Raw genomic sequence first — 72,089 nt, 5'->3', positions numbered from 1 at the left:
CCCCACTTGACCACTTACTTAACAAAAAAAGAAACAACAGAAAAATGTCTGGGTCAAATATTTTGAAAAAGGGCTGTTGGAGAGCCTGACTGGCTAACACTCAATAGGGAGAATATAGTTGCACTACTTCCATCATTTACCTATACCAATGCTTAAGGTCTTGCAATATTTGTTGAAGTAAATTTGGCGTTTTTGCTGTTCCAAAATTATTTCTTGCCAAGAATTTGAATATTTTTACCCTCCTTTGCCATTCCCTTTCATTCCTTCTTTCTGTTAATCGAGGGTTGTTTTCCCTTTGATGATTTTTGGAATCGACAACGTCAAGATCGTTTAGCTTCTATTATAGATCGTTTTAGTGCTTTGATTACAAAATGCAACAAGAGTTTCGCCCAATCTGAGGATTTGAAAATCGACGAAATAATCGTTTCCCTTCATGGGCCAATTTGTGTTTAGAATGTACATCCCTTGAAGCCATCCTAGTAAGGACTGAATATACAGCGTTTGACTAATGCCCATAACTACAACTCATCTACTGCCTTCACATATTGTGGCAAAACCAATGAGATGGTTTTAACTGAGTCGATATCCATTCCTAGCCGCACCGCTTTGACTATGGATGTGCCGGTCTTGAACACAAACAGAAACATAACCGCAGAAAATTGGTACCCATCGATTGAGTTGGCTGATGAGCTGAACAAACAGAATACTACCTACGTCGGAACTTTCAGCAAGAACTAGCGTGAGCTCCCAGCAGTGTTTCTTCAGCACTGGGATCTTGACCCTGGTTCCTCAAATTTTGGATTTGCTAAGAAGAAGACTATTGTATCGTATGTGCATAAGAATAGCAGAGCAGTAGCTTTGATCTCTTCAATGCAAAATACAAACACGATGGATACAAACTAAAGCGAGCCGGAGATACACGAGTTTTACAATGGAAATAAATCTAGCATTGACAGTTCACATCAAAATGTACCAGCTACACTACTAGCCGTCACTGTCAGCGCTGGCCACTTGCAATCTTCCTTGCAATGCTTGCTATTGCAGGCACAAGCACATGAGTACTTGTCAACACAACCTAAAGCCAATAAAAGGTGATGCTGTGCCGACAAATTCTCACACAATTGGGACTATCCCTTACGAAGCCTCTTTTGGTGGCTAGAGTATCCATCAACTCACTTCCTTGAGAACTTTAAAAGCTAGCGTCCAATAGAAGTGAGTCTGCAGGTGGTTCAGACGCTGAATTCCTAATTCTGGCCGAAAAATCAGGACTGCAGTCTCTGTCCTCGTTCAGCTGACGGAAAAACGACTAGGGTCTGCAGTATCCACCAAAAGAGGGGCCACATGGACCACCTCAGCAAAGTTTGTCCGGAATGTATTTAGGTGATTCATTTTATGCTGAAAATATTGTATTTGATTGCATTTGCCAAAAGTAAAATTAAAAGTATCTGTCTGAAAAAAAGTTTTTATTTTCAAGCGTTTTTATTTATGGGGTAAATATGCACCCCACCCGACCAGTTATGTAATAAAAAAAGCACCCAACCAGTCAAGGGTAACATTAATTCTTTAACCTATTCTAACACCGTGAACTGGAAAAACTCTAAAAGAAAGCTAATTTTCCTCATAATTTCATCTAGGATGCTTAAATCATCAGCATAAGCAAAATCCAGGAAACTTTTCTTCCACATAAGATTTTGTCTTCTGCCATTGCCTTTCTTGAGATCCTTCGCTCTAAAAAAATATCATATTACTGAGTAATTTGACACCTAAAGACACCAGGCTAATTCCTGTATAATTACCATACTCAATCCTATTAGCTTTCTTACACAGTGGTTTAATTAAAGTTTTCCTAAATTGATAGGTACTTCTCCTCCTTCAAAAACATTATCTATAATCTTCAGTACCTTATCTTCAGTCATTCATCTATTCCTGGCACCTTATTACATTTAAATTTTTTTGCATATTCACTAGTTCTTCCTCACAAAACAAATCCTACTTCACATCCAATGTATCATAAAAATTTTTCATTTTCATTTAAATCTTTTCTTAAATTCTGTCCCAGTTTAGCCAATTCTTAAAATGCTCTGCCCATCTCCCTTTAACTATATCCTTATGACTAACTGTAGCCCTATTCCCATCTTTAACTGGGAAAAGTCTGGGTTGACTACTCCCTCTCATTTTACGGACGTGTCATTTTACTATTACACAGTTTAGCGCAACTTGCAGGTCCTTAGCAATTTTATCTATGGCCTCCGTTTCAAACCCACTTGTTTCATGGTTTAATACTTTCTCACCTTTCTAAAAGCCATTTTTTTGCCATTAATCAAAACTTTTACACTCATATTGGTTACTAACGTTACTATTCGTTGCGTTGCCAACTTTTTTCCGTAAGACACCATCAGTAACTAAAACCATTAGCACAAGTTATTTTGCTAAAATTATTTCATTCATTTTCTACATTTTCAATTTTCGTTTTGTTTAAATCCTTAAAATTATTTTGGCCTCAGGAAAAGCAATGGCTCCGATTACCAGTGCAGGACAGGGACCAACACATCTTCTCAATTGTACATCCAAGCACTGAAGCCTTCTTTGAACCAGAGAGAAAAAAGTCCCTGGGACCTCCAGTATGAACGAGGCTTTTTGCAATCGTAGTCCCGTCTTGATCAAGACGTGGCTCTTAGCTCTTGGCGATGCCCTTCTATCAACAAGAGTCTTAATCCTGCATAGACAATCTCATTTCTGAATCTTTATATTCACTCTTCTAAATATTGTGATATTACAGGGAGTTTATTATACCTCTTAAGTAATTGAAATATGTTCGTTCGTTGCGTTAATTTTAATTAAGAAACTGATTTCTTATGTGTCAGAACAGGTAAGTTATATTTATAGTAATTATAAATACAGTTTTTTCAGAAAAATCTTGAGAGTCAAGAAAACCATAAACAAAAAAGTGTCGATTTCTCATATTTTGTGTGGCTGAAAAAAATCATTTTGCCTTAATATGACCAAACTGCTACTGAGTCAAATGTATTTTGTTTTTGTCCAATTTTTGTCGAGATAAGTAAGTATCCTTATGTAGGCCCTTTATGTAGGCTATCTTGAGCGTGTAGTGGTGTAAATTGGGGGGCAGAGGGGGTCTTGATCCTCCTTGAAACTGAAAACAACAAAACTGTCCAACACTAGACATAGAAAAATAAATTTTAACCCCATCACCTTCATTATATTTCTGTAAATTCACACCACTGTCACCATGAATTTAATTCACAATTCACCAATTGACACTGTCACCTGGTGACAGTTCACCAATGAACTGTCACCATGAATTTAATTCACAATTCACCAATTGACACTGTCACCTGGTGACAGTTCACCAATGAACTGTCACCATGAATTTAATTCACAATTCACCAATTGACACTGTCACCTGGTGACAGTTCACCAATGAACTGTCACCATGAACTAAACGAGTGGAATATTAAAAAATTTTAAGAGAATTAGAATCCTGAATTTTTGTATATTGAGGTGTATTTGTTTTTGACCAGAACAACTGAGGTGAATAGGCATTTCACCTTTTAATGAAAATTACAGCTTAAACATCAAGGCCAGTTGTATAACTCAAAAAAAGGAAGAGCCTGGAAGCTATTTATATAAATTAGACATTTTCTTAAGTGGCTTATAATCTTAAAGCTTACTGCATAGGCGATGCCTTACTAATATTTTTAAGGTTTTACACTCTCTCTCTCTCTCTGTCACTTCCCATTTCTCTCTTTCCTCATTTTTCTCTCTTTCAATTCCTCTTTCAAACTGCCAAATTAATGCTGACTTAATCTTAAAATAATTAAAATTTTATTTTGCTGCTTTAAAATCTTTCAAGAATCAAGAGTTTCACATAATCAATAGTTTTCAGTAATTTCACTCACCCCCTAATGTTTTATTTGTATTCTTACAGCTTTCGAAATTTCACGAGCTTCAAAAACTTGATGGCACACCGTTGATCAACAATTTTCGGCCGATTCAGCCTGTTGCTTCAAGAAAAGTGTACTTCCGGTCAGTTGCATCTGTTCCAGCTTCAACTTTGTTTGGAATTGCTTTGTGCTCGCTGCTGTCTCTAAATAAATAATTATTTTTTATTAATTTTTACTGGTGGAACGCAAAATTTTGAAAGTCCAGATTAAATGTAAAATAGTGGAGAAATTTGACCCACGATAGTTGAAATTTGATGCAGTAGCCTTTAATTATTTGAACGGTAACAAGTCATAGCGCAATGGATGCTTACTAGTCTAAGCATCAGTTCGCGACCTTCATTTGCCGAAAAAAGTAAATGACAAGTTGATTCAATTTTTTGACATGCTTATCTGATAAACTTGAAGTTTTCATTCTTAGGGGCTACTCATGTTGTAATCACGAGGTTAGATCCGAATCATATATAATGGGGGATTTCAATGCTTATACCGGCCTGGAGGCTGAGATCCCAGATGTGTTGATTCCAGATTTAGGTGATTTTGTCCCAATTTGTTGTAGAATACCACGAAGCAACAAGGATGAAAAAAGAAAAATAAATGTATGGGGAAGAAAGCTCCTGGCGTTTTGTGGGGAACATGGTCTGATGATTGCGAATGGTAGGTTTGGGAAGGATAAGGGTAGGGGCGAGTTCACTTGCCTTTCGGGTCCAACTCCAAGTGTTGTAGATTATGTGCTAATTAATACGCAACTTGTACCTGAATCAATAAATATGGGAGTATAAGATTTAGTTGGATCTGATCATAGAGCTATTATGCTTGAGGTGAAGATTGGGCAGTTTGCGAAACACGGTTCACGACTAAGAAATTTCTATAATGCAGATTATAGAAAAATAGGTTTAGGAAAACGAATTAGAAATGATTTAACAGATAAAGATATTGAGGCATTTAGAAGGGAGCTATTGGACTCGCATGTAAAAAATAATTTGAAAGCGTTAGAAGACAATGAAAAAGATGCACATAGTGTAATTATGCTGTTAAATGAAATAATGGGCAGTTGTGCAGAATCATGTGGCCTAACTAAAAAATTAAAAAAGAATGAGGGATATTTTGACTTGGATTGCAAGTTAATGAAAGAAGAAGCAAAATATTTATTAAATCGTTTGAATGAATTTGATAGCGCGGAAGATCAAAGTCTAAAATTGGCTAATTATAAAGATAAAAGAAGAGAATATAAAAGTTTAATAAAAAGAAAAAAAAGAGTACGAGCATAAGAAGAAACTGGATATCGCTGATGATTTTAGAAATAAAGATTTTAAAAAGTTTTGGGGCTATATAAAGAATGATAGTGGAAGGAGAAATGTTAATACCCAGGCTGTTCCGGAAGCTGATTCATGGCCTGATTACCTAAATAATTTAGAAGGTGTTTGTGCAGATCTTCAGGAGGTAGCGCATACCCCAGAGATGGTTATTTATCCCATGAGAGAACATGATTACGATTTAGTGGGTGATGTGAATGGCCAAGAGATTAAGTCAATATTTAAGAAGTTAAAAGGTGGTACTGCTGCGGGTGTTGATGGTATACCAATATTGTTATTTAAGAATTTTCTTTCCATTTTGATACCGATAATTGTTCTTCTTTGTAATAAGGTGTTAAGGTCAGGGCAATGGCCAAGCGCTTGGAAGACATCATTGTTTATACCACTTTTTAAGAGAGGAAACCCGAAGGCTCATGAAAATTATCGTTTAATAGCACTTGTCCCTGCTTTAAGTAAGGTTTTGGAGAAAATATTAGATACCAGGCTTTCCAATTGGTTAAATACAAATAATTTAATACATGAGGAACAAGGAGGTTTCAGGACAGGGTATGGGACGACAGATAGTGTGTTTATTTTAAAGGCATTAATAGATAAATATGGAAAGGGTAAAACTTGTCTTTATGTGGGATTTCTGGATCTCCATAAGGCTTTTGATAGTGTCGACAGAGAGTTATTGAAGGATGCCATGCTAAATATTGGCCTTCCCCATTCATTTGTTAGATTGATAGTGAGCATGTATACTTGTGTGAGTGGAATCATTCAAGTTGGTAATAGGTTTTCGAAGCTTTTTGATATTAAGCGGGGAGTAAAACAGGGCAGCACCCTTTCACCTAAGTTGTTTAATATTTTTATTAATGATGTTGTTAATTTTCTAGAGAATAGATGGGCTCCGAAAGTTAGCCTAGGGACTCAAAAACTATCTCTCTTATTATTTGCAGATGATATTGCTTTGGTGGCTAATAAACCGCAAGATCTACAGACTCTTTTGAATCTCATAGAAGAATATTTGCATATAAAAAAGTTAAGGCTGAATACTGAAAAGAGCGAAGTTGTTATTTTTAAAAAAAGGAAGGTTGGGGACGATGAAAAATATACGTTTAAATTTAATAATAAGGAACTATTTATAAGTAAAAGAATAAAATATTTAGGCTTTATCTTATCGGAAAATGGAAGCCTAAGGAGTCATGTTGATGAAATAATTAAGAGAGGTAGGGTGGCCATGTCAGCTATATTTAGAAACCCGACGATAATGGGGATCAAAAACCTAAAAATGCATAAAAGAATATTTAACACAAAAATTTTACCCGTAATAGAATATGGAGCAGAGATATGGGGTGGAGAAACGGTGCAGCAACTGGAGTCCCTTCAGCTCCAGTATTATAAAAGAGTGTTTGGTTTACATCAGACAACTCATTCACAGATTCTGAAAGGTGATATGGGCCTGTTTTCTTTAAAGCTACGTAGGTATATTTTAATGCTTAGATTCTGGTTGAAGTTAACTAAGAGTAATGAAGATAGACTAGTAAGAGTGGCATATGAAGAGATGTTGAAATGTGGTTTAAAAACCTCGTGGCCGTCCCAAATTAAATCATTACTAGAAAAAGTAGGAATGCCTTATTTATGGAATAATGGTCTTTGCTCTCGCGATGTACCAGCAAATTTAGAAAGCCAGGTACGATTTATATTAGAGAGTCAGGAAATTCAGCATTGGCAAGGGCTGGTTCTTGATTCTACAACCCTACAACATTATAATCAGGCAAAACCTAGTTTTGGGGAGGAAGTTTATTTTAAACTTAATTTACCGGCTATGATTCTACGTCGTTGGATTCAGCTTAGGGCAAATTGTCTTCCAATCCAGAACAGGCAAAAAACGTTCGACAAAAATAAAATGATAGTTGGTCCTGATAGGCGGTATCTTTGTCCTCTTTGTAAAGATGATGATGAAGACTTGGATCATTTTCTCCGGAAATGCCCGGTGCTCTTGGATTTACGGGAAATTTATTTGCATGGGATTAATTTGATGCTTCCGGGTATTCTACAAAATAGTAACCCAACCACAATATTTCGAGTGGGAGTATATATAGAAAAATCTTTAATAAGAAGAAAAAGTTTTATATGATTAATTTCTTTTGTAGTTAGATTAGGTACTTTTTGCGTTGAATTCTGTTTTTTTTTTGTGCGTGTTCGTACTGTTGTTAATTTCCTTGCTTGTCTGTTATTTATTTATATTTTGTGTGTATATGGCCCACGGGTTTTTGAAATACACTTATCTATCTATCTATCTATCTATATATTTATTATTGATTAGTGATTACGGAGTAAAACTAAGAAATAATTTTAGCAGACTTGGAGGTTCTATTGTCAATATAAGGTTCTAGTTTGTTTTTCTTAGGAGGGAAGGGGGCTTATTAGAAAAAACTGAAAATTTGGACGTTGTTTGAAAGTATTTGGTCAATCTACAAGGCAAATCCCTATGGGTACTCTGGGACAATCTTTCTGAGCTCGACACGGTAAATTCCTATCTTGGATTTCTCATAGCCTATTTCTATGGACAACGTATGGCGTTGTGTAGGAAGATAGCGGGGTCCTCGTGGTATTTGCAACTATTATGTCATAAATCCTCTAGACTACGAAAAGAATCTTACCCCATGCGAAAACATATGATTTCCGACCTTTTTAGACATAAATATGAGAAATGTTTACCGTTATCTTGCGAAAACAATACCCAAATAAGATTTTCTGGATACCACTTTGTTTTGCAAAATTTGTTAGTGCCACTTTGACCTATTCAGACCTACCGGGGCTCTCAAAAATTGTTGTTGGGCCACAGAACAAGTCCTGCCTTTCTTTAACATTCCCAGACCTATAAGGGGCTTCCCCCATCACTTTATTTCAGGCACTTTTGGACCGAAAATCCTATTCAGTTTTTTCTTTACTAGTCAATAATTTTTTTTTTGCAAACTCCTACACTCCTGTAACACCATAATGATAAAATATATGTTTTTTCTTATCGAACAATTCATAACCTTCTTTGACCCCTGCAGACTGGCAGTGGCCCTCCAAGATGACTTTGTACTGCAAAACAAGCCCTGTATCTTCTAAAAATTTCCATAATTATAAGGGGCCTATCCCCATCCCTTCATTTCAGGCACTTTTTCAAAACAGTCCCAGCATCCTTACCTCAGCGAAGTACAACCAGAACTGAAAAATAAATTGTTACGAGACGAGGCAATTCAATGAAATGACTTTCATATATATATATATATATATATATATATATATATATATATATATATATATATATATATATATATATATATATATATATATATATATATATATATATATATATATATATATATATATATATATATATATATATATATATATATATATATATATATATATATATATGTGTGTGTGTGTGTGTATGTGTGTGTGTGTGTGTGTATTGAAATCAGAAGGAGCACATTCAATTGGATATGGAAAGTTAATGTGCCATTTTTGAGAGTCAAAAGCTATTGGAGGGCAACCAACCCCCTCTCACGCCCATGAATGCCAAAATACATAGAACAAAGTTTTTGGATTGCCCGTTTTGTTTGCCGTAGTTAAAAAGTTCATAGTTATGTCTCGCTGGATCCCATATCCTCCCCCTCAATGCCCTTGGCAATGGCTGTAAGTTATGCAATTTACCTATTGTTCACATAAAGTACTGTTAGGTCCAAAAATGCGATAATTACTCTGGTCAAACTCTTATAAACTGCGGAGCGGAGTTTTGTTACTAAATCAAAAAATTTTATGTGCCTACGGATTGTCAAAAGTGCGAAATTCAAGAATAGCAGAGTGTATTAATTTGGAACTTCCTGAAAATGATGAGGAAAGGCTTAGTCATCTAATTCAAAGGATTTTTGAAGAACCAAAACAAGGTAATAAAGTATATTCTTAAATACTTTTATGCCTTATATGTTTTGTGGTTCAAATTGGCTTGCTTCTTGGACAGAATAAACGAAAGAAAAAACAGGAAATTTTTTTCAACAGCTTAGACTGAAGTAGTACTTTCACTAGTACTACCATTGCTACTACCGATACAACTACTACAGCTAGCACTACTACCCTTTCTGCTGCTACAACTACTACTTTTGTGGCTTTATGAGGCTTTTATTTTGAGGGGATGGCCAACTGACAAAAGGCACCATATGTTTAGTGCTTATGCTATTAATACTGCTGCTACTACTGTTACTACTACTACTAACGCAACACTATTGCTTTTACTACTGCTCTTACTGCTCTAACAACTACCATGATACTATTAATTTTCTGGATAAGGATGTAAAGATTAAATTCGGAGAAAATATTCATGGGAAGTTTGAAATAAATAAAATTACGCTATGTCCAAACAGATTGTTGAAAGGGCATTTCTCGGGAGTGGATCAGGATATTCAGTTGGAGCTTAAAGGGAATGATCAAAGGAGAAGATCAAATAACGAAGAAATAAAATATGTAAGCTAATAGTAATACTACTACCACTGCTTATACTACTACTACTAGCAGTATTAGAACTACTCCAACTACTACTCCTATTTCAAGTGCTACAAGTGCAATGAGTACTAAAGTGGAAATTTCAGGAAGTTTTTAGGGGTAAGCTCAATTAAATTAACACATACTATGGATATACAAGTCATCGAAAGGTCAAATTGGCCATATCTAAGCAGCGGCTAACAGTATTAAGTTGAACCTTCCACTGCTGCAAAAGGCACCATGTTAATGCTACTGGTACTAGTGATATTACTACCAATACCAATTCTAGTCTTACATCTAGTACTACTACTGTGACTACAAGTGCAACTATTGCTAAGTGTACGAAGGTAAAATTTTCAAAGAATATTGAGGAAGAAGCTGAACTAAACCACACCATACCGTCTCTATGCAGGCTGTCAAAATGACCTACAAGCCATATCTAAAGAATTACCGAGTGTGTGAGGTTGAAACTTTTAGGGCATATTGTGAAGGATGTTTGACTAGCTAAGAGGCAATATTTGTAACCTTCTAATTTTACTTCTACTAACATTACTGCTATTACTACTTCTGCTACTACTTTTACTGCTGCTACTCGTTCTGCTGCTACTACTGTTATTGCTAAAAACCTAAGGTTACTATTAATTTAGTTGCAACAACAGCTACAGATACTATTATTACCGGTGGTACTACTTCCTCCAAAACTAGAGGTCCTAACAAAACTTTTGGGAATGTTAATACAATGTTGAACTAAATCAAAAGCTACCATGAGCGCACAGGTTGTAAAAACGACGCATCAGCAATGCCTCAGGAACTGTTTAAGGTAATAAGTTGAAAGTTTCAGCGTATATTGAGGGAGATGTAATGATAATATCTCAGGAACGACTCATATTAATTAGCTAGAACTTCCAGGGTGTGTTGTGGCAGATTTCAAATAAACAAAATTCACTATGTGCATACTACTTTTAAGAGTAAAAACTAGAGTGAAAGTAGGCCTCATCCCAAGCCCATTAATTCTGCAGATACATTCAATACAAACTTTGAGATAGCTATTTTGTTCAGCAAAAGTGAAAGGCCAGCAACGTTGTCTCTGATCATGATAGGGGTTTCCGCCCCCATAGGCCTCAGAGCAAGGGATGTAAGTTATACATGTGGCCTGTTGTTAAATATAGTATTTGTTGGGATATTGTAGGGCTTGTATTTATAGGGCTTGACCAATACGAATTTTTGGGATGCTATACTGAAACCGATATTACGCGATCAGGATACCAATATAATTTTCCAATAAATTCCCCTCGGAAAAAAGCCTTACATAAGTTTAAACCTCTTATTATCTGCCAATAATCATCTTCATATACTTGTCCTCACCAAAAGAGCAGCCTCAATAATTTATTTTGGATTAAAAAAATTTGGCAATTTCCAAAAATTGTTTGATTTTCTTTATCTTTTCTGATCAACAGCTTCTGAGCACACAAAAAAATGGCAGATATTTGTAAAAGTTCCAAATAATAAAAAATTTCATCAAAGAAACCGGCTTGGTTACAAAAACACAAATATATGAAAATGTGACTCAAAGAAGTGTAAGAAATTTATTGAAACTGATTATTCAGATCCAAATTTCAGCAGCGGGACTTCAAATTTTAATCATCCACATATTAATGTGGAACTTCACTTTACATTCATATGATACGGTCTCTTACTAGGAATCCAAGCTAGGCACACTAGAAATGGGGCAGCAAGAGTTTTAAGATTGAAGGAGGAATTTAAAGACTTTGTCAACAAAACCGTCCAGTACTGTATGCCGACAAATGTTGACACAAAAGTAAATTTCTAAGGTATATAAATAGATGTTTACAAGGTGTTGGCACGCAGCGGTAACACCTTTGAGACTCACTCCCCTCCCAACCTCACAAAACCTCCTCTCCACCTTAGATGCAACCATGACTAGATATCATGGTTTTAACCGGTTATATCTTATGTCTCTCACCCACGCATGTAAACATTGATTAACCCTTTCCGACACTAATTATGAAGTCGACAGAAAATTCCACTTTTTTGCGTTTCCTATATCCCCGGGCTTAGGAACTGACAAATATTGGATTTATTTATCGAAAAAATTTATTCCAGCTATAAAATGAAATATAAGGTAGTCTCTGGAAGAGACCACTTTGACAAATGTACAGAAGAAAACCCCACTTCTGGTGAAAAAAAACTAAATCAGTTCTTTGTGTAGTTCATGCACAATGGAGCTTTTCAAATTGAAATCTATCATTTTGTGCACTGGGTCTCAATCTATGCCCTGCATTGACACATCATGTTGAATTACTCTGAAAAGGTGAGTACTTTCATTGATCCAATTTCTTTTCTTAAGGAACTTAAGGCTTGAATTGGGGGATAACTTCAAATTTTCTGGATGGCCAACCTCTGTCACCCTCACACGGGTTACTTCCAACAAAACCAGTGACAATGCGACATCTATAGTCCTGTAACTTCATCTTCTTAGGATCTGGTATAGTGAAAAACTTGAACAAGAGAAAGGCATTGATCGTAGTAATTTTGATGAAGTGCCCCAGTAGGCCATGCAATTACTTTTTGCTTTTTCTGTCTATCACATAGAGAGAATTAGACATATCAGCTTTGTCGACGCAGCCCATAAACTTGTTTTACTTGACAACCACATTAGGGCATGCAACTGTGGAAACAGATCCATCTTTATCCTTCCTACCAATCTGTTTCGCTTCTCCTCCTTTATGAATCGTCAAAAGTAGTTACATACATCGTTTGTCCTTCAGGTATACTCAGCAGATTCATTCTGACCACACAGATTAGTCAAAAACACCTCTCAGCCCTTTTTTAAGTACTCCTTCTCAGTGTCCAAACTCGGAATTGTCAGCTATTTTTCCAGTGTAGACCTGAAAATCAGAAGCGAAAAAGTGCATACCTGCTCTGACCCAGATCTTGTAGCATTTTTTTATTGGCTTCATAGGCATATGCTGTTTAAAAGTAATGCGTCCTTTGAATTTTACCGTACTTTAACCGATGGCCTGCTCGTTTGTAGGCTTGTAAGTGCTTAGAAAGCATGAACGTAGTTTGTCAATCAGAGGTATGATCTTATAAAGCTTGTCAAAGTTGTCGCTTCCTTTCCAGGGTAAAGTCAAATTGTCATTGAGACGAACGTGAGCAAGAAGCCAGCTATAACAGCTTATATTCATCAGCCCAGAGATGTAATTACCTCTGTATTCAAAGTGACTTCACCAGAAATCTTGATAAAATGGTATCTTTTGACACCCATTAGAATGTTTATCTGAAATTTTAATGCTACTAACTAGTACTCTACAATACAAAGAACCAATTGACAGGAAAACAATATTAAAGATGCTAAAACTACCAAGCATTTTGAACTTTCTTACTTTTTCTTAAAAAACAGCACGTGGTCCCATTAAAATAATAAGCTATGCCTAACTAGTTGTAAATTAGGCTGCCCATAAAGTTTTGACCGTCAGATAGTGTTGCTAGGCATATGCTGGACCGATGTTTTCTTATTCTAGCCACCTACATGGGAAACCAGGGTTCAAGGGAAAAAAAAATTTGAAAAGGTAACCTCACTGACGAAGCTATTCGTTGGAAAGGGCTAAACAGAATCCCAGTGGTTATTATGTTTAGTTGTTTTGATGGAAAATCTACATACATTTAGACATGGCACTTTTATCTTACAGCCACCACAATTGAGTTCTGCCGAGAAGTGAGGTTTGGTTAATGCTAGTGAAATAACTGCTTTCCAGACCATGAGGTGACATTCATTCAGTTTGAGATCTGTGTTGATAGGATGTGGTGTCTGACTTTAGATGTTAACATGACAATTTGGGATTTGTCAAAGACTGAAGAGGGGGCATTTAGACTTTTGAAGAAGAGGCAGCCAGACAAAGAATTTTTTCAACCCAAAAAGCAGCGCATCTACCCAAAAAGTAGAGAGAATGTTGGGTTCTGATAAGTGGAGAAATAAACGGAACCGATGTACACCCGCCATTAATTAATATCATGCCTAGCAGAGTACATGTGGCGGGTGGCAGTAACGGCAGAAGGCAGAACTCTTTTCAACGCAATTTTTAGAGACATTTCTGCGTTCTAGACAAATATATTTAAGTTTTAGTTTTTGTAATTTAAGTAGATATAGTATCATTTTTTCATTATATTTTGTTTTACTTCATTAAAATTAACCAAACTTCAATTTTCGAAAGAACTTGAGCGTGGTGGCTATAAGACATAATAGCCTAGAACATAGCTGCATCAGTGTGTAATGACAAGTATTGACAACAAATATGCTTTGATTCATCTCTGCGGCTTTCTCCACAATGGTCAGACTAAGCTGGTGGCTCCAACCCTCAATGACTGAACAAGCAAAATTACTCGAGGATATCTGATGCCGTCTTCTGGACAAGTTGCACTTAGAAAAGAAAATGTATCGGCAGATAACAGACATTTCTTTTACAATATCCGATTATGACACTAACCCTCATGTAGTCACAGTAATATCGATCGGCCGATATATCGGTCGGATCCTAGGCTTTTGAGTACCGAAGGTCAAACATGCCGTCTTTTGCAATAATAAATACTCTATACAAAATGAGCAAAATGATTAAATTACAGCCTGGATATACTATAAAATCTATCAGATATGAAATATAAAAACAAGCTTCATCAATTGAAAATTTAGAGTCATGCTAAACATAACTTTTTTCCAAATATCTTTGGGGGGTGTCTCCTCTTCATTTCCCCCTTCTTTATCCTAAGGTTTAACTTTGTTTTCAAAATAATCTAAGAATAACTACTGTAACAAAAATGAGTTTTTTTGAAATAAGAACTAACTTTTACAACCGCATACATCAGAAGCGTAAAGAGTGAGTAATTCAGTAAAAACTGGGGTACCTTAGGTTCATAATAGTTTCTCTTCTTTTTAACTTCTAATGTTACTATTTTCTTTTATTTTAGGAGAGACATTTTCTTTTAGCATTTAATAACTTAGTAAGGCAGTAAATTAGAATACACCTCTGACTATGAAGCCTAGTTAAAATTCAACTGGCGTAATTGGGTCACTTTCGTTTTGTAAAACATGCTTGGGATAGTGCTAAGAAATTTATATTAGTTCATATATAGAGGCAAAGTGTACAATTAGTTTAGTTATGGAGGATTTACTAGCAAACGTACCAACACAAGCCGTAACAACTGTTACAACTGAGGCCGTAACGAATGATTTGACCTTCGGGAGTACAACTTCTTTGGACCCCCTGGATCGTTTCTTTGGACCCATTAACCCAGATCGTCTTGATCTCTTCAACCTTTACTATCAACTTATCTCACCCTACGTTTTTACTTTCTTCTTTGTTGGTAATTTCCATTTTAATATTTTGTGACGGTTTCTGAGTATTATTATTCTTTGTATTTAAACTCGTGTGTAATGGTTAATTGTATTGATATAATGGTTATAATTCATATGTTTCACTGATTGACAATGTTAATGGCAATAATCACAGCGTAGTTATCTTATTTTCATTAAAATTAGCCATGTATTTAACCTAACACAAACCCTCTGAATCTTATTGTAGCGCATTGTTTGGATTTCTCCCTGTTTTTCAATCTCCGTGCCATCCTTTGTGTTCTTTCTTCCTTTTACATTTCCTATTCCTTTATAAACTTTTTTCTTTACATCTCCCTTCCTATTTTTTTTATATTTTTTTTTTTCGTTTAAATCTCCCTCAAGTTTTTTCGAGAGACAGTTATTGCGTTTTTCAAAACTATACCCATGTGAATACTGAAATGGATAGGAAAGAAACAGTAAATCCAAGGTAAAAATATAGAGCAAAAAAGTATGCCTCAGACAATGTTAAAACAATCACAAATAAAATTAAAACGCACAGGATGCTATACTTAATATAGTTTTTCTCTTCTCTTTCATGTTCTCGTTTTTACATTTAAATTTGATATTCAGGAGAAAAATGTTACTAGAATGATGTTTATCGGTAAGCAAAATTATGCCTATGAAATATTTACTTAGAAATATTGGAATGTAAACAATAATTTGTGACCCCCCCCTTCAATGATGTTATAAGAAATTTCTTAGAACACAGTGTTTATCTGCAGATGTTCCACAAGTATCAAGTAGGATAGGTAATCCCAAGGAAAAATTGGGAATGAAGCCTTCTGTGTCTACGGAAAAAAAAATACTTCTATTTAAACTGGCTGAAAACGAAAGTTGAACAAGTTTTCGCCAACCCTCCATTCTACAAAAAATAGTTCCCTGGCAGTGGTGGTCATGCTCTACCTCTATTTTTTAGTTTTCTACCAGTATTTAAGTGATTTTAATATTTTATGCTACATAGGAAAAAAAAATCATGGGAGGGACACTTTCAAATCATTTGAGTGAAACGGTGGCTTAGGATTCACTGCAGGTGCAACGAATTCTTACGCTTCCTAAATTGGACTCTTTTTTATTTGTTTTGCTTGTTAAATGTAGTCACTTATTTCTTTTTTAAAAATTGGTTTTTCGGAGGTTATTTTTAAATTAATTTTTGTTCCATTTTATTCAAATATAATGATAAGAAATTTGGCTCTTGATAAAAAATCCTTCTTAGAACAAGCCAAACCTGTGAAAAACCCTATAAGACCTATTGGCAAAAGAAATTACAACAAATAAAAATAAGGAGGTGACTCTCAAAACTTTCTAAAGGATTTAGGATCATTTTTGCTTCGCTGAAAGTCATTTGCATTTAAGATTGTGTATTTTTACTGGTCATTAAATAAATTACATAAAAAAAACTAATTTTTTTAAGCTGAAAGTAAGGAGCGACAATAAAACTTAAAACGAACAGAAATTACTCCGTATATAAAATGGGTTGTCCCCTCCGCAATCCCTCGCTCTTTACGCTAAAGCTTTTAATTGTTTTAAAAAGTAGAATTTTGGCAAAGAGTCAAACTTTAGCGTAAAGAGCGAGGGATTGCGGAGGGGACAACCCATTTTATATACGGAGTAATTTCTGTTCGTTTTAAGTTTTAATGTCGCTCCTTACTTTCAGCTTAAAAAAATTAGTTTTTTTTATTTAATTTCTGAACGTTTTTGAATTAATGGATGTTTGGTTTTGGCTCTCCGCATATAAATTATTAAAATGAAATTTGTTTATTAATTCTTTTTTTAGCTAAATGGCTTCCTCTTAGTTTTGATCAGACGATTTTGAGAAATAAAGGGTGGAGAAGGAGGACTAGTTGCCCTCCAATTTTTCGGTTACTTAAAAAGGCAACTAGAACTTTTAATTTTTAACGAACGTATTTATTAGTAAAAAATATACGTAACTTAAGAATTAACTTACGTAACAAACTTTCATAACCTTATATTTTTATTTTGTATACGAGGGGGTTTGTACCCTCGTTAATACCTCGCTCTTTACACTAAATCGTAAGTTTTGTCCAAATTCTTTAAGAATGACCCCTGAATCAGAAAGGCCTTAGAATAAATAGTTGAAATTACTAAAAATACTTTAGCATAAAGAGCAAGGTATTTATCTCCTCCTAAATACCTCGCTCTTTATGCTAAAGTATTTTTAGAACCCCTCATATGCGTAATAATCTCTGTTCGTTTTAAGTTTCAATGCTACTTCTTCCTTTCATTTGAAAAAACGTTTTCATGTTTATTTTTCATTGTTTTCTTATAGTAATGCTAGAGAATCCTGCGCCCTTTTCACTGAATTTTTCTTCCCCCATGACAGATTCCTCCAAGGAAAGATCCTCCAACATAGCCCCCTCTCCTCAGCCCGACCCCCAAACAAAACAAAATCCCCCTGAAAACGTCTGTACACTTCCCAATAACCATTGCTATATGTAAACACTGGTCAAAGTTTGTGACTTGCAGCCCCTCCCCCAGGGACTGTGGGGGAGTAAGTCATCCCCAAAGACATAGTTATTATGGTTGTCGACTATGTTGAACAAAATGGCTATCTCAAAATTTTGATCCGTTGACTTTGGGAAAAAATGAGCGTGGGAGGGGGCCTAGATGCCCTCCATTTTTTTTGGTCACTTAAAAAGGGCACTAGAACTTTTCATTTCCGTTAGAATGAGCCCTCTTGCGACATTCTAGGACCAATTGGTCGATACGATGACCCCTGGGGAAAAGAAAAAAAACAAATAAATAAACACGCACCCGTGATTTGTCTTCTGGCAAAAAATACAAAATTCCACATTTTTGTAGATAGGAGCTTGAAACTTCTACAGTGGGGTTCTCTGATACGCTGAATCTGATGGTGTCATTTTCGTTAAGATCCTTCGACTTTTAGGGGGTGTTTCCTCCTATTTTCCTAAATAAGGCAAATTTTCTCAGGCTCGTAACTTTTGATGGGTAACACTAAACTTGATGAAACATGAATATTTAAAATCAGCATTAAAATGCGATTCTTTTGATGTAGCTATTGATATCAAAATTCAATTTTTTAGAGTTTTGGTTACTATTGAGCCGGGTCGCTCCTTACTACAGTTCGTTACCACGAACTGTTTGAAAATGTGGTTTTTTCAACTGAGAGTTAGGAGAAACATTAATACTCAAAACGAAAATTTGTAAATGAAGGGGTTGCCTTCAGTACTTTGCTCGTCGCGTTAAGGTTGTTTTTTAGCACTTTTACTAAGCGTGTAATAATAATTCAATCATTGAAAACGACTCTTGTGTTTCACAAGTCGTTCTAAATAAATTAGGACAACAGTCAAACTTTAGCGCAAAGGTCAAGATATTGTTTGGGGTTGGGGTAGGGTGGGATAGCTATGTCATATGAAGAATAATTTATGGTCGTTTTGAGTATTAATGTTGCTCCTTACTTTCAGCTGATTTCTTTATATTTAATTTCTGAATGTTTTTCAAATTATTCTGATACACCATCACTCCTCTCACGGAAATTTCCTCCAATGTGGAATAATTTCTCGTAAGATTCCCTCCGTACAATTCCATCCTCACTGAAAAATAGTATAAATAAACAATGGGTATATTTGGTACTTCACAGCCCTTTCCTCAGGGATTGTTGGGGTGAGGGGTTTTGTTATCCCCAAAGGCATAGCTATTGAATTTTTCAGCTATGCTGAACAAAATAGGTTTCTCAAATTTTGATCGGACGACTTTGGACAAAAATGGGCGGGGGCAGCTGCCATCCGATCTGTTTGGTCACATAAAAAGGGCACTAGAGCCTTTGGTTTTGGATTAAATGATCCATCTTTCGAACTTTGGGAGTAATTGGTTTGATATGATCCCCCCTCAGGAAAACAAGAAAAAAACACGCACTTGTGTTCTTTTTTTCTGGTAAAAAAATTGGAAAATTCCTCTATTTTGTGTATAGGTGCTTGAAACATCTACAGTAGTGCTCTCTAATATGCTGAACCTGATGGCGTGATTTTGTTAAGATTACTTGAAATTTTTGGGGTGTTTCTCCCCATTTTCAAAAATCGAGCTAATTTTCTCGGTTCGTAGTTTTTAATGTGTAATGTTAAACTACATGAATTTTTGTATTTTGAATCACCATCCAATTATGTTCTTTTGATGCATCTATTGTTATCAAGATTCTGTTTCATAGAGTTTAGGTTACTATAGAGTCGTATCGCTCCTTACTTACATCTCTTTATCATGAACTGTTTGATAAAATAACCAAAAGGAAATATCATTGCAAAGGAATAATATCACAGGGCTAATATGGGTTTGCAGATGAAGTTAATAATGGACCTCTTCCAATTCATACCGCTCTGCCTGGCTGACATCAGATTATTATAAAAATAATATATTTTTAAAAATTAGCTTTTCTTTCACAATTACAGCATATAAAAAGAGGAATCATTATAACAATACGACGAACTGGAACACTGTTGAAATTCAATTGGTTTTTAATAAATAATTATGCTAATTCCTGTTAGTTTCTATATCCTAAAAAAAAACTAGTTTTTTTAACTGTAAGTAAGGAGCGACATTAAAACTTAAAACGACCAGAAATTACTCCGTATATTAAATGGGTTGTCCCCTCCGCAATCCCTCGCTCTTCACGCTAAAGTTTGACTATTTGCCACAATTCTGCTTTTTAAAACAATTAAAAGCTTTAACATAAAGAGCGAGGGATTGCGGAGGGGACGACCCATTTCATATACGGAGTAATTTCTGTTCGTTTTAAGTTTTAATATCAATCCTTACTTACAGTTAAAAGAACTAGTTTTTTATTTAATTTCTGAACGTTTTTGAATTAATGCATGTTTGATTTTGGCTCTCCAAACATAAATTATTAAAATTGAATTTGCATATTAATTCCTTTTTTGGCTAAATGGCTTTCTCTTAGTTTTGATCAGACGATTTGAGAAATAAGGTGTGGGGAAGGAGGCCTAGTTGCCCTCCAATTTTTCGGTTACATAAACAGGCAACTATAACTTTTAATTTTTAACGAACGTTTCTATTAGTAAAATTAAATAAAAAAAAACAAGTTTTTTCAACTGAAAGTAAGGAGTGACATCAAAACTTAAAACGCACAGAAATTATTTCGCATATGAAAGAGGCTGCTTCCTCATCAACGCCCCGCTCTTTACGCTAAAGTTTGACTCTTTCTCTTAATTCTTCTTTCTAAAACAGTAAAAAACTTTAGCGTAAAGAGCGGGGCGTTGATGAGGAAGCAGCCTCTTTCATATACGAAGTAATTTCTGTGCGTTTTAAGTTTTGATGTCACTCCTTACTTTCAGTTGAAAAAACTTGTTTTTTTTATTTAATTTCTGAACGTTTTTGAATCAATGCATGTTTTGATTTTGGCTCTCCGCAGAGGAATAATCAAAACGAAATTTGCATTTTTTTTTTGGCTCAATGGCTTTCTCATAATTTTGATCGAATGATTTTGAGAAAAAAAGAGCGGGGGACGAAGCCTAGTTGCCCCCCGATTTTTTGGTTAATTAAAAAGGCAACTAGAACTTTTAATTTTTTACGAATCTTTTTATTGGTAAAAGATTTACGTAACTTATAAATTAGCTTACGTAAAGAACTTTTGTATTCTCATGTTTTTATTACATATATGAGGGGATTCGCCCCATCGTCAGTACCTCGCTCTTTACACTAAAGCTTAAATTTTATCCCAATTCATTAAGAATGACCCCCTGAATCACAAAAGCCGTAGAATAAGTATTATTTCGGTAATTGAAATTACCGAAAATACTTTAGCGTAAAGAGCGAGGTATTAGAAGGAGGTGAGCCCCTCATATGGGTAATAATTTCTGTTTGTTTTAAGTTTTATTGCTGTTCCTTACTTCCAGCTGAAAAAGCTTTTTCACTTTTATTTTTTAATTGTTTTTTTTAAATAATGCTAGTAAATCCTGCTCTCCCTTCATGGAAATTTTCTTCTCCCATTACAAATTCTCGAAGGAAAGTTCCCCCAGCATATCCCCCTCTTCTCAACCCCTCCCCCAAACCAAAAAAATCCTCCTGAAAACGCCTGTATACTTCCCAATAACCATTACTATATGTAAGCACAGGTCAAAGTTTGTAACGTGTTGCCCCTCCCACGGGGACTGTGGGGGAGTAAGTCGTCCCCAAAGACATAGTTATAAGGTTTTTCGACTACGCTGAATAAACTGGCTATCTCAGAATTTTGATCCGTTGACTTTGGGAAAATAATTAGCGTGGGAGGGGGCCTAGGTGCCCTCCAATTTTTTTGGTCACTTAAAAAGGGCACTAGAACTTTTCATTTCCGTTAGAATGATTCCTCTTGCAACATTCTAGGACAACTGGGTCGATACGATCACCCCTGGGGAAAAAAAACAAAAAACAAAAAAACAAATAAACACGCATCCGTGATCTGCCTTCTGGTAAAAAATGCAAAATTCCAAATTTTTGTAGATAGGAGCTCGAAACTTCTACAGTAGGGTTCTCTGATACGCTGAATCTGATGGTGTGATTTTCGTTAAGATTCTATGACTTTTAGGGGGCGTTTCCCCCTATTTTCTAAAATAACGCAAATTTTCTCAGGCTCGTAACTTTTGATGGGTAAGACTAAACTTGATGAAACTTATATATTTAAAACCAGCATTAAAATGCGATTCTTTTGATGTAGCTATTGGTATCAAAATTTCATTTTTTAGAGTTTTGGTTACTATTGAGCCGGGTCGCTCCTTACAGTTCGTTACCACGAACTGTTTGAAAAATATACTTAACTTAAGAATTAACTTACGTAACAAACTTTTATATTCTTATATTTTTATTATGTATATAAGGGGAATCGTACCCTCGTTATTGCCTCGCTCTTTACACTAAATCGTAAGTTTTGTCTCAATTCTTTAAGAATGACCCCTGAATCAGAAAGGCCGAGAGTAAATAGTTGAAATTACTAAAAATACTTTAGCATAAAAAGCGAGGTATTTATCTTCTCCTAAAAACCTTGCTCTTTATGCTAAAGTATTTTAAGAGCCCCTCATATGCGTGATAATCTCTGTTCGTTTTGAGTTTCAATGTTACTCCTTACTTTCAATTGAAAAAACTTTTTCATGTTTATTTTTTCATTTTTTTTTATAGTAGTTTTAGAAAATCCTGCGCCCTTTTCATTGAATTTCTCTTCCTCCCACACAGCCCCTTTCCCTCAGCCCCACCCCCAAAACCAAAAAAAAACTGAAAATGTCTCTACACTTCCCAATAACGATTATTATATGTAAACACTGGTCAAAGTTTGTAACTTGCAGCCCCTCCCCCAGGGACTGTGGGGGAGTAATTCATTCCCAAAGACATAGTTATTATGGTTTTTGACTATGCGGAACAAAATAGCTATCTCAAAATTGATCCGTTGACTTTGGAGAAAACATGAGCGTGGGAGGAGGCCTAGGTGCCCTCCAGTTTTTTTGGTTACTTTAAAAGGGCACTAGAACTTTTCATTTTCCCTAGATTGAGCCCTCTTGCAATATTCTAGGACCACTTGGTCGATACGATGACCCCTGGGGAAAAGAAAATAAAACAAACAAACAAATAAACACGCACCTGTGATTTGTCTTCTGGCAAAAAATACGGAATTCCCCGTTTTTCTAGATAGGAGCTTGAAATTTTTGCTATAAGGTTTTCTGATACGCCGAATGCGATGGTGTGATTTTTGTTATGATTCTATGACTTTTACGGGGTGTTTCCTCCTATTTTCCAAAATAAGGCAAATTTTCTCAGGCTCTTAACTTTTGATGACAAAGACTAAATTTCATCAAACTTATATATTTAAAATCAGCCTGAAAATCCGATTCTTTTGATGTATCTTTTAGCCTCAAAATTCCGTTTTTTAGAGTTTCATTTATATTTAGCCGGTCGCTCCTTACTACAGATCTGTTTGATTATGAGTCAATGTTATAGCTATAATAAAAGTATTATTTAACATAAATCATTTTTCAATTAGTACAGAATGGGTAAAGAATTAACCTTAAGAAGACCTATGAGTTGGTACCCCCTATTCCTTACGTGGTTATTTCAGTTGAATTTGGGTTTGAGTGAATTATTAATTTTAGTTTCTGTTGTTCTAACGTTCGATTCATTCATCAACTGCAACATTTTTATCTTTACTTTTGTTGTGATTGCATATTTTAATATTTGTTTGATTTGTTATGTCCATAAATAGTATTTTTACCCTTCCCTAAGATTAAATTATTATAGGACTTTATATCTTCTACGGTCAGGGTTGATTTGTTGTTTATTTTTGTTTAAATAGTTTTTCTGTCGAAAGACTTTCTCACAATTCAACCTGACACGAATAGAGTTGTGTTGCTTCAGTGGGCCTTCCTAGCTTTGTCTCTCTTGGTGAAATTTGTGTAAAATTGAGAAAGGAGGAAGGGACTTCAATTCATGTTTAACAGGAGGCGTAGAAAACGCACTATAATTCTTGAAAAATAAATTGCACAACTGCTTGACAAGTTTTCTAGAAACATTGTCCGGCGAACTTGGCCAAAAGTTGAAAGGTAGTTTCTCAGAAGTCAACTTACTAAATTCTAATGATTAATTTATTTTATTTTTATTGTTTTTTATTACTATTTATTTATTTGTTTATTTACTACCAACTATATTACTATATTATGTATTACATATAGACTATATCATATATATATATATATAATAAATTTATTTATTATTTACTAAAATGAGCTATTTATTATTTATTTATTTTGATCAAATTAATTAATAAAACCATTGAAATAGTCCAGTGGTTTGAAAAATGGAAGAAAAACAAACTCTTTTGAGGATGTCTGAAAAAACCCTAGGGTGTTTAAAACGTCTAGGAAAGTTTTAATAATTGATGATTAGCCCTCTAGAGGTCAAATTGTAGAGGTATTGTTGTTGCTCGAAGTCAGTTAATCTATATAACGTCTTATTCACAAAATTATGAAATTTACGTCAAATAGTTTAATATTTCATATTCATCTAATATTGTCTTTGTGAAGTTAGTTTGTTCAATTTTAAGTTATCACATGTTTAATTCTATTCCATATCTGTTGATTTGCGGCTAGTTCATTACAGCTTACTCTACAATAAATTAATCATAAGGAACCTGAACGTAAGATAGAGTGAGGCAAAAAGCCTCTTATGTACACATGTACTCAGGAATTCGTTGTCCCTTCGTTAATACAGAGGGACATGTTTTAAAAAATACAAAAAGGCAATGTGTATGATTAATATGGTAAGATAGTTGGTAGGTATACATTTTAAACTTTAGGTGTCAGTAAGAGACCAAAGGGGCTCATTTCACTAACTTACTTGTGTTCACACATCTTGTTAGATTCTCTTACGATGTTAGAATTAGACAATTTTTTTTATTTGTTTCAGTCGTCCCCATTTTTTGGCTAGGGGCACTTGTGGCTGGAACACCCCCACCAAAGCCAACAACCACTAAGGGTGGCTTACCACCGGAGCCTACAAGGCCAACAACAACAACAACGACAATAAAAACAACGACTACAACATCAGCCACAGAGGCTACTACACTATTTTTAAATATGACAACAGAAGCACCTCCCATCATGTCAACATTGTCGTCTAAAGCAAGCGTTCTATCAGGAGTTCAAAATACAACAGGAGGGAACAGACGATGGTATACCACAGCCCCAAGTACGAAATTTAAATGATTATTTATATTTAAATTTCATTATACAGTACAGCAATTAAATTTACAGTAATATAAGAAGTAGTTATAATGGCTATGTATTTTGTTATATAGATTGTAAATTTTATATAATACTTTAGATATTTTGTAACAAGCTAATATTTTTAATCTTTAAGCTAATTATAGCACACGAAACTGGAAAAATGAATAATAGAATTTTGTATAAAACATTTTTAGTCAAAACTACCTAAATTCGGACATCCATAATTATCCTAGACATCAGGGTTATAGGATGTCAGCTTTTAAGGTGCTTTGAGTATTGGGATAAACTTGAATGTGCCTTAATGTTTGACTGAAGTTGTATATTACTTACCCTTAAGCAAAAAGGAATTTCAATTCTTTTCCAGTATGATTAATTAATTTTATGACCATTATTATCTCTAAATTTGCAGTCACTGGAAAGGCTCGAATTGAGGGTTCGATAGGATGACTTTGTGAGTAATGCATGGTTCCTTCACCCTACTCATCAAGCTCTATTTTCAACTCAAATCGCCTCGTGAAACCTCAGTTTGTTTCAAGATCTCTTTCAGATGCCACTGATAGCATCATTTGGTATCCTATATGACTTTAAACCCTTCTTCAGTGGTTGGTGGTACCCGAAGCACCTTAAATTTTGTGGTCTATAGAAGCGATTTCGATAAGTCAAAATTTTAAGAATTTTTTTTAGAGCCTTAATCTTGGAATAAAAAAATTCATGTCAGTGACATCACGATTATATTCCTTTCAAGAGCAAAATTTTACCTTTCAAAATTCTCTATGGCCCTATCAAGATCATTTTTAGTCTCTGTCTCTATGATGCCTGCTAAATGACCCTAGATGACAAATAACTCAGAAGATCAAAAAGGAAAGGCTCAGAACAAGAAACAAAAAAGAATAACATTGAAGATTTAATGAAAATGTAGCTCAACAAAATCTATAGCTATACCTACAAAATCACAATGAAATGAAGGATCGTATCAATATAGAGCGTGGGAATGTGAAAAAGATAAACAAGAAGGAGAAATTTATTTCAAGTCAGAATTATTATACTCAATTGAAATTGCCGATTTTTTTTTACCTTGGAATAGAAAGTATTACTTTAGAGTGTGCAAAGACACACAGGAAGAAAAAAATAGATTCCCCTCAAAAGTTTTTAGCTACCCTAGAATGAAGCGAATTTACGTGGCATTTCCCCGGGGTGGTCTTATCGTTTTTAGTGTCTATGACGCAAGCAAAATTAAAAAGATGACAAATGACTCCGAACGAATATATAAATATAGATTCATCTATATATATATATATATATATATATATATATATATATATATATATATATATATATATATATATATGTATTAATATTACTATTATTTTGTGTCCTAAAAGACACACATAGTGCTAACATGCAGTAATGACAAAAAGTATATATATATATATATATATATATATATATATATATATATATATATATATATATATATATATATATATATATATATATATATATATATATATATATATATATATATATATATATGTATGTATTAATATTACTATTATTTTGTTTCCCAAAAGACACACATAGTACTAACATGGAGTAATGACAAAAAATCAGAAGTAAAAAGAAAAGATATATTCACTCAAATCTCACAACAAAAAAACACTCAGTAAACTATTTTCATGATCTAGTGTATTCATAAAGCGAGACCAGCGTTCTTCACTGACTAAAAGTGGTTGCGCTATACCATAACTAAACACAAGTCGTCGATTGCTCTTCCATAGAGGAATACCTAAGAGGAACTTCGCATAACGGAAATACAGTCGGCGAATAGCTGTTTTTTCAGTTTGACTAACAAGTTCCCAAAAGGGTGCTAATGCTTGTAGATGGGGCACAGCAAATACATTGTATATCCTTCCTAGAATTGCCCGCTTATACCTGGATTTACATGAAATAAGAAGTCCATACGTCCTTCGCAGTCTTTCACTTAAAAACTCAAGCAGTAGGGTCCTAGTTTGCATTAAACTAGAGGCAATTGGCAAACCAAGGTAAGAGCCTCCCTCTTTGCATACTCCCAGGAAGTTCCCATTTCCTTTAAATCTTTCTCTATAACATCCTCCCCCAGACGAGGACGTCCTGCTTTCTATTTAGCCTAAGACAGTTGGCCTAAAAGGACAACCTTCGACAATCTGTCATCCTTCACCCGCAGAACGTGCCCTAGCCATCTTAACTTTTCTTTCATTATAGTCCTAGAAAGCAGGATGGAACCACATTTTTGTACAGCCTGCTGTTTGAAATACGGTCTGTCAACGGGGTACCCAGAACAATCCTTACGTAGTTTTTCTGTAAAACATCTAGTAAACCTTCATCCGCTTTTTGGAGCGCCCATGCTTCAGAGACATATTTGACTACTGTCATCACTGTACCTTCTAATCTTCTAATCTTAATTTGAAGACTTATCTTTCTATTCTTCCAAAATTTTCTTAACCGTGAAAAAAAAACACTGAGATTTGGCTATTCTGCTTTTAACATCTTCACTGCTTTCACCGTCATTATGATAACATCACCAAGGTAAGTGAAGTTGCTCACCGGATCAGTCTTTTCACTACCCAACGTCACCATTTCATCTTTACTTTTTCCTAGTCTTAGTGACTTAGTCTTCTTAACATTAATTTTAAGACTATTCTGGCACCCTAAACTCGTAAAACCACTAAAAGTTCGTTCATTTTGCTCAGCCTTTCATCTAGGATGCTTAAATCATTAGCATAATTCAAGTCCGGAGATTTTTTCCTCCCCTTTTGAATCCTTGATCTCAAACTGCCTTTCCCATGCTCCTTAAGACAAATTCCATCAAAATAATCCAGAGAAAGATATATAGAACACAACTCTGCTTAACTCCTGATTTAATACAAAACCAGCTGTTGACCATTTTTCCTACCTCAATCGTAACAGTGTTATCCTCATTCATACCACTAATCACTTTAATCTATTTGTCTTGTATACTTTACTGGGATAAAACCTTTGCCAAAGCTCTTCTATCAACAAAAACTGAACGCTTGCTCATAAAGTCGATAAAACTGACGACCAAAGGTGTTTGAAAACTAAGCCCTTCTCAGTTTTTAACTTAAGAGTGAATTTTGGTCAACACATTCTCTACCTTTTCTAAAACTGAGCTATTCTACTCTGAAAACTCACTACTCTGAAACTCCGGTCTACAGCATTTCTCAGCCTAAAAAGTGTCCTATTACTAAGTAATTTACTACCTACAGATACCAGACTAATGCCTTGATAATCACGACACTCAGTGAAATCATCCTTCTTATACAGTGGCATAAGTAAGGGATCCTAAAATCGTTAGGTACTTCCCCTTTTTCAAAAATTATATTCGTAATCTTCAGTAGAATTTTTTTAACATCAGAGTCAACCAATTCATTTACAAAACTATCAGAGCTTGGAGCCTAAATAATTCTTAAGGCTTTTAGTACTGTCGCTAATTCTTCTTTACAAAACAAATTTTCTTTCAAAAACATTTACATTTTTCTCTGCATCCTTTCCCGCAACTGTATCTCGGTTTAGCCCATTCTCAAAATATTTTACCCATCTGTCTTGAACTGTTTCCTTATCACTAATTGTGGCCCCGCTCCTACTTTTAACTGGGACACGGCTGGATTTACTACTCCCTCCTTATATTTTTAACTACTCCCTCTTTACTCTCAATTTATTAACATGCCAGTACAATACTTTACTATTACACCGTCTAGCTGCATCTTCAAGATCCTCTGTAATATTCCATAGCAAATAAATACAAAGTTGAAACAATAGGGAAAATCTTTTCAAGACAGTGGAAATCGAAATCGAATATTTATTAATCCCTCCCATATGATACTTTTTGAAAAACCTTCACGCATCAGTACTGATTTGGGATAAAACAGGTGGTTCGGGATTTAATAGAAATTAGGCTTGAAATAAATAATAATATTTCTTTGAACAGGGACTTAGGGGAGTACTCTCTAAATTCTTTATATTCAAATTTAATTAAAAATGATGTAACGAAATATTTTAAAATAGTATTGAATCAGTTACGAAAAGGCCTTTAAGGCAGGCTGCTAAAGATGCAAGGTTGGCTCTCAGAAGTTGTACTTAATCATTTTGTTCTCTTTTGTTTGAATGAATTTATCATCTCAGTTCACTCTTTTTGTCAGTCCTGGTTGAACTTTGTTTAAGTAAGGATGCTAGGGCTGTTTTAAAAAAGTTAAAAAAACATTATTATTTTTAATTCTCGCCTTTTAATGTAAGTTTACTTATATACACATATTTTTCTCTCTCTCTCTCGTATTGTGCTGAAGACGGCCCTTGGACAGAGGACCGAAATATTTACATATGGGAGGGATATTAAATATTCACAGAATTAATTCCCACTGTCTTGGAAAGATTTTCCTATTTTTTTGTATTTATGTATACAAGATTTTCCCTATTTTTTTTTTAATTTTGTTTTGCATTTATATTCAGCTTTTTATTTGTTTGTTATGGAGGCAGTATGGTCTTCTTCTCTAAAACAAGAAACTAGTACTCTATTATTAATACATTCCAAGCATAAGCAAGCAGATTCCTTGTTCATCATTAGCCCTACTCCCTGTCTTTGCAACCCATACTTCCTGCCTGAGTAAACAAACTTTATATAACCTAATTTCTTGCTTCCTAATCCTGAGATATGAGTTTCTGAAACTCCTAATAACTCCGTTTCGAATCAGCTAAATTTTTCAATCAAAATATCGATACGAAACTCATTTTGTAAGGTTGTAACATTCCAAGTTTAAATCTTCATGTTCTTTAAATCATTGAAATTATTTTGGCCTCAGGAAAAGCAATGATCTTGGATACCAATGCAATTGATTATCAGACAGAGAATGAATAAAAAGTGAACTTAAAGTTTGAAATTACAATTACAAACTAAATTTTCCAATTCTGTTTTATTAAAAAATACAGAAAATCCAAAGGAGTTATATGACGGAAATTTATTTATGACAAAGCGTCTTTTACAAACAATTTTTGACTTTACGTAACAGCAGGACGACAGGAAACTTTTGTTTAAATTTATATAGCTTAATTTATCTCCTCCTATTTCAATATAAGGTTCTCCTTTGGTAATTACTGAATATATTTGCTTAACGCTAGCAGTAAGGGAATTCTTTATAGCAACAGGGATCTCAGATGCATTGTAAACTTGAAAGGAATCTAAAACTTTGGAAAGAGGAAAGTCGCAAACAAGCAATCAAATCAAATTCTAAACTACATTCCACGTGCTTTAAAGTTTCTATAATCAAACCATTTCTAAAATCATCAATAGCCAACTCAAACCCTTTAGATAGGCTTTGCTGAACAAAGTTCAAGTATGATATAAGCTTAACTGGGGATTTAACGCCAACAGGGAAATTACCATTCAGACCTTTCGACGATTGCTTCAAATGAAAGCAACAACTTTCTAATTTATTTGTAATATTAGTAGTTATTTTCTCAACTGCATTGTGTATTTGCGCGAAGTTTACAAATAAGGAAGAAATTATTTTCAAGGCATTATCAGACAGTTCAGATCCAAAGGTTTTAAACGATTGGCTTACTTGGTCAAAGGCTTCGTGACGCAATTTATTAAGAGAAATTTCTAATTCTTAGATTACCGACACTGATACAGAAAGGAATTTTGAAACCTTTTCCTGGTCATTACTTAGTTTTCCTAATATGTCAGATAAATAGAACTTCTTTGATCTGCCCCACTATAGTTAAAATGGCCCTTTTCTTACTAGGATTGGCAATATTACACTCAAATTCTTCTACGATGTTAGAAATGAGGTCAAGTTAAGATATAGATATTTTTCTTAATTTCCAAGAGTTCCTGGAATTGATCAATAATTAAATTTGCATTATTCAATAAATTATGGTGACCCTTTGTCCTAGATTATATTATACCTTTAAGAGTTTAAGAGTTTCCACGTCTTGATCAAGGATAAAATTTTCAAAATTTAATATATTTTCTCTAAGAATATTCATCATATCTCCTACCTGAACTTTAAGCAGCGAAGCCGTGTTTCTAAGCTTTTCTACGCTAGGGTAGAAAATGAGTTTCTGGTTTCCACTCGATCCAGTTCCAAATTCGCTCAAATATTGGAAGCCTATGCTTCTTCGAACAAAAGATTGGTGTCCATCTAATGACAAGGTCGATTCCTTAGCCAATATTCCAAAAATAAGGAATACGCTAATTATAAACATAATTTCATCATAAAGTAGCTCATCTGAAAATAATCACATTTAATGCTAAGGACCTTTGGCTTCCAAAATTAAGAGTAACACTAATTTAATAACGTGATACTTAGAATAAACTTGGCATTTTACTCTTAGAAGGATACTGAATAATTAGGTTTCTACTAATGCAGGAATTGGCAACATCATATAAAAATAGAAAAGCCACTGACCCCTATTCTGAGATTTTGTTTTTTTTTTATTGAAAAATTCAACCAACGAATGATTTCAGGGATTCAAAATTTTTGACCTTTACGCATGACTTGAATTTATACTTTCCCTTTTTCAACTACAAGAAGGAATCAAGTACTCTCCATTTGTAACTATTTTAATTTTATTAAGAAATAAAAAGGATTCACGTTTCGCTTTACATTGATCTTCCTTTATTATAACCTTTGAAGTCGGGGATGACGATATGATTTCACTTTCTTTAGCTGAAGCAATAGTTTTAGAGCATTCACTTTCATAGAATATTCTGGAAACATCTGTTATTCGTGAAATTTCAAATAAAAAATACTAGTGCCTTCTGTTTCAATAACATTTTCCGAGTCAATTAAATTATTTTGTGTTTCATCAGTTCTATTGTGCATATCGATACTTGAAGATAATCGAAACGAGTCTTCTTTGGTAGGAGAAGGGGCTCTAGTATATGAACTAGAAAGGGGTAAATAGTCATTTAATATAACATGAGTACTTGGTTCGTGAGACTCAAGGTTATATAGTCTAACTTCTGTTTCCTCTAGGGAGCAAGCATCACAATTAGGGGTCGTGGCATAATTTTTTCTTCATACTGGTTCATCTCCTTCTTATAAATTTTGGAAAACTTAGGATTTAGTTTCAAGAAAATTTCGTGGTTGACTCTTTAAAGGAGCCTAGTATTTAGTCTTTCGGGACATAAGATCTTGATCCATAACATGTCAGGATCAGTCTTGCTGATATTGTCTTTTTTTATATTTCAGAAATATCATATTAGGAAGATTCATATTAATCATTTTTATATTTTCAGGTGTAATCCAGCCTCATTATTCATGGACGAATCAGTATAGAATTCCGCAGTACCTCTATAGTAACTATCAAAAGTATCACCACTAGTTCAATCTTGACTTCACGTCCATGATTTCAGTGTAAGAAAATAAACAATGTGCTAATTTATTTATTATCTTATATAAGAAAATAAAATAAAAACTCAAAAGATGTAAACTACTTCCCTGGCAACAAAAATTAGCAAATTTCATATTGTCCTGTTCGTTTATTTTTGTTATTGTGTCCCGTCTTTTTTATCTATTTTTCTGTATATCCATTTTTTTAGTCACCCCCTCCATTGCTAACACAAATGTCAACCTCCCAATCACATGAAATCCAAATGTGATAGGCCAGTAAATTGCAGCCACTGCACCGTATTGTCTTGTTATTCTTCTGTGAATTTCATCTTAAATGCGCTGATTGCAAGGGTAGTCATATATATTATATAATAAAATGTCGTGTTCTACGTGGTGCCATGAGCAAAAGTGTGAATCGAAAATGACTGTTAAACTGTCCATCGCAATCGCCTCGTTTAATATCACCAGCATGAAAGATAAGGATGACTCGACAAACCGAAAAGTGAAATATTATAACATTTCACTCCTGCAAGAAAAATTGCTCCCTGCGATCTCCGTTTACTCTCTACGAAGAAGCAGCTGGAACATTATGTTCACAACCAATGCCTGCAAAACTTGGAGTGGCCCTCCAGGCACAGGAATGTATAAAAAACAGTTAGCTACACCTTTGTAACCAGTCTTATTTCCTTCCTCTGATAATATTACGGCAGCACGACTTGGTTGCCTTGTATTTATCAATGTGAATCCACCCTGCGACCAGAAACGTCTAGCTTCGCTTATTAAGTCATCTAATGCGTGCTCATAAACTCTGCTATGCTTTTTTTGAAAATATGGATATCGATGGTTAGTGTTGAGGTATTTCAATTGCCATGTTAATAGCTCCTTTAATCGTGCCAATTTAGTTTTAGACTCATTACTAACTGGTTACCACATAGCACTTAAAGCTCTCAATCTCAGTTATGTTCACTAAATTGCTACGTTGACCAGCCTTTACCATTGTATTTGCTCCACCAATGTCCCCTGCTCTGGCGTTCATATTGATAAAGATATACTTGATTTTGACGACCTTCTCCTCTCTTTTACTGTGACATTAACCGATGATCTATTTTATGATCCTCGTGTTGCTACTAATAAAAACAGGTGTAAGAAACTTGAGTGGAGTAAAGCCTATTGGCTTTTTTTTAATGTTACCATGACTGCTCTGTTATCAGGTGTCATCATCCCTTTTAATCTACTTTATACGATTGTTGTTTTGCCATAATCCATAATGCAGCTGAGTATTTATTACTTTTGCTTAGTTGAGCGCATTCAACAATCTGAGAATATGGCCGTCAGCTTATATGGATTGAACTCATAAATCCAGGGTTGATTGAAAAGAAAACCCAGGTCTTAAGGCAGTCATGAATCGTGCTATACTCCAGCCTCGCATCTCAATTGCGTGTGGGCGTCCTTCGTGAGGCTAAGTGTTTAATATAAAAATTAAGACAAAAGTGAAGTTTAAGGGGCATCTCCATTTGGTTCGTTATAATGTTTACCTAAACGTGCAGTACCACGGAAGGATGTCATTTGCTTCCCTAAATTAAATTCATTAGTGATCAGTGATTTGATTCTTGATTATTCTTGGCTTAGGTATTATAAAAATATTTTTATTGTTATTGATGCTCATCATCATTTTCAGAGCTTAGTTTCCCAATTTTTTCATGCTAAAATTTTGCAGCGTCTTGTTATTACTGTTTCAACTAACAGTTTTCTAAATAGTATGTTTGAAGTTATTTCTAAACCGAGTGATTTTGATGCCATTAGTGCTCACCAATTATATTGTGATTATACAGCACTAGTCACTCAGCTCCAGCTACTTTTTCAGTTCCTTTTGCTTTTGTCCATGGGGCCTGGTTCATTTCTTTTTGGAGTAGTAAACTCTACTCTTAAACGCGGAAATGACCCTATTGATTGCAGTTTATATAGGCCTATATAATATAGGCCTGTTGAATATATATTTTATATTCAACTATATTTATATTCAAGCTATATATTTATATAGGCCAGTTGAATGCAATATTAGCAAGATTTTTGAGTATGTTCTGCTCCAATATATATTTTTGAATGGAGTGTGAAAGACTCAAACCTATTCTACTCTCAACCTCGTATCGGGTGTTAACATGCGTAGAAGGTGTCAGCTTCAATTCTTTATGATGCCCAGTCTGTAGGAATTTATTTATAGGAATTTATTAAATTCAACTTAGAAAAACAAAAACAATATTATGCCCCAACAGAGAGAAGAGCTTGTAAGGCTGGGACAATACAAATGCATATAGAAACCACAACATCTCGTCATAAACAATAAAAATAAAAATTAACACGGCAAAAAAGAAAAAAAACATTGAAGGTCTAAAGGTAAGAATTTTATATTTTTGATTTTGGTTCGTCTAGGGCTTTTAGCAATATTTGCCATGCAAAAGTGTAGCACTTTTTTTCAGAGAATAAAGTGAAGTCTTCTGTCTAAACATGAAGGAGCGCCATCACCTCATCTATTTAATGTTTCCATTTATAATATGTTATCAGGAATCAGGCCTTTGTATTTTTATAGTTTATCTGATGTGTTTTATATCAAACAGGCTGTGGTAACGAACTGTAGAAAGGAGCGATCCGGCTAAATAGTAACCAAAACTCTAAAAAATGGAATTTTGATACCAATCGTTAAATCAAAAGAATTACATTTTAATGCTGATTTTAAATAAAAGAGTTTCATTAAGATTAGTCTTACCCATCAAAAGTTACGAGCCTGAGAAAATTTGCCTCATTTTAGAAAATAGGGGAAACACCTCCTAAGAGTCATACGATCATACAAAAATCATACGAAAATCACACCATCATATTCAGCGTATCGGAGAACCTTATTGTAGAAGTTTCAAGCCCCTATCTACAAAAATGAGGAATTTTGCATTTTTTGCCAGAAGGCAAATAACGGATGCGTATTTATTTGTTTTTTTCCCCAGGGGTGATCGTACCGACTCAGTGGTCCTAGAATGTCGCAAAAGGGTTGATTCTAAAGGAAATCAAAAGTTCTAGTGCCCTTTTAAGTGACCATAAAAACTGGAGGGCACCTAGGCCCCCTCCTACACTCATTTTCCCCCCACAGTCACCGGATCAAAATTCTGAGATGACCATTTTATTCACCATAGTCGAAAAACCTAGTAACTATGTCTTTGGGGACGACTTACTCCTCCGCAGTCCCCGTGGGAGGGGCTACAAGCTACAAACTTTGACCTATGTTTACATATAGTAATGGTTACTGAGAAGTGTACAGACGTTTTCAGGGGGATTTTCAGTTTTGAGGGGGATTTTCAGTTTTGAGGGGGGGGAGTTGAAGGGCGGTTATGTGGGAGGATCTTTCCACGGAGGAACTTTTTATGGGGGAAGAGACTTTCAATATAGGGGGCACAGTATTTTGTAGCATTAAAAAAAAAACAATGAAAAAATAAATACGAAAAGTGTTTTCTACAGAAAATGAGAAGCAGCATTAAAACTTAAAACGAACAGAAATTATTACACATATGAGGGGTTTACCTCCTCGTAATACCTCGCTCTTTACACTAAAGTGTTTTTAGTAATTTCAACTATTTAGTCTACTGCCTTAGTGATTCATGGGTCGTTCTTAAGGAATTGGGACAAAATTTAGGCTTTAATGTAAAGAGCGAGGTATCGACGAGGAGTGAGCCCCCTCATATACGCAATAAAAACATACGAATATAGAAGTTCACTACGTAATTTTATTTGCAAGTTACGTGATTTTTACGTATGAAAACGTTCGTAAGAAATTATAAGTTATAGTTGCCTTTTCAAGTAATCGAAAAATTGGAGGGCAACTAGGCCTCCTCCCTCGCTCCTTCTTTCTCAAAATGTTCCAATTAAAACTATGAAAAAGCCATTTAGCCCCAAAAAATTAATATGCAAATTTCGTTTCAATTATTTATGTGCAGAGCCAAGATCAAAACATGCATTAATTCAAAAACGTCCAGAGATTAAAAAAAACAAGTTTTTTTAAATGAAAGTAAGGAGTGACATTAAAACGAGCAGAAGTTACTCCGTATATGAAAGGTTCTTTTCCTTCTCAATGCCCCGCTGTTTACGCTAAAGTTTTTTACTGTTTTAAAATGTAGAATTAAGAGAAAGAATCAAAATTTAGCGTAAAGAGCGGGGCGTTGAGGAAGAAAAGCCCCTTTTATATACGGAGTAATTTCTGTTCGTTTTATGTTTTAATGTCGCTCCTTACTTTCATTTTAAAAAACTTGTTTTTTTTTTGTTTAATTACATACAGAGACGACGTGTTAGTTTTAAGTCGGACCAAGTATATTTAGTATTTATTTTGCAACGTATTTCTATTGTGTTTAAAATTGTTGATCTCTCTGTAAATGTTAATAAAAACGAAAATTTTATTTTCAACCCCAAATCATCAGGCCGTAATTTGTTCTGTGGTTCCATGGTAATCCTTAATGTTGCAAATTTACGGTGGGAAGGGATACATATTTACTCTACACTCCCTTTTTTGTAACTTCAGGTTCTGAAAGATGTTAAAGAAAAGTTGAAGATTGGATATGCCAAAATTATACCAGATCGTGGCAATATTCATACCAAGCTTTGGTTAAAACATATTCTGATCATTCTATCCTGTTTCTACCTGGTAAATTTTCGTTATGGAACGAAAAAAGCCTGCACCAAATCCATATTGCTTATTATAGAAATTGCAAATTTTTACTGCACTACCAACACTTTCACTTGATATCATAATACACGTATTATTGAAATATATGGTGCTACCGACAATATTCAATAGTTTGAGCTGCTTAGTTCCAATTTAATTAAATATTCTTTTGTGTTCCTAGACCCAAACCATACCATTATCCTGTGTTATAACCTGAGAAAACGGTTTCGTTGTCTTGTTTTCAATAATTTGGTATTTTTTCTCTTTTTAGTGTAACTTACTCCACTTTTTTTTTTAAAGTAAGTTATAATTAAATCATTATAATTACAATTAGTACTAACAAGTGGTATAATAACAAAGTAGTGCTATGCATCATAGAGAGCGCAATAGCGCTTCCTGAGTAAAGAGTGATGTAGGCAAAATGTATTATTCTTTTTATCAAGGGACTTTGTATGGGTGGCGTTGTCATAGAAACTTTGGAAGAGGCTCATTTGATTGCATAGTGGTAGTTTTAGTGCCCTAAGTGATTGCAGGACAAACAACCCTTCTCTGACACAAAATTTGTCCGCAAATGCATTCAATCAAAGCTTCGAGATAACCGTATTGTTCAGCATAGATGAAGACTCTAGAAACGATGTCCTTTTGGATGAAGAATTCCCCCCCCCCACAACTCTTATGACATTGGCTGCAAAAACACGATTTTCTGATTGTTTGTATTAATCTAGGAAAAAACATTTTCTACCAAAGAAGTTTTTAAAAGAAAATTAAAGGCTATATTAAAACTCAAAATTGTAGAAATAGTCAAATAATTTTTCAAGTTTAAAACTGCCAAAACTAACCATCAATAAATAAATAGAAGCCAAAATGAACAGAAAACACAATAAATCACCAATTCAAACTAAAAACGAGACCGGACTAAGATGAGGAGGGCTAACATTCTCCATTGGTTCTAAAGACAAAGCCATAATCTGGCCTTTACTGAAAACCAAATTAGTTTAAATTTTTTGCTTTTTATCTTTGATAAATGTGAAATTAATAACACTCTCAGAAATGATATTAAGCTTTCAAATGGTGACGTTTCTTTGTTTTTATTAGAAATATATATTTCTATTACAGAAATAGAAATATTCAGCTCGAGGTAAGGATTGTTTTCCGGAAAGAACAGGTTTTGGAAACGTATTTGACTTCACTTCTGCTCGTTTTTGGTTGAATGTAGGTCTTTACTTTTCTTTAATAAACTTTATGTTTGTTTTTTGTTAGCATTGTCATTTTATTGACAAAAAAGAACATCTTGAGTCTTTTTGTTGTTGTTTTTTTTTCCAACAAGTATCTATATAATTCAGATTTTGAAAAGAAAACTTTTAATAATGCGAGTCCTTTCAAAAAAGTGGAAACACATAGCATTCTTTAATTAAGATTTAAACCTGTACAAGTTTTTCCTTAAAAATAAAACTTAATAGACATCCTAAAACTTTTTATTTGTGCTTTTATGACAACCGGGATACAATTACCCTCTTCTTATTTAAGTGGAATGTAAAAACAGAAATAGTATTAAAAGTAGCCTGGAAAGTTTAAACTTAATTCCCTCTGTTGTTCTCGAGATATTGCTGAGGCGTCTAATCAACAACTGGCATACACACAGTGCCTTCTGATTTATTTGTAAGGCATTGGCGTAGGCAGGGGACAGTGAAGCAACTGCCCCGTTTGAACTTTAAATTTAAACTAGATATTACAACTTTTCATCCTAACTTACATTAGGTATAATGACTTCTCTACTCAAACTCAAATAGACTTTACGACTTCTCAACCAAATTTACACTAAATATTTAGACTTTTCTGCTTACTTTACACTGGATATTATTATGATTCTTTGCGTAAATACATTTTGAAAATAATTTTCATTCCTGAAATTCACCCCGCTGAAATATTTTTAAATACAGTGTCTCATGTTTTCAAATGTCCATCTCTCCTTGGGGTTTCATAATGTTTTACGGACAATGGACATCCGAAATTTTTTTCACAAGGGGAAGTCCATTTTCCCAAAATGACTAAATTTAGAAGGTCTGTCCATACCAGAATAAATAAAAGATTGTGAAACAGGCTATGAAAGTTTAAGCTCATTTATGTGGGACGATTATGGCTATGGGATTAGAAACTCTTATGGAACTTCAGAACAGGGAACTATAGACTCATAGGAATTACTTAATATGAAGGATATAGATAACATCAAGTTAACTCCAAGGGGTAAAATTGTAGTTCAGAGACTTGTTTTTATGTTGCAAAGAAGTTGAATTAGGTGAATGAAAGTTTCATAAATGATTTCAGGGCCAAAAATATGGCCTAGGAAAGAATTGTAATTTTACTGTGTCAACCCTTTTCTGATTTCTAAGACTTCTAATCTATTTCAACGCTGACAAAATATCCTTTAGTTTCACATTGCGTTTTAAATCTTCCTTTCATAGGGTTTTTGATTTAGTTTTGAAAATGTATTTCCTGTTATTTCAATGGAATTGTAAGTCATAGCCTATCATAAGTTTTTCCTAGATTTATAGTTTCAAAGATGTTTAAAACGTTGCAAATGGAGATTGAGTAATTGTATGAGATTAATACACCTTTATTGTGCCTCATTTTAGCAGTATAGCCCTATTGTAAGGTTTCACTTTTATGACACAAATATTATTAAAGGTAATTGCCCTCTACTGCTACTACAGCTTTTATCAATTCATTGCGGCACTAAGCCACCTGAGGTCAACACATCTACGTACTCTCCTTCTCCATCCAAATATATTCATAGCCATCTTCGTCGCACCCTCTCAAGAAGTTCCTATCTGATTTATATTTTTATTTACGACATCCTCCCACCCCATTTGGAGACAAATTTCTTTTCATTTGGCCTTAGGCAGTTGGCTGATAAGGACAACATACTAATTGATTTAATTCTTATAGAAAACAAGCTAATGCCTCTATAATTACTTGGCTTATAGAGGGGTTTAATTAGGGTTTTCCTAAAATCTTTAGGTTCATTCCTTTTTTTAAAAATCTTATTCATAGTCTTTAATAGCTTACCTCTACGAAACTCATTTACTCTTAACTCCGTTTGTGGTAATTTCTCTTCGTTTTAAGCTTGTCTTTATTATTCATTTTAATTTTTGTTCATTTTAAGATTCAGTACCAGTGGAACAAGCTTCACTCTGTGAAGCGAATTTTAAACATAAGCTGTCTGATATTACTTGCCCATGTTACAATGACAGTTATTTTATATTATATTTGATGGGTTGAAATAACAGCCATATTTATGCCATTGATTCATGCTGAAATAGTTTATAAAAAAAAAGTGGTAAGGTTTAAGCTACAGAAAGTAACATAAATTGTTCCGAGGAAGCGTTAAAATAACTACCCTTAGGTCGGACGGTTGCAGAAACGATTTAAAATTTTGTTGTTTTTTTTTGCTGTCTTTTTGTGTTAAACAAAATTTTGCGTTGCTTAATACTAGATTTAGTTGTTTTCTTAAATCTGGACGAGAAAATTTATCAAGTTTTCAATTGGTAAGTATTTTCTATCAATCGAAAAAAAAAATAGAAATAAGATTTGAAGTGTAATTTGGCTAAGGGAGCATAAGGTATCAATTCAAGAGTATTACAAGGAACTGTTCAGGTATTAAGTTGAAAGTTTAAGCGTATGTTGATTGGCATGTTGAAAAAATAACGAAGGTTTAACGAAGGAAAAATAACGAAGGAAGATACTAATATTATTACTACCACTACAGCTATTGCTACTACTGAAGCTAAGGGTCAAATAAATTAAGTCAAAACAAACTAAGATTATGTTGACTGTCAAAGGATGTAACGTTAATATCTCAGGAACGACTTACATTATTAAGCTAAAACTTACAGGGTATGTTGTGGTTGATTTCGAACTAACCAAAAAGAACTATTTTTATATTACTTTTTAAGAGTAAAAAATTGGAGGGGAATTATGTCCCTTTCCAAGCCCATTCATTCTCAAGACATTTTCAAAAAAAATTTGAGTTAACCATTTAGCACAGCACAACTGAAAGATCCATCAACAATGTCTCTGATCATGATAGGGATTTCAGCCCCCATAGTCCTCATTGCAAAAACTGTAAGTTATGGAAGTTGCCTGTTGTTTATGTATAGTATTACATACAAAAACTAGTTTTTCTAACTGAAAGTAAGGAGCGACATTAAAACTTAAAACGAAAAGAAATTACTCCGTATATGAAATGGGTTGTCCCCACCGCAATCCCTCGCTCTTTATGCTAAAGCTTTTAATTGTCTTAAAAAGCAGAATTGTGGTAAAGAGTCAAACTTTAGCGTAAGCTAAACGCTTCCAGCTCAAACTTTACGGTTTGATTATAAACCCTGGGAGAAGTAACCGCACCCTGCTTAACCCCGATATGAATTGGTATATACCCATCAGTCAGCAAATTGCTTCCAGGTATACGTATTTTTGCTTTCATATGGCGGTACATGTACAAAAGAGGTCTAACTAAGTCTAGCGATACACCACGGTTCAAAAGCTCATTCATTGCTTGGGGAAATTTATATTCATATGACATACTCTCTTACTAACGAATTCATGCTAAGGACACTGGATACGAAGCAGATATAGTTTTAAGTTTGGAGGAAGGATTTAAAGAATGTCTCAACAAAATCGTCCTGTATTCCTGCAAATTTGGACACATAAGTTAAATTTTTAAGGTATATACGTAAGTGTTTTACAAGGTGTTGGCACTCAGCAGCGACACCTTAGAACCTTGCTTGGAAGTTGTACTTACAAAAGAAAATATATTGGCCGATTACCGATATTTCTATTCAGATATCCGATGATGACACTGATCCTCAAATCGGCTCAATAATATTTGTTGACCGAGACATCGGTCTAACCCTATTCTTTTGAATACGTAAGGTCAAACATGCCGTCTTTTGCAATAATAAACACTATAGATAAACAATCTTCAAATATTTAACTTAGAGCCTTGGTATACTATAAAATTTAAAAAAAATGAGCTATAAAAACAGAAGTATCAATTGAAAATGTAGAGTGAAAATATAATTTATTTTTTCCGAGTATCTTGGGGTGGGGGTGTATCCTCTTCAATTCCCCCTTCCTTATCCTAAAGTTCCACTTTATTTCAAAATAATATAAAAATAACTACTGAAACAGAAAAGTATTGTGTTGAAATAAGGAGTATTTTTAACAACTAGATAGAGCGGAGCTTAAAGAGCGGGTACTGGAGTAAAAAACATTGTCTCTTAGGTTCATAATAGTTTCTCTTCTTTTCAACTTCTAATTTCATTCTTTACTTTTATTTTAGGAGAGACATTTTTTTATTATTTAATAACTTAGAAAGGCAGTAAATTAGAATACAGCTCTGATTATGAAGCCTAGTTAAAATTCAACTGGCGTAATTGGGTCACTTGCCTGTTGTAAAACATGATTGGGATAGTGCTAAGAGATTTATATTAGTTCATATATAGAGGCAAAGTGTACAATTAGTTTAGTTATGGAGGATTTACTAGCAAACGTACCAACACAAGCCATAACAACTGTCACAACTGAAGCCGTAACGAATGATTTAACCTTCGGGAATACAACTTCTTTGGACCCCTTGGATCGTTTCTTTGGACCTATTAATCCAGATCGTCTTGATCTTTTCAACCTTTACTATCAACTTATCTCACCCTACGTTTTTACTTTCTTCTTTGTCGGTAACTTTTATTTTAATATTTTGCGAAGGTTATTATTCTTTGTATTTAAACTTGCGTGTAACGGATAATTATGTTGATGTAATGGCTATAATTCATATGTTTCACTGATTGAAAATGTAAAAGGCCATAATTATAGTGTAGTTGTATTATTTTCTTAAAGTTGGCCATATATTTAACCTAACAATTACCCTCAATATCTTATTTTAGTGAATTGTTTAGATTTTCCCCTCTTTGTCAATATACTTTTTTTTTCCACTTTACTTTTCACTTCAGGTCGTTCTGATTTTACCATCCTTCAAGTTCTTTTTTCTTTTAACATTTCTTATTTTTGTAAACTTTTTTTCTTTACGTCTCCCTATCGTTTCTCCAAGTGACGATTATTGTGTTTTTAGAAATTGTACCCATGCGAATAATGAAACGGATAGCAAAGAAACGGTAGAACCCAGGTAAAAATAAACAGTAAAAAGGTATGCTTCAGAAATTGTCAAAAAAAAGTAGAAATAAAATTAAAAGGCATTGGATTTTAAATCTAATATGATTTTTCTTTCTCTTTCAAATCCCATTTTATGTTTAAGTTTGATATTCAAGAGAAAAATGTTATTAGAATGATGTTTATTCTTGAAAAAATTTTGTCTATCAAATATTTCTTAGAAATGTTAGAATATCATTCGTGAAGCCATCGCTTCCATTATATTATAGGCAATTTCTTCCAACATAGTGTTTATCTGCTAAAGTTCCTTATTCATGCAGGTGAGATAGTTAGTCCAAGGAAAAAAAATATGTATGAAGCCTTCTGTGCAGATGGAAAATAAAAAAAAATTCCATTTAAACTGGCTGAAAAAGAAAGTTTCAAAATTATTCGCCGACCCCCCCCCCTGCTCCCTGGTAGTGGTTGTGATCCTCTACCTTTGACTTCTTAGCTCTCTACCGGTAGGGAAGTGATTTTAATCTTTTATGCTACATATAAAAAAAAAAATCATGGCAGGGGCATGTTCAAACCATTTAAGTAAAAAGGTCGCTTAGGATTCACTGCAAATGCAACCACTTCAGATGCTTCCTACAACTGACTATTTTTATTCGCTTTGTTTGTTAAATACAGCTGTATATTCCTCTTTGAAAAATTGGTTTTTCTGATGTCTTCTTAAAAAAAAAAATTCAATTTTTTCAAATATAATTATAAGAGATACTGCTATTGATGAAAGAATCCTTTTTAGAAAAAGCCGAACCTAATAAAAACCGTATAATACCTATTGGCAACAGATATTTAAGCCAATAATAATAGGGCCGTGACTCTCACAACCTTCTAAAGGATTTAGTATCATTTTTACTTCACTGAAACTCATTAGTATTTAAAATTGTGTGTTTTTATTGGCCATTAAATAAAAAAAGGATTTTACAACTGAAAGTTAGGAGCAACATTAAAACTCAAAATCAAAAACCGTAAATGAAGGGGTTGTCATTGCCATCTTGCTCTTCACGCTAAGTTTTTTTTTCTGAGCCATTTCAATAAGCTTGTAATTCTAATTAAATCAACCAAAATAAATCTTGCTTTTCAGAAGTCGCTCTAAAGAAATTAGGACAACTGTTAAACTTTAGCGTAAAGACCAAGATATTGTAGAGGGGAGAAACCCTTTCATATACGGAATAATCTCTAGCTATTTTGAGTTTTAATGTTATTGGTCATGTTGTTCCTTAAGGTACAGTTATTGAATTTTTCAGCTATGCTGAACAAACCAGGTTTATCAAAACTTTAATCGGATGACTTTGTAAAAAAAAAAAACGGAGCGTAGGGGGTAGCTGCCATCAAAAAAATTGAATTTGATGATGATTCAATATACAAAAATTTATTAAGTTAAACATTACACATTAAAAATTATGATCCTGAGAAAATTTGCTCAATTTTAGAAAATGGGGAGATATAGCCCAAAAACTTCAAGTAATTTTAACGAAAATAACACCATCGGATTCAGCATATTAGAGAGCCCTACTGAAGAGGTTTCAAGCCCCTATATACAAAATTAGGAATTTTCCAATGTTTTGCCAAAAGAAAGATCACTGATGCGTGTTTTTTTTTTCCAGAGGGGAGGGGTCCAATCAAAACAATTATTCCAGAAGATCGAGAGGTAGATCATTGATGCATCTATTGTTATCAACACTCTGTTTCTTAGATTTTAGGTGACTATTGAGCCTTGTCGGACCTTACTTACATCTCTTTACCAAAAACTGTTTGATAAAATAACCTAAAGAATTATTATCACAAAGGAATAACATCACAGGGCTTAAATAGACTTACAGATAAGGTCAATAATGTAGCTCTGCCCATACAAATCGTACGGCCCGAGTCTTATTTGATTATTATAAAAAATAGTGTATTTTTAATATTATGGTTTTCTTTCACAAAGACATAAAAAAGTAAAAATTATTATAACAATAATGATGAACCAAAAAACTGTTGAAAGTCAATTGGTTATATAATGAATACTGATATTAATTCTTAATAGTTTCTGTTTCCTATGATGATCCAATGTTATAGCTACAAGAAAAGTATTATTTGAAATATTTTTTTTTTAGTTAGCAAAAAATCAGTAAAGCTTTAACAGGTTTAACTAAATTACTAATTTTAATTTCTGTTGGTCTTACGTTCAATCTATTCACCAGCTCCAGGATTTTCATCTTTACTACATATTTACGAACACCCGTAAACGAAGGGATTGTCTTCACTGCCTTGCTCTTCACGCTAATTTTTTTTTTTTTTTTTGTTAGCAATTTCAATAAGCTTGTAACACTAATTCTATCAATGAAAAAACTCTTTTTTTTTAGAAGTCGTCCTACAGAAATTAGGACAACTGTCAAACTTTAGCGTAAAGAGCAAGATATTTTAGAGGGGAGAAAACCCCTTCATATACGGAATAATCTCTGGCTGTTTTGAGTTTTGATGTTACTTCATATTTTCAGCTGATTTTTTCATTTAATTACTGATCGTTTTTCAAAATATTCTGATACTTCAAGCCCCCTCTTCATGAATAATTCCCTCCCCTCATGGAAAACTCTTCCGTCGAAAGTTCCTCCCACGTAAATTAATCCCCTGTAAAACTCCCTCCGTACACTGCTCTCCTCACTGGAAAATAATAGACGTAAACAATTGGTCGATTTGATAACTTACAGTTCTTCCCCAAGGGACTGGGGGGTTGGGGGTCATGTCGTTCCTAAAGCCATAATTATTGAGTTATTCAGCTATGTCGAACGCAACAGGTTTCTCAAAATTTTAATCGGGATGACTTTGTAAAAAAAAACGGAGCGTAAGGGGTAGCTGCCATCAAAAGAATTAAATTCGATGATGATTCAATATACAAAAAATCATTAATTAACATTACATATTAAAAATAACGAGCTTGAGGAAATATGCTTAATTTCTGAAAATGGGGAGATATACCCTAAAAATTTCAAGTAATTTTAACGAAGATCACACCATCAGATTCAGCATATTAGAGAGCCCTACTGAAGAGGTTTCAAGCCACTATATACGAAAATGAGGAATTTTCCAATGTTTTACCAGAAGAAATATAATTGATGGTGTTTTTTTCCAAGGGGGGGGGGTCCTACCAGAACAATTATTACAGAATATCGGGAGGGAGATCATTGATGCATCTATTGTTATCAAGACCCTTTTTCTTAGATTTTAGGTTACTATTGAGCCTTGTCGGTCCTTACCTATAGCTCTTTACCACAAACTGTTTGATAAAATAAACAAAAAGAATTATTATCGCAAAGGAATAATACCTCAGAGCCTATATAGGCTTACAGAAGAGATTAATAATTTACCTCTGTCCATGGGTTTCATTTGATTATTATGAAAAACAGTGTATTTTTAATTTTTTTTTCACAAATACATAAAAAAAGAAAAATCATTATAACAATAACGATGAACCGAAAAACTGTTGAAATTCGATTGGTTTTATAATGAATAATGATATTAATTCTTGTTAGTTTCTGTTTCCTATGATGATCCAATGTTATAGCTATAGGATAAGTAATATTTGAAATAAATTTTTTTTTAGTTAGCAGAAATCGGTAAGGCTCTAACTTCCATAAGGCCTATGGCGTGGCACCCTTAGTCCTTTTTGTGGTTATTCCAATTAAATTTTGGTTTAACTAAATTTAATTTCTGTTGATCGTACGTTCGATCTGTTCACCCCGTCCAGTATATTCATTTTTACTTATGTTTTGACTACATATTTTCATCTGTGTTTGATTTTTTAAATATATTTTTCTTTTTTTATATTTTCACCTACCAAAGATTGAATTATGATAGGACTTTATATCTACTAGGGCCAGGATTAAATGTGGTTCTTTACTTTTGTTCTAACATTTTCTCTGCAGAGAAATCTTCTTACCAATCAACCTGACAGGAAATACAATGTGTTGTTTCAGTGGTCTTCCCTAGCTTTGTCTCTCTGCTTGAAATTTTGAAAAAATCGAGGAGTGAGGAGGACACTTCAGTGCATATTTTAAAGGATGTAGAGGTAACGCGCTATAATTTTCAAAAAGGAAAATGGACGGCTATTGGACTTTTTTTTCCAGACATTTTGTTTGGCCCACTTGGTCAGAAGTTTAAAGATAGTTTCTCCGAAATCAACTTACTGAATTCTTGTGATTTATTTATTTTATTTTATATTCCATAATTTATTTATTACTTTTTATTGTTTTTCTATATCATAATAACTATATTACTGTATTATGTTTTATATATAGACTATATTATATATTATAAACTGAATTTATATATTATTTACTAAATATATATTATTCATTTATTTTACTCACAATTTTTACTAAAACAATTGATTTAGTCCAATTTCAGAGGATTGTAAAAGAAAAAACACAAGTCTTTAGATGATGTCTGAAAAAATGCTAGGATGTTTAAAACGTCGAGGAAACTCATGGTAATTGGTTATTAGCCCTGTAGAGGTTGCCTTGTAGAGGCATAGTTTTCGATGGAAGTCAGTTAATCTATGTATTGTTTTATTTACAAAACTATGATATTTATGCTTTTGAATTTATATATCTATTTTATGATCTTTATGAAGTTAGTTTGTTCAAATTTGAGTTACAACGTGTTTAATGCTAAGTAATGTCTGTTGGATTGCAGTTAGTTTATCACAGCTTACTCTACATTAAAAGGAAACGGGAACACAAGGAAAACCGGTTTCCTTTACAGTAAAAAGAAACCGGATACAACCAAAAGGAACCGGAACATAAGATGAAGAAAGGCAAAAAAAAAAAAACCTTTCAGGTACACATGTACTCAGGACTTTTAATATAGAGGTAAGGGTATGAAAAAGGCACAAAAAGACAAATTACATGATTAATATAGTAGATAGTTGGTAGAAATACATTATAGGGTTTAGGTGGTAGTAAAGAACCTAAGGGGCCCAATTTTTGCACCTACACGTGTTCAACCGAATCTTGATAAATTCTGTCACGATGTTTGAATGAGAAAACTTTTTTTTTCATTCTTTTAGTTGTCCCTATTTTCTGGATAAGTGCAGTTGTGGTTGGAACACCCCCATCAAAGCCGACAACCCCAAAGGGTGGCTTACCACCAGAGCCTACAAGGCCAACAACAACAACAACGACAACAAAAACAACAACTACAACATTAACCACAGAGGCTACTACACTATTATTAAACATGACAACAGAAGCATCGCCAATAATGTCGTCTAATGCAAGCGTTTTATCCGGAATTCAATATACAACAGGAGGGAACAGACAATGGTATACCGCAGCCCCAAGTACGAAATTTAAATAATTATTTATATCTAAATTTCATTATAAATTACAACAAATAAATTTACCATAATATAAGAAGTAGTTATGATGCACATGTATTTTGTAGTATAGATCGTATATTTTATATAATACTTTAGATGTTTGCAATAAGCTAATATTCTTAATCTTTTAACTAATTATAGCACACGAAAATTGAAAAAATGTATTGTAAAATTCTTTGGAAAACATATTTAGTCAAAATCTACCTAAATTTCGGGCATCCATAAATATCCTGGACATCAGGGCCATAGGATGTCAGCTTTTAAGATGCTTTGAGAATTGGGATAAACTTGAACGTGACTTAATGTTTAACTGAGGTCGTATATTACTTACCTTCACCAGAAACGAATTTCAATTCCTCGACTTACTCATCAAGTTCCATTTTCAAATCCAATTGCCTAGTGAACTCTCAGTTTGTTTCAACATCTCCTTCAGATGCCGCTGATAGCTTCTTTGGGAATCCTATATGACCTTTACCCCACGCCTCACGGTTGGTGGTACCTAAGGTGCCTTGAATTTTGTGGTCTATAGAAGCGTATGTTTCTTGTATTTAACCTGCAAACAACTATGCTGGGTAAAGTTTAAAACCCGTTTTGAAGCTTTTATAATTCAGTTATTGACCAGTTCCGAGCTTTGTAATCTGGATTATTTTTGTTTTAATATTATGTCAAGGCCCATGAAATTCACATGATGAAGACTTAGTTCCGCTAGTAGAACGGTGCAATGCAGTTGGTGTCAGAAGTGGTTTCATCCTAGGTACGTAGGTATTTGAATTGAGGAGAGAAAAAAAATGTGGTAAATGGTTATGTTTAAACTGCCAGTTCCCCCATTTTCTGAATAATGATCCTGAACCACCTTTTAACACAAACTTCCTTTAACCCATGGCTCTTAGCTCCGCCCCCAAGTCTGTCACAAAATCAACAACCCCAAAACCATAAAAAATACAAGCTTCCCAAGTCCCCTCTTGTGTTGACTCTGTTAAGTTTGTCGAACAACTTGCTGACCTTCGAGTAAAATACAATACAACTCACAGTTAGAGAAGAATTTAAACCATGAAGCAGCCATAGAAGATTTGAAAAAAAAAGTTGACGTATTATTTAATTACCAAAAATAGGGTAACGATATACTCTATGAATGTGATCTGGTAATTAAAAAAACTAAGTGAGGATATCAACTTCCATAATTCCCATCGCCTTGTTATGAAAAATGAATTTTTAACTTTACAAAACAATCGAGTGACCCTTAAATCAAAAATCACCAAATTACAAGAAGACTTAAAAAACAAGAAGCAATTACTTCTAGACTAGGAGGTCAACTGTCAAAGCTCAGTAACTCCAGCATTAATTGCGAAATATTCTAACAGAAATTACAAATTCCTACTTGTAGTGTGGATACAGAATGAAGTCCTTTTGAGTTCGCGAATGATTCGGTGACTTCCGGTTTGTTGCATAAATTATCATGTAATAATGAAAAAAATGCTGTAAAGATTAGCAAGATTATTACAAACCATTGTCAGACGATGATACAGCTATTCTTTTTGATTGAATAAAAAAACAAAACAAGTTTTTAAACTGTAAGTAAGAAGTGACATTAAAACTTAAAACGAACAAAAATTATTCCGTATATAAAACGGGTTGACCCCTTCTCAACACCTGGCTCTTTACGCTAAAATAGCGACGAAGACCACACTGCCTTTCCATAACAAACAATAACTAACAAATGCAGAAATAAAATTTATCAGAGATACTCTTTTTGGCAATGGATACCCCATTCCTTTTGTCAATAAAATAATTAACCGTAGAATAAAAAGAAATTCTTGTAAAATCGAAGAAGATACTTCACAATGTGAGGCTACTGATAAGCCCTCAAATATTGTCTATCTTCCGTATATCCCAAACATCACAACAAAATTGAAAATTATTTGCACAAAAAATAATCTGTACGTAGTTTTTACTAATAATTTTAAAATCATCAATTTCTTAAATTCGGGTAAAGATAAGACCCCAGTTACTCGCCAAAGAGGGGTCTATCAAATACCATGTGATTGCGGAAAATACTATGTCGGCAGGACCCATCAGAATCTAGACAAACGGTTACAACAGCATAAAAATGACATAGACAAGGCCTTAATTTCAAATAGTTCCAACAACTCCTTTGATTCTGCTTTAGGTTGGCATATATTTAATAATCCGTCCCACATGATACTTTTTGAAAACTCTTCACTCATTAGTAATGATTTGGGAATAAAACAGGTGGTTCGAGAAACAATCGAAATTAATCTCAAAATAAATAATAATATTTCTTTGAACAGGGACTTGGGGGAATACTCACTTAATTCTTTATACTCAAATTTAATTAAAAATGATCTAACAAAATATTTTACTAAACCGATTTATAATCAAACAGTTCGTGGTAACGAACTGTAGTAAGGAGCGATCCGGCTCAATAGGAACCAAAACTCTAAAAAATTGAATTTTGATATCAATAGCTACATCAAAAGAATCGCATTTTAATGCTGATTTTAAATATATAAGTTTCATCAAGTTTAGTCTTAGCCATCAAAAGTTACGAGCCTGAGAAAATTTGCCTTATTTAGGAAAATAGGGGGAAACACCCCCTAAACATCGTAGGATCTTAACGAAAATGACACCATCAGATTCAGCGTATCAGAGAACCCTACTGTAGAAGTTTCAAGCTCCTATCTACAAAAATGTGGAATTTTGCATTTTTTGCCAGAAGACAAATCACGGGTGCGTGTTTATTTTTTTTTTATTTTTTTTTATTTTATTTTTTTCCCAGGGGTCATCGTATCGACCAAGTGGTCCTAGAATGTCGCAAGAGGGCTCATTCTAACGGAAATGAAAAGTTCTAGTGCCCTTTTTAAGTGACCAAAAAAATTGGAGGGCATCTAGGCCCCCTCCCACGCTCATTTTTTCCCAAAGTCAACGGATCAAAATTTTGAAATAGCCATTTTGTTTAGCATAGTCGAAAATCATAATAACTATGTTTTTGGGGATGACTTACTCCCCCACAGTCCCTGGGGAAGGGGTTGCAAGTTACAAACTTCAACCAGTGTTTACATATAATAATGGTTATTGGGAAGTGTACAGACGTTTTCAGGGGGATTTTTTTTGGTTTTGGGGGTAGGGTTGAGGGAGGGGGCTATATGGGAGGATCTTTCCTTGGAGAAATATGCCATGGGAGAAAAAATTCAATGAAAAGGGCGCAGGACGAATGTGGTCACGTTAGAAAAAAACGTCAAATTAAGAGCTTAACATACAATGCTGGGTGTTCGGAGCCTCTCTATTATGAAGTATAATTTGAAAATAACACAACTATACGAGCGATAAAACATATATACCACAACCATAACTCAACTAACGAAAGAACTGCTAAGAGATAACACAACTATCAAGCGAAAACAGGTGAAAACTAACGGGAAAATAAACGAACTAAGAGGTGGAAGGGGCCCAGAGAAAAAATATAATCCTTTTTCAATTTTGAGCCTAACTTCCGCAAAGGAGTAATAATGTCAGAAGCCCCGAAATACCGAATTATTTTCTTTTCAAACAGTTCGTGGTAAGGAACTGTAGTAAGGGGCGACCCGGCTCAATAGTAAACGAAATTCTAAAAAACGGAATTTTGATGCTAAAAGATACATCAAAAGAATCGAATTTTTACGCTGATTCTAAATATATAAGTTTCAATTAATTTAGTCTTTGTCATCAAAAGTTACGAGCCTGAGAAAATTTGTCCTATTTTGGAAAAAAGGGGGAAACATCCCCTAAAAGTCATAGAATCTTAACGAAAATCACACTATCGCATTCGGTATATCAGAGAAATCTATTGCAAAAATTTCAAGCTCCTATCTAAAAAATGTGGAATTTTGTATTTCTTGCCAGAAGACAAATCACGGGTGCGTGTTTATTTGTTTTTTTTTTGTTTTTTTTTCCCAGGGGTCATCTTATCGACCAAGTGGTCCTAGAATGTCGCGAGAGGGCTCATTCTAACGGAAATGAAAAGTTCTAGTGTCCTTTTTAAGTGACCAAAAAACTTGGAGGGCAAATAGGCCCCCTCCCATGCTCATTTTTTTCCAAAAGTCAACAGATTAAAATTTTAAGATAGCCAATTTGTTCAGCATAGTCGAAAACCACAATAACTATGTCTTTGGGAATGACTTACTCCCCCACAATCCCTGAGGGAGGGGCTGTAAGTTACAAACTTTGACCAATGTTTACATATAGTAATGGTTATCGGGAAGTGTACAGACGTTTTCATGGGGATTTTTTGGTTTGGGGGGTGGGGTTGATGGGAGAGGGCTTTGTGGGAGGATCTTTCCTTTGAGGAATATGTCATGGGGGAAGAAAAATTCAATGAAAAGGGCGCAGGATTTTCTAGCATTACTATAAAAAAACAATGAAAAAATAAACATGAAAACGTTTTTTCAAATGAAAGTAAGGAATAGCATTGAAATTTAAAACGAACAGAGATTATTACGCATATGAGGGGTTCTAAAAATACTTTAGCATAAAGAGCGAGGTATTTAGGAGGAGATAAATACCTCGCTCTTTATGCTAAAATATTTTTATTGATTTCAACTATTTATTCTACGGCCTTTTTGATTCAGGGGTCATTCTTAAAGAGTTGGGACAAAACTTATGATTTAGTGTAAAGAGCGAGGTATTAACGAGGGTACAAACCCCCTCGTACACATAATAAAAATATAAGAATATAAAAGTTGGTTACGTAAGTTAATTCTTAAGTTACGTATATTTTTTACTAATAAAAACGTTCGTTGAATATTAAAAGTTCTAGTAGCCTTTTTAAGTAACCAAAAAATTGGAGGGCAGCTAGGCCTCCTTCCCCACCCCTTATTTCTCAAAATCGTCTGATCAAAACTAAGAGAAAGCCATTTAGCCAAAAAAAAAATTAATATACTAATTTCATTTCAATAATTTATGTGCGGAGAGCCAAAATCAAACATGCATTAATTCAAAAACGTTCAGAAATTAAATAAAAAAAAACTAGTTTTTTTAACTGAAAGTAAGGAGCGACATTAAAACTTAAAACGAACAGAAATTACTCCGTATATGAAATGGGTTTTCCCCTCCGCGTCCCACGCTCTTTACGCTAAAGTTTTTAATTGTTTTAAAAAGTAGAATTGTTGCAAAGAGTCAAACTTTAGCGTAAAGAGCGTGGGACGCGGAGGGGACAACCCATTTCATATACGGAGTAATAATTTATAATAGTACTGAACCAACTACGAAAAGGCCTTTGAGACAGGCTGCTAAACAAGCAAGATTATCTTTAAGAAATTGCATCTAATCATTTTATTCTCTTCAGTTTGAATGAACTTATATTCTCATTTCATTCTTTTCGCCAGTCCCGGTTGAACTTCGTTGAAGTAAGGATGCTAGGAATATTTTTAAAAAAAGTTTTAAAAAGTGTTTTTAATTATTCAGTTTTAATCCTCACAATTTGATGTAGGTTCTTTTATATATAGATATATAGTTTCTCTCTTATTCTTGTATTGTGCTGAAGACGGCCCTTGGACATAGGGCCGAAATATCTATATTTGTGTATTTTTATTACGTATATGAGGGGGTTCGCCCCCTCGTCAATACCTTGTTCTTTACATTAAAGCTTGTATTTTGTCCCAAAGCCTTGAGAAGGACCCCTGAATCACAAAGGCCTTAGAATAAATAGTTGAAATTACTAAAAATACTTTAGCGTAAAGAGCAAGGTATTGTGGATGAGACAAATCCCTTATATAGGTAATATTTTATGTTCGTTTTAAGTTTGAATGCTGCTCATTACTTCCAGTTGAAAAAAAATATTTTCTCATTGTTTTTTTTTAATAATGCTAAAAAATCCTGCGCCCCCTTCATGGAAATTCTCTTCCCTTACGAAAAAATCCTCCGTGGAAAGATCCTCCGACGTAACCTACTCCCGCGACCCATCCCAACCCCAACGCAAAGAAGTCCCCCCGAAAACGTCTGTACACTTCATAATTAACAATTGCAATATGTAAACAATGGTCAAAGCTGTAATTTGCAGCCCCTCTCCTTGGGACTGGGGGGAGATAAGTCATCCCCAAAGACATATTTATTAGATTTTCGACTAAGCTGAACAGAATGGCTATCTCAAAATTTTGACCCGGTGACTTTGGGAGAAAATGTACGGGGGAGGGGGACTAGGTTCCCTCCAGTTTTTTGGTCACTTAAAAAGAGCACTAGAAATTTCAATTTCCGTCAGAATCAGCCCTCTCGTGACATTCTAGGACAAATGAGTCGATACGATCACCCCTAGGAAAAAAAAACAAAACAAATAAACACTCACCCGTGATTTGTCTTCTGGCAAAAAATACCAAATTCCACATTTTTTTTATAGAAGCTTGAAACTTCTACAGTAGGGTTCTCTGATACGTTGAATCTGATGGTGTAATTTTTGTTAATATTTTATGACTTTTAGAGGATGTTTCTCCCTATTTTCTAAAATAAGACAAATTTTCTCAGACTTTTGATGGTTACTACTAAACTTGATGAAATTTATCAAACAGTTCGTGGTAACGAACTGTAGTAAGGAGCGACCCGGCTCAATAGTAACCAAACAAGTTACAAACTTTGACCTGTGCTTACATATAGTAATGGTTATTGGGAAGTATACAGGCGTTTTCAGGAGGATTTTTTTGGTTTGGGGGAGGGGTTGAGAAGAGGGGGATATGCTGGGGGAACTTTCCTTCGAGAATTTGTAATGGGAGAAGAAAATTTCCATGAAGGGAGAGCAGGATTTACTAGCATTATTAAAAAAAAACAATTAAAAAATAAAAGTGAAAAAGCTTTTTCAGCTGGAAGTAAGGAACAGCAATAAAACTGAAAACAAACAGAAATTATTACCCATATGAGGGGCTCACCTCCTTCTAATACCTCGCTCTTTACGCTAAAGTATTTTCGGTAATTTCAACTACTTATTCTACGGCTTTTGTGATTCAGGGGGTCATTCTTAATGAATTGGGATAAAATTTAAGCTTTAGTGTAAAGAGCGAGGTACTGACGATGGGGCAAATCCTCTCATGTATGTAATAAAAACATGAGAATACAAAAGTTCTTTACGTAAGCTAATTTATAAGTTACGTAAATCTTTTACCAATAAAACGTAAAAAATTAAAAGTTCTAGTTGCCTTTTTAATTAACCAAAAAATCGGGGGGCAACTAGGCTTCGTCCCCCGCTCTTTTTTTCTCAAAATCATTCGATCAAAATTATGAGAAAGCTATTGAGCCAAAAAAAAAAATATGCAAATTTCGTTTTGATCATTCCTCTGCGGAGAGCCAAAATTAAAACATGCATTGATTCAAAAACGTTCAGAAATTAAATAAAAAAAACAAGTTTTTTCAACTGAAAGTAAGGAGTGACATCAAAACTTAAAACGCACAGAAATTACTTCGTATATGAAAGAGGCTGCTTCCTCATCAACGCCCCGCTCTTTACGCTAAAGTTTTTTACTGTTTTAGAAAGAAGAATTGAGAGAAAGAGTCAAACTTTAGCGTAAAGAGCGGGGCGTTGATGAGGAAGCAGCCTCTTTCATATACGAAGTAATTTCTGTGCGTTTTAAGTTTTGATGTCACTCCTTACTTTCAGTTGAAAAAACTTGTTTTTTTTATTTAATCTATTTAAAATCAGCATTAAAATTTAATTCTTTTGATGTAACTATTGGTATCAAAACTCCTTTTCTTAGAGTTTCGGTTTCTATTGAGCCGGGTCGCTCCTTTTTACAGTTCGTTAGGCTACCACGAAGTGTTTGCAAATTTTTTGAAAGAGTAGGATCAAAGGAAAGTTAATGTAAAAATATTCAGAAAAGAAAAAGTGATCTGTAATCATTCTAATCGTGGTTTCTGCAATTTTCGCAAGCAATGCAAGTTTTTACATATTTCACGTCATTATATTTCGTGAATTTTTTAGTCTGATAGGTGCATTTTTAATCATGGTGACCTTTGTTCTGTTTTACCTTGTATTGATAAGTCGTGTAATTTTACTCATGTGTCATCAGGGGTGAAGGGTAGGTTTAAAACCCAACCTTTTTTAGGGTGGTGCCGAAAGTATCCACGACCATATTTTTCCGCTAGCTTGTGTTCCATTCGACTTTCAGTCTTATCCTCATGCATACCCGATGCAGAGCAATATACCCAAGGAATCCATTCCTCGAAACAAGCTTCTGCCACGGTAATACCGCGTGTCAGGTCAACCCAACCACCGACATCACTTTACCCGGTTCAAACCATCCCCCCTCACTCATGTTCCTCCAAAAACTCCAGTTTCCTTCGACTTCGTTCCTCTTCGTGCGTCCAAGAAGCTATCGATTGGTTCTGGACACCACCCGTTGTTTGCCGAGATAAACCCGACCCCTCACCACTCTGACACCCTCCATCGTGCTTCCCTCTCTCAGAATCATTTTGCCTTATATCCCCCCCCCCTATAAGGAACACTCTCAATTTGGCTTCTTCCCGGATCACCAGGAAACCTCTCCCCCATCCTTTGCACTTTCTACCCCATGGCTACCCTACCAGTGCAACTCCAGTCTGAAAGTACCACCTACATGCGAAAATCATCATGTAAAAAATAATCTGCCCCAAAATTTATCCGCTCCATCCCATAGCTTGAACATTGAATCGTTTGAAAACCAGGAAACTTTAACCCCTGGCTTTCTCAATTTACCCCAAACTTTTAAAACTGAACCTGTTCCCCTCCCACATCAAAACAGGTTTAGTGGTCTATTGGTCCAGGATGGCGAGCTTGAGCCTTACGACAAACCTTCCTACAATAACTCAAATGAAAATATTACATTTTAGGTGATGTTCTCCCCACTACCAGCATTAACTTTAGTACTTACACCCCCCCCCCCCAAAGTTATCTCCGAATAAAGCTTTTTTTGACGAAAACTGTTGTTATAGAGTTTGGTAAAAAAAATAACGTTATCATTTCTCCCTGTTTCTCCTTACGAACACCGAGAATTTGAATTTTGTAATGTTATTTGAGTTGGAAGCAACAGCTAAATTGAACCATATTGATATAATTGCGCTTATTGAAGTGCAGACTCAAAATCCAGACCACCTTAAAATGATTGGTTTTCAAGAGTTTATAAAGCTTCGCCCGGTTGACCACCCACTGGGAAAAAAGAAGAATAAGTAATGATCAAACAGTTCGTCATAACGAACTGTAGTAAGGAGCGACCCAGCTAAATAGTGAACAAAACTCTAAAAAACGGAATTTTGAAATCAATAGATATACCAAAAGAATTGGATTTTTATGCTGATTTAAATATAATGAAAAGAGAAATCATATGTAAGTTTCGTCAAATTTAGAATTACTCATCAAAAGTTACGAGCCTGAGAAAATTTGCCTTGTTTTGGAAAAAAGGGGAAACAACCCCTAAAAGTCAAACAATCTTAACGAAAATCGCACCATCGCATTTAGCGTATCAGAGAACCCTATAGAAGTTTCAAGCTCTTATCTACAAAAATGTGGAACTTAGTATTTTTTGCCAGAAGACCGATGACGGTGCGTGTTTATTTGTTTGTTTTTTTTTTCCCAGGGGTGATCGGATCGACCAAGTGGTCCTAGAATGTCGTGAGAGGACTCATTCTAACGAAAATTAAAAGCTCTAGTGGCCTTTTTTAAGTGACCAAAAAATTGGAGGGCACCTAGGCCCCCTCCCACGCTCATTTTTTCCCAAAGCCAGCGGATCAAAATTTTGAGATAGCCATTTTGTTCAGCATAGTCGAAAAACATAATAACTATGTCTTTGGGGCTCACTTACTCCTCCACAGTCCCCAGGGGAGGGAATGCAAGTTACAAACTTTGACCAGCGTTTACATACAGTAACGATTATTTGGAAGTGTACAGACCTTTTCAGGATGATTTTTGGTTGGAGGGGGGGTTGAGGGGAGGGGGCTACGTGGGAGGATCTTCTCTTGGAGAATTTTTTCATGGGAGAAGAGAAATTCTATGAAGGGGGAGCAGGATTTTCTAGCATTATTAAAAAAAAAAAAAACAATGAAAAAATAAATATGAAAAAGTTTTTTTCAACTGAAAGTAAGGACCAGCATTAAAAAAGAAAACGAACAGGGATTATTACGCATAAGGGGAGTCCATCTCTTCCTAAATAGCTCGCTCTTTGCGCTAAAGCATTTTTAGTAATTTCAACTATTTATTCTACAGCCTTTGTGATTCAGGGGTCAATCTTAAAGAATTGGGACAAAATTAAAGTTTTAGTGTAAAGAGTGAGGTTTTAACGAGGGGGAAAACCCCATGATATACATAATAAAACTATACGAATATAAAAGTTCGTAACATAAGTTAACTTGTAAGTAATGTATTTTTTTACTAATAAAAACGTTCATTAAAAATTAAAAATTTTAATTGCCTTTTTAAGTAACCGAGAAATTGGTGGGCAACTAGGCCTCCTCTCCCACTCCTTTTCTCAAAATCGTCTGATCAAAACCAAAAGAAAGCCAACTAGCAAACAAAAAAAATTAATACGCAAATTTCGGTTAATTATTCGTTTGCGGAGAGCCAAACTTAAAACATGCATTAATTCAAAAACGTTCAGAAATTAAATTAAAAAAATAAGTTTTTTTTTAACTGAAAGTAAGGAGCGACATTAAAAATAAAAACGAACAGAAATTACTCCGTGTATGAAAGGGACTATTCCTCCCTCAACGTCCCGCTCTTTACGCTAAAGTTATTTACTGCTTAATAAAGTAGAATTGAGAGAAAGAGTAAATCTTTAACGAAAGAGGTGGACGTTGAGGGAGGAACAGCCCCTTTCATACACGGAGTAATTTCTGTTCGTTTTAAAGTTTAATGTCACTCCTTACTTTCAGTTAAAAAAAAACTTGTCTTTTTTATTTAATTTTCACTAAGGATTGCCTCTCTCCTACTCTTATCCATGTGCCCGGTCTAGGCGATAGCAAAAAAATTATATTGATATCTACTAATCCCAAATGCCTGCCTCGGCCTTACACTAACTTAATCATTTGCTCATTTTATTATTCACCCAGACAGAATGCTTATTCTCGTCGTAGTTTTCATGACAGGCCACACGCAAGTCTTGACTTTGGGAACATAAAGTGCCCAAATGCCGGCATTTTTATTGCAGGTCACTCAAACGAACTAAACTTAATTATCTGTGCAAAGATGAGAAGCAAATTGTTGATTTCCCTACTACAAAAGGTGGAACCAGCTTGGATGTTAGTTGCACCAACCTTAAAACCTTTTACAATACTCCAACTACCCTTCCCCCTCGTTGTTAAACATCATTTCATGCTACAATTGAAACCACTGCTAGTTTTTAAAACAAATTACTCGGTCTCCAAAGTTTCGTACCGGCCAATAACAAGTCAAGGTCTTTTCGACTTTGAATCTTGGATTACATCTGAGAGTTGGGATGATGTTGTGTCGTGTGTAAATCGTAATTCAAAGGTTAGTTTCCCTCAGACATCCAATTGCATTGCTAAAATGGTCATGGTCACAAACTGACATCCCTCCTCCACTACCCTCAACAAATTTCTCTTACAAAGCCAACTCTTTTTCTGATTTTTAATGGCCAAGTCGTCCTCTGGTGATAGAGCTACTGGATAATTTACGTTTGGCAGCCGTGAGACTGACGTATTTTGTGTTTTAACATGTGCAACCATGGAATCCTCCCCACCCAATGTTTCAACTAACTTTATCAATTGCATTGTAATACTCCAGTCTCTTTGGCATGGGCGTAAGAGACTGCAATGGCTTCATGTTCACTGACAAGAATTAAATTTGATGGATCGTAAACATCTATGAGTTTGGCTTGCAGTCTAAGGCGACCTTGTTTCATGACTCTTAAATTGTCTCATATTATGCTTTAACTTTGTTTCTCTGCAAAATATAGAAAGAAAGCTTGGACAATAAGAGCCAGCATTCCTTCAACTTGATTTTACCTCACCCAGAAGACGACCAATATCTGTAATTTGATTAAAATGTCGAATTGAATCAGGTTGTGTAGCAGGTGTTTATAGAAGCCTTACCCCGTGCTTTACATATTCAATGTACGTAGCCATCACTGGATATATCCTACCCTGTTTACTACTGCCCTCGCCCTCCTCAAACCGTGTATCATATTGGTAAAACAAAATTTTAGATATTAATTAGCCCACTCAAAGTTTCTATTGCCGTAAGTGATACCGACTATTCAATATTTAAACAATTGAAATGTACTTTAGGAAAGTCTGACCCCTCCCCACCCCCATTAGCTGACAATTTGTCCAACTTTATCATAATGACACCATCTACTGCGTGGGGTCTGTGAATCGCTATTAGGAATGCATATTTGAAACATTGAAGCCCAATACCGAAAGATTTTTGTTTTACACCTTTACATCCCTTTTGATCTGACTTAAAACTTAAAACATTCAAAACATTTCATTTAATACAGCCTTCTTTCCCACCCCACCACCTCTTAAAATATTTTCTTTAATTAAAAAAAATCTACATTTAAATTTTCAATAAATAAAACCACTGCCCCTAACCCCACTCTCATTAAATTTATTTAGTTTTGTCACTCTGTCTACCCAGTCCGTAAATACACCCTAAAAATTCTGCAAGTGCAGATAAAGTGTTAGAATTTCTATTTGCACATAGTGCGAATTAACAACAGCCGAGTTTTCATTAAAAAAAAAACAATTTTTGTGAGATGGATACTTATTTGCTATCTTTTGCACCCCATTCTTGAATTTGCCATTCAAGAAGCTCTAGAATCTTGCTTAAAAGCAGTGTACTATGTTTGTTAGATCTGTGATTATATCTTCCACTATCAAGGTATTAAATGGATCCCCAAATGCGGTCCTATAAACATATATATTGTGCAAGGCAGAGTCTGGCAAAAAACTCTGGTAATACAGTGGGTGTTGCAGGAGTTACCTCTACTACACCTCTACCAATCTAAGCTACTTCAACATTACCGTCTATAAGAGGGTTGGATCGCGGAGTTATATTACCAAGTTTGCTCAGCATATTTTCGTGAGTACTCGGACTGAGACGGTCAGCCCAAGAAAAATCATACTCTGATGCACTTTGCTGTTCAAATGCACTTGGCTGAGATTGGGTAACGTCTATTGAAATATTAGGGGAAATTAAATTCGCCTCTCCAAAGTATTCTTTCAAAAACTTATCAATTCACTCCCGATCCTCGTTATCATCAGAATGTAAGTCACTATGTTGATTTTCATTAAATAAATTATCAGCTTTACCTCTCCAAACCAATCTTTTACTAGTTTATCATACCATTCTAATTTGCTGTTATCAGATATGATGATTGTCATGAAATTCCACTGGTGGTGACAATATAAGTATCTCCATACCCTCAAAGAGGTTGCACGATCCCTCAGTTGGTGGTGACGATACAGTTAGGTTAACCTAGAATAATACTAATAGAATTTTTTTCTTTTGAAATTATTTTTTCTGTTTTTTCTGCTTTAATAAACTTGATAAAAGGACTAGTATCAAATTATATTTTCATATAATTTAAAATATACCTATAATAACTAAAAAGATGTAAACATATGCAGACACATGCAACGTCTCATTTTTAATGGACGGCTATATGTATTAAAATACCTACGTCGACCCTGGGGGTGACGTAGGTGCAGTCTAAAGCTGTGTCATATTTTGTTGTTGGGTAATTAAATAACTGTTTTAAACCTAATATTGCTTCCAAAGACTATAGCGACAGTTCATTAATTTGACCAAGTGGGGAAAATTCCCTCAGAAGGGTATTTACCTTGTACATAATCAGCACTTAATTGAAGTTTTTCCCAGAAATCTTTTCAAAAAGCTTTTACTGATAAATAAAAAAAAGTAGAGAGCAATACTATCATAATGGGAAGTAGGGCATTTGGGCTTAATGCACACCCAAATAATTTCGGACCTTTCCCGAAAACTTTCACTGATGAATAATAAAATAAGCGTAAATAGCAATGCTATTGTCATAGGAAGTAAGGAGATGATTTCCTGGACGGTTATATTGACTGGACGGTTATATGTGTTAAATGTATTAAAATACCTACGTCATCCTCATGGATGACGTAGGTATGCTGTGATACCCTTCTACCGACGTAGGTATGGGAGTGACATTATTAACACATACATATACACAAGCAATATTTCTTTATTTTGTGGACGGTTAGATATATTAAGATATATATTAGATATATATAAGATACTAGCTGTTGGGGTGGCGCTTCGCGCCACCCCAACACCTAGTTGGTGGGGGCGCTTCGCGCCCCCCCAAGCCCCCCCGCGCTCGTAAGTCGTTACGTGCCATATTAGTTACGCGCCATTGTAGTTGTCTCCCTATGTCCAAGCTGTGAATATAGATATATATATATATATATATATATATATATATATATATATATATATATATATATATATATATATATATATATATATATATATATATATATATACACATATATATATATATATATACATACATATATATATATATATATATATATATATATATATATATATATATATATATATATATATATATGTTTTTAACTACGTAAAACTTGCGAATATACAACGTTCTTTCCTGTCCAATTGTCTGTGCATATAAATAGATTGTCAGGTTTACCGACTCTTGAACATGCAACATATAATGGTCCATGGGAAAACAATCCGTATTCAGATCTATACCTCATGATTCTAATGATTGCTCTTGAGCTTTGTTGATGGTGATTGCTAATCGACGATTTCCTGTGTCGCCGTCGTCATTTATATATCCCCCTGTGCCCCCCGGCGTCCCCGTTGTATTTGTGTCCCTGTGTCCCCGGTGTCCCGGTCATCATTTGTGTCCCGGTGTCCCGGTCTGTATATACATTTGTTTTTGAATTGGTCTTTTTTTTAGGTTTTAGTTTTTTACCTTTTTTTTAGTTTTTTTAGTTATACCTCATGATTCTAATGATTGCCTTTGAGCTTTGTTGATGGTGATTGCTAATCGAACATTCCCTGTGTCCCCGTCGTCATTTATATATCCCCCTGTACCCCCGGCGTCCCCGTTGTAGTTGTGTCCCTGTTTCCTGGTCGTCATTTGTATCCCGGTGTCCCGGTTTGTATAGGCTATACATTCGTTTTTGAAATGGTATATGATGAAATAAATTTTTGTATTTTTCCCCTTTTTTTCTTTTTTTTTTTTTTTTTGGTTCTTACTTTTTTTTAGTTTTTTTAGTTTTTTTTCTTTTTTCTTTTTATTTTTTTTATTTTATTTTTTTTTAGTTTTGTTTTTCTCCTTTATTTGTCATTTTTTTTCCTTTTTTTCTTTTTTTTCTTTTTTAGTTTTTTTATTAGTTTTTAGTTTTTTTTTCTTTTTAGTTTTTTTGTAGTTTTTACCTTTTTTTAGTTTTTTTTAGCTTTTTTTACTTATGTCCTGGTCGTCATTTATACTCCCTGTGTCCCGGTCGTCATTTGTGTCCCGGTGCTTTGTTGATGGTGATTGCTAATCGAACATTCCTTGTGTCCCGGTCGCTTTCTCTTTGAGTGTCCCGCGTCATTTATATTCTCTATGTGCCGGTGTCCCGGTCGTCATTTGTGTCCCGATGTCCCGGTCTGTAATTTCGTCAGTCGAAAACATGACGTCAGTCAACACAGAAACATGACGTCACCTGATCCACAGACAGACAGACAGACAACTTATTTTTATATATATAGATATATTATAAGATATATTTTGTGGACGGTTAGATATATTAAGTTGCCCTGGGGGCAACTTAAATATGCTGTGACACCCTTCTACCAACGTAGCTATGGGAGTAATCCTATTAACACATACACGCAAAATAATTTTTCTGGACGGTCAGATGTATTAAGACCTTCGGGAGACTTAGGTATCTTGTGACACTCTTCTACTAACGTGGGTATGTGGGAGGTTCTATTAACACACAAACATACATGGAACAGTTTTTTTCTGGACGGTCAGATGTATTAAGACCTTCGGGAGACGCAGGTACCTTGTGACACTCTTCTACTCGTAGATGTTTCAGTAGTGTATATGACCCAGACTTCGATTTTAGGGTATAGCACATAAACATACATGGAACAGTTTTTTTTCTGGACGGTCAGATGTATTAAGACCTTCGGGAGACGCAGGTATCTTGTGACACTCTTCTACTAACGTAGGTATGTGGGAGGTTCTATTAACACATAAACATACATGGAACAGTTTTTTTTCTGGACGGTCAGATGTATTAAGACCTTCGGGAGACGCAGGTATCTTGTGACACTCTTCTACTAACGTAGGTATGTGGGAGGTTCTATTAACGCATAAACATATATGGAACAGTTTGTATGGACGGTCAGATGTATAAAGACCTTCGGGAGACACAGGTATCTTGTGACACTCTTCTACCAACGTAGGTATGTGGGAGGTTCTATTAACACATAAACATACATGGAAAAGTTTTTTTCTGGACGGTCAGATGTATTAAGACCTTCGGGAGACGCAGGTATCTTGTGACACTCTTCTACTAACGTAGGTATGTGGGAGGTTCTATTAACACATAAACATACATGGAACAGTTTTTTCTGGACGGTCAGATGTATTAAGACCTTCGGGAGACGCAGGTATCTTGTGACACTCTTCTACTAACGTAGGTATGTGGGAGGTTCTATTAACGCATAAACATATATGGAACAGTTTGTATGGACGGTCAGATGTATAAAGACCTTCGGGAGACACAGGTATCTTGTGACACTCTTCTACCAACGTAGGTATGTGGGAGGTTCTATTAACACATAAACATACATGGAAAAGTTTTTTTCTGGACGGCTAGATGTATTAAAACCCCTAGAGGGTAATATATGTATTCTGTGACACCCTTCTACCAATGTAAGTATGAGTACGACGATTTCAATCAATGTATCAAGAATACAATTTCATTCATCAACTTAGGTATGAAGTTGAACACACATATCGATGAAGTAACCATATTGCAATGGTCTTTGTTTATCTAATTATTTTGATTTCAAAGCAATATATAACCGAAGATTTAGGAATATTAATTGTCAATGTTTAGTAAAATAAAAAATTTTGGTAAGCCGCATTACTTGAAATAGGGGATGTGAATTTTATTCGTGTATGAAGCGAAGGACGGACGTGAGTAAACCACATCCTACTCTTTAAAATTACATGTTCGAACAAGGAACGTTTGAAAGGTTTTCACTAATCTTACTTCCATAAATAAAAAATTATCTAATCTTTAAGGAACAGATATCAGTATATGTCAAATAAACTGACAATCCATGGTCATTTTTTGTTATTGTTGTTTTTCTTAGTAAAGCACAAATTGTGTTCTAGTCTTAAGAAGGAATGGGGTTATCAGCCCTACTCATATTAATATTTGCTCATTTTCAGTTTGACTCTGCTATTTATTGTAATTTCTGTTTATTTTCATTTTCATTTATTTATGTATATATTGCTTTGCGGTATTTTTACGCTTGGAAGACTGTTTGACCTAATTTTGGCTCATTCTCGGCTTAATGGAGCTCTTTATGTTTCTTTGAAAAACTTCTTTTTCAGAAATTTTTTTAAAGTAATCAATTGAAAAAATCGTTTGCTAACCTTTTCAGGAAAGTAGAAATGGTATTACCGAAAAGTTTTTCTTGTAAAGCAGTGACTATTTAATAAGCATAAGGGTGTAGAATCTATAATGTCCCAGGTTTTATTTGTGAGCAATTTACAAATGCCAAACATTGATTCACTTGTTATTGGTCAACTCGTAGATGTTTCAGTAGTGTATATGACCCAGACTTCGATTTTAGGTTATAGCTCAAGTGTAAAGCGGTAACTTTTGTCCAACTAGGGGGCATGGTGACGGTGTCCTGTAGAATTGGAGCATGTTAGTAGCTATGCCGTCTAAAGCCGTTTCATCTTTTGTTGTTGGGCAATTAAATAACTGTTTTAAGCCTAATATTGCTTCCTAAGACTCTAGTGATAGTTCGTTAATTTGACCACGTGGGAAAATACCACCCAAGGGGTATTAAACCTCTACATAGTCATCACTCATTTGAATTTTCTCCTAGAAAGCTTTTCTGATGAATAATAAAACAAAACATAAAGGTAGAGAGCAATACTATCATGATGGGAAGCAAGGCGTTTAGGCTTTATATACACCCAAAGAATCTCGGAGCTTTTGGGAAAACTTTTCTGATGAGTAATAATTCACTGTTGCTTCTAATTCTGAATGCCTTTTACCTTTTAACAACCTATTTCTCTGTTCTCGCTGTCTCCCTTTTTCTGATGTTTGCTTTAGCACGTCTGCTTACAGCAGAGTTCTTTGTTCTTTACTTCTATTTTTGATACAGTATTATTTTCGCTGTTGCTTATCTTCTGCCAGCCTATTTATTAGTTTTCATTTCCATTTTGGATTTGTTTTTATCTTCTTTCTCGAATATCTTGTAACCACATAGTTTTTATTCTTCTCTTTAATTTTTGACTTGTTGTAATTCTCACCACCGCTTGTCTTTTCATCGCAATATTTCTTTGTTATTCAATTTTGTTTATCATTAATTAAAAAATTTTTCAATTCCGTTGGCCTTAGCTGCTTATATTGGTCTTGTCAAATTTGTTGGTTGAGGTTGTTTATTTTCATCTTTTGTGAAGTTACGTCACTCAGGTATTACATTTCTCAGGTATTATGAAACTGCTGAAAACACTTTTTGTAAATGGATTTATTACACTTTGTATTTTAGACTTAGTTATGTTTCTTTTTTGCACTTCTATTCTGTATAATTTTGCACTTCTGAATCTGAAATGACCTTTTTTTGTGCTTAAAATATCCTCTCATATAACTGTTTTGTCCCAAATCAAGGAGCTTATCGATTTTTCTCAATTTTGTGGTTTATCTAGACCGTTTTCAAAGCCATTAAATTACTGTATGTCAATTTTTTTTATTGCACTCAAAGCCTGACGGCTTCACCACCAGGCTTTGGTAATCGGAACCTGGCATACTTGTATATTTTGTTTAAACTATGTAGCCAATTTAGAGAAAAATAAACACATACATACACTATTATTGCTCGTTTAATCAATTAAATAAACATGTATTCTTAAAAATATTTTTCAGTGGCAGGAGCATTATATGTTCGTCTTTCATTTTCAGGTGGTAGAAACATTTTAGCTAATTTTCATTGAACATTAGAAAAAGCCACGCATACCGTAATTAGAACTCAAGCAATGGCAACTTCTTTTTGTATTTTTTCCCTAGTAGTTCTATTTGCCTTAATTATTCTGTCACATAATTCAGTAACAATAAGTCAGGTTCTATTACACGTCCCTTCTGAAATACTTAAGTTATTCATAATCATAATCTGCAGTATTAATGGAATAAAGGAAATCACGAGTGAAGTCAGTTCCTCCTGTATTCCTCTTGTATTTATATTACTAGCTCGTTTGTTGAGCGAAGCTAAAATCATTACATAAGAATTTTGACTTGTCAGACATTTTCAAATACTCCCTTAATTAAATTACAGTTGGAAATCATATATTCCGGTAATTCGATTTAACATAAGTCAATTTCGCGAAGATTTTTGTTTCCCAGTTGCAGGATGTACTTTGAAAATTCTTCCTCTTTATGATCATCATGCATTTTTTTCAAGAGAAAAGCCTTTGAGATACTTTCGAAGATGACTTTTTTCATTGACAAATCAAGTGTTTCAATACGGTTGCTTCGGAGTTGAACAAGTAACTACTGACGAAGATCACCCCTAGCTACTAGAACTTTTCCTAAAAATGGCAAGCTTAAATTTGCAATAGAAATATCTACATTAAAATTAGGCATAAAGATCATTTTATTCTTAAGCTTCAAGTCAGAATGTACCAAATCATCAATTTCAGTTGATTAAATAAATTCTGGAATGAATTCAATTCTGTCTTCCTGTTATCCTTTACAGAAAGTAAAATACTACGTTCTTTATTACATTGTAAGTTCAGACATATCTAAATTACACAATAGTGTAACTCATATATATATAATTCTTAAATTTAGAGCTTGTTCACCTCAGAGATTTTTTTTTCTGGAAAAAGGTATTTAAACATTTTAATATAATCTGAGACTGAAAGGCCTATCAAAGAGTTAACAAAAAAGACGAGCATAATCTACATAAATAAACTTATCTTGGGCTGTTCGTATAAAACAGAGGTTTAAGACCAAATTACTACAAATATGAAGAAAGATGATATTTTCTCTTATTATGAACCTGGCCCAACCATTTTTTTCAAATCTATCTGGGTAAAATTCCCCTCCTTAGCTTTGATAAAACTGGCATCTGAATAATCTTTGGCTCCACCAGTTTATGATGTATCGAAAAGAAATAACGATACGTTATGGGTTGAATACCTTTGTAGTGTATATTTTAATTTATTATGTCCATAGTAAGAGGAACCTCAGCCAATGCAAAACATATATACGACAAATCTAGCACTAATATTTTATTTAAGTACTTTATTTTGATTTCAAGAAAAGTGTGGCCAACAAATTAGATTAGTATGATATTAAACTAAGTACCTCTTGTCCTTAGCGAGGAATATTTTTCTAGTGCAAAAGACGTGTGTCATGATATTCGTTTACTTTTTTCTAGCTTTAAAAATTGTAACTCTTTTAAATTAGATGTTGTTTTGCCATATTGTTCCAGTTTTGATTTCATATATTTTTACTTTTTGTTTTCCACGTTGATGGTTTCTATCGCTGGTTTTATTCGGTTTTTCTTTATTTAATTTTTCATTTTAGCATTTGTGAATGGGTTTTCTTGCAACTTTTTCTTATGGTAGAGAAGAATAGAAACAGTTGCTGTTTCATACTGTCCTTGTTTGACAATTTTATTTTCTTATATCTTTGTTTTTAGTGTCTGAAAAAAACAATAATACATTTTCTTTCATAATACAGCTTTTTTTTCATACTTTCGGGACGCAACATCTCGATCCGTAACAAGTTGGAGTTAGTCTTACTGATATTGATTATATTAGAAAAAACTAATGTCTCCCATTTTATATTTTCAGGTGTAGTCCAGCCTCATTATTCATGGACTAATCAGTATAGAATTCCACAGTACCTCTATAGGAACTATCAAAAGTATCACCATTAGTGCCAGGTTAGACTTCAAGTCCAAGATTTCTCTATTAAAAAAGTGCTATTTATTATTTTATTATTATATTTATTATATTATATTATAATATATTTATTATATTTACTATTTATTATATTTATTATATTTTATTATATTTATTATATTTACTATTTATTATATTTATTATTTTATATGAGAAAATTAAATAAAACTCGAAAGATTTAGACTCCTGCCCTACTAATAACTACGATTGCTATCATTACTTTATTACTACCATAAATGTCAATCTTCAAACCACATGAAAGCTAAGTGTAATAAGCCAATAAGTTCCAGCCGGTGTGCCGTATCGTCTTGTAATTTCCCTGTGAATTTCATCTAAAATGTACTAATTGCAAGGGCAGTCACATATCGTATAGACTGAAGTATTGGGTTTTGCATGGTGTCCTGACCAAACGTGTGAATCAAAAATGACTGTTAAACTGTCTGCCTCATTTGGCCCATTGAGGGCCAATAGCCCTCGATGGCTCAAAGAACCATCAGATATACATGGCTCAATAAACCAAAAAATGAAATATTATAAGACTGTGCTCCTGCAAGAACATTTGGTCCCTGCCATTTCTGTTGATTCTCTTCTAAATATCAGCTGGTATATTTTGTTTACTACCATTTCCCACAAAACTAAAGGCCCCTCCTCTGGGGTGGGTTGGGGGCGGGCTTTTAAATGCACTAATTGTGAGGGTAGTCATATCCGTGTTACCACCCTCCCTCTCTCTTACCGTGACATCGAATGATCTTTGTGTTACTACCAATAAAAAATGGTGCATAGAACCTGAGTGGGGCAAAGCCTATCACTACTACTATTGCTACTACTAATAACTCACCGCAGCACCACGCCACCTGAGGCTAACCCAGCTACGCACAATCCTCCTCCATGTCAATCAATTCAAACCCTTCCATTTTACACCCTCCCAGGAAGTTCCCATTTCTTTTAAATCTTTCTTAATAACATCCTCACACCCTAATCGAATACGACCTGATTTTTGTTTAGTCTTAGACGGTTGGCCGAAAGGAACAATCTTTGGTAATCTGTCACCCTTCATCCGCGGAACGTGACCTAGCCATCTCATGTTTTATCTAATTATAGCTCTAAAAAGCAGGACTGAGCCACATTTTTTGCAAAGCCTACTGTTTGAAATATGGCCAGTCAGCTGGGTACCTAGAACAATCCATAGGTAATCTCACTGGAAGGCATCTAACAAATCTTCACCACTTTTCGGAGTGCCCATGCTTCAGAAACATATTTTACCACTGTTATCACCGTATCCTCCAATGTTGTAATCTTGTTTGCAAAGTTATCTTGCTATTCTTCCAATTTTTGTTTTTAATTGCGATAAAACACCCTGAGCCTTGGCTATTCTACTTTTAACATTTTCACTGCTCCCACCCCCATTACTAATAATACTACCCAGGTAAATTAAGCTGTCCACCTGATCAATCTTATTGTTACCTAACATCACCTTTTTATCTTCACTTATACTTAGCCTTATTTGCTTAGTTGTGTTCAATATAAAAATTAAAACAAAAGGGGAGTTTAAGCGGTATCTTCATTTTGTTCGTTATAATGGTTCCCTAAAGGTGCAGTACAATGAAAGGAAGTCAGTTGCAAATCTAAATTTAATTCATTAGGGATCATTGATGTTACCCCAGATTCGTCTTGGCTTAGGCATTATAAAAATGCTTTTATTAAGGTTGAGTATAGTGTTCATTATCATTATCAGAGCTTAGTTTCCAAATTTTTGCCTGCTAGAGTTTTCCAACGCATTGTTGTTCCTATATCCACTAAAAGTATTGTAAATAGTATGCTTAAACTTAAGTCTAAACCGAGTGATCTTGATGGCAATAGTTCTCATCATTTAGGCTGTGATAGTCCAGCCCTAATCACTCAGCTCTAGTTAGTTTTTCAACTGTTTATTTTTGTCAATGGTGCCTGTTTTTTTTTGGGGGGGGGGGAGCAGTAACATCTACTCTTAAATGCGGAAATGACCCTATTGATTGCATTGCATATTGGCCTATCACTGTTGCATATAATGTTGTCAAAATTTTTGAAAATTTTCCGCTCCCATATATTAGTGAATGGACTGTGAAAGACCCAAACCTATTTTGTTTTTAACCTCGCATTGGGTACCAACATCCGCAGAATATTTTAAGCTTAAATTTTTTATTATGCCTAGTCTAAGGCTTTGTCTAATGCTTTCCACGATCTTTGTCAGGCACAACTGTTTTTCCGAGAATAGAGTGAACCTTTCTGTCACACATGTACTTAATTTTGGGCATAGTAA

At 34.4% G+C, this 72,089-nt stretch overlaps 3 protein-coding genes across 3 annotated transcripts in view; all 3 read left to right on the top strand.

The window, feature by feature from the left end:
• Window positions 1-4,131, top strand: part of LOC136028848 (carbonic anhydrase 2-like) — a gene marked incomplete in the record, with an annotated part of 41,523 nt that extends 37,392 nt beyond the window's left edge. Inside the window, 1 exon segment of the mRNA XM_065706781.1 lies at window positions 3,947-4,131. Coding sequence (XP_065562853.1) covers window positions 3,947-4,117 — 171 coding nt within the window.
• Window positions 4,132-14,910: 10,779 nt separating this feature from the next.
• LOC136028845 (putative uncharacterized protein DDB_G0281251) lies at window positions 14,911-33,930 on the top strand. Its single transcript, XM_065706779.1, has 3 exons — window positions 14,911-15,175; window positions 24,621-24,902; window positions 32,235-33,930. Exons 1-3 carry the CDS (start codon window positions 14,971-14,973, stop codon window positions 32,318-32,320), a joined length of 573 nt encoding a protein of 190 aa, XP_065562851.1. The 5' UTR covers window positions 14,911-14,970; the 3' UTR covers window positions 32,321-33,930.
• Window positions 33,931-42,516: 8,586 nt separating this feature from the next.
• Window positions 42,517-69,976, top strand: LOC136028847 (uncharacterized). The gene is made up of 3 exons (XM_065706780.1): window positions 42,517-42,762; window positions 48,285-48,557; window positions 69,683-69,976. The coding sequence occupies exons 1-3, from the start codon at window positions 42,558-42,560 to the stop codon at window positions 69,766-69,768; spliced, it is 564 nt and encodes a 187-aa protein (XP_065562852.1). The 5' UTR covers window positions 42,517-42,557; the 3' UTR covers window positions 69,769-69,976.
• Window positions 69,977-72,089: the final 2,113 nt, after the last annotated feature.

Source organism: Artemia franciscana, chromosome 7 (genome assembly GCF_032884065.1).
Source record: "Artemia franciscana chromosome 7, ASM3288406v1, whole genome shotgun sequence".
Lineage (NCBI taxonomy): Eukaryota > Metazoa > Arthropoda > Branchiopoda > Anostraca > Artemiidae > Artemia > Artemia franciscana.
The sequence above is the reverse complement of the archived record's forward strand: the minus strand, read 5'-3'. Positions and strand labels throughout refer to the sequence as shown.

Excerpts from the sequence above, each read along its gene's own strand:
- LOC136028847 (XM_065706780.1), top strand. The coding sequence starts at position 42,558 with ATGGAGGATTTACTAGCAAACGTACCAACACAAGCCATAACAACTGTC. Across the intron at positions 42,763-48,284 it reads TTTTACTTTCTTCTTTGTCG|TTGTCCCTATTTTCTGGATA; the intron begins GTAACTTTTATT and ends TCATTCTTTTAG. Across the intron at positions 48,558-69,682 it reads ATGGTATACCGCAGCCCCAA|GTGTAGTCCAGCCTCATTAT; the intron begins GTACGAAATTTA and ends TTATATTTTCAG.
- LOC136028845 (XM_065706779.1), top strand. The coding sequence starts at position 14,971 with ATGGAGGATTTACTAGCAAACGTACCAACACAAGCCGTAACAACTGTT. Across the intron at positions 15,176-24,620 it reads TTTTACTTTCTTCTTTGTTG|TCGTCCCCATTTTTTGGCTA; the intron begins GTAATTTCCATT and ends TATTTGTTTCAG. Across the intron at positions 24,903-32,234 it reads ATGGTATACCACAGCCCCAA|GTGTAATCCAGCCTCATTAT; the intron begins GTACGAAATTTA and ends TTATATTTTCAG.